Raw genomic sequence first — 60,948 nt, forward strand, 5'->3', positions numbered from 1 at the left:
TGTGCCGTGCACGTGGAAGAACACTGAGCTGATTGCCTGATACAAGCTGCCTGCACACTCAACTGATGCCGCCTCACTGGATTTGATTTATCGAGCACACACACACACACACACACACACACACACACACACACACACACACACACACACACACACACACACACACACACACACACACACACACACACACACATTCCTCTGCGCTGGAGAGGCACACGCCTGTTTTATTGTTGTGCAGAGGAAAATGAAGGCAGATGGCATCACTGCTGGTTCAGTGGCTGGTTCATTTAGCCGCTCTGGTCCACTTGGGTTCCTGTGGTCCATGTTCTCACCTCCACAGGAAAGTTCTGCAGGAATGAAAAGACTCTGGATCACAGAGCGATGACGCAATTCATTGGTAAAGTCCTTCGATTGATGATGTCACAGCTGTGTGGATTCATCCCTTGGTTCAGACTGAAATGTCTCATGAAGTTTTCCCCAGTTGATGTATCTGATCCTCTCACTCGTCACCTGTGGTTCAGGGTAAGAACCTTGACGAGAGTTCATGCTCTCCAGAGGATGAATTCATGTGATCTTCTGATTTCTTACTCTAGCGCCATCAGCAGGTCAAAGTCAGTTCTTTCTGAGCAGAGGCTGGATGGACAACATGACAGCTCCCTAAAAGGTGAAGCCAAAGCGTCTCAATTGCCCCCTGGTGGCTGGCTTCAGTATAGGTCATAAACACTGCCTCCTCCATATTAGTGGATGGGACAAAAGAAAAACTCAAATACTTTTTTATAGAAGACGGTTCATCAACTTGACCTAAATACTGTGGCTCCATCCTCCGAATCACGTCATTGGCGCCAGATGGAGGCGTTTGGGGAAAGTGAAGACGTGTCATCCATCTTTATTTACAGTCTATGGTTCCAAGTGGATTGGCTCAGTCGTCATTCACTACATTTTTCAATATCAGGATATATACAGTATTATCCGTATACCAATTATGAGTCATTATATACATTTATAAGTGGAATATAATCAACCTGCCAAACACGTTATTTCTTAAATAAAAGTGGGAGGAAAATGAACAAACATGGCAGTTAGAGAGTCGCATTATAAACATCTATTCCTCCATTTTGGTCTCCTCCAGCTGGTCAAGCCTGAGGTGCCTGCTTTGATAACTGAAAAAACACTGAAGTACAAGTACCTCAGAGTTATAAATTACTTTAGTACATATACTTAGCAGTGTGTACTCAGTTTAACCCCCGGAGGCTTCTGTTTATCTGCAGACGTGATGAGACGATGTCCACGACTGCAACCGGAGTCACTCTCTCCACCTCAGTGGCGAGCAGCCGACCACAAACACAAACAGAAACTCTCCGGCTCCGGTTTCTCACACTCCTCACTTCTCCATCTGATTCTTCTAATCATCAATGTCAATCACTTCAACTTGTGATAACAGGAACCTAAACCATAACAGGTACTTAAACCAACAAATGATGATTTTACAGGAGCCTATATAAAGTTTCCGAAAGAGAAAAGTTTTGTGAAATGAGAGCGGGGGTGACTCTTCAGTATGCAGGAGGAGGCAGACGCATTTTTGGATTGAGCTCTCTTTTTTTTCAATTTAAATCCCCAGGCCAGTGGCCAGGACGGCTTTTGCTCAAACCACAAAAATCCCTGAGAAAAACGAGGCAGTGTTATATGATCCCGCCTCCCTCGCCGGGCCGCTGGACGCCAGCGAGCTGCGAGTGTGAGCGTTCAACAAGGCAGCACTTGTTCTCCGAGCCGCTCGTCCCCCTCAGCGTCCTCTGTGTGGTTAGACCATTAAAACCCATGAAGGAGATGAAGAGATGGAGACTCGTCTGTTGGGGCTTGTGATAATGATTTATTCATCAATCTGAAATGCTGCGGAGGATAATCACACAGAGACAAAGAGGCGGCTATTGTTTTTGTTCTTTCTGCCTTTCTCTGAAATGTAGCTGCTCACATCACAATGTGCTGCATGTGCTCAGCTACAGGGACAACAACAGCCACTGTGTGAAGTTTGAAACCATAAGAAGATCTTTGAATGTTCTGTTTACAGCAGCTTGGAAAGTTTAAGTGAAGGTTTTAACAGCCGAGAAGCTTTTAAACACTGGAAACCAGAGCTGAGCTCTAACACTGTGAGATCTGCTTTAAACAAACATCAATTAAAGTTAAGATGTGAGATTATATATTTTTTTTTGTTTTCTTAACAAAATAAAGGTTATTTTGGACTTACCATGACTTGTTTACTTTACTTTTCTGAGTTTTGTTCTGAGTAAAAGTAACAGATTTTTCTTTACAGTGTGGAGAACAAACAAGAACAAATCTACAATATTTGATTTTTCAATGCAACACAGGAACCTTTTTTGTGTGTGTGTGTAAGCCAACATCTTCGTGGTTTCTACATCAAAACCATTTGAAATGTTCTAGATTTGAAATGAAAATTTGATGATGTATTAGAATGGTTGTGGCTCAGGAGGTAGAGCGGGTCATCCTATAACTGCAAGGTCGGTGGTTCAATCCCCTGCTGCTTAGTAGCAAGAATGATGGGTGAATATGCCCTCTTCTTTTTCCAAACCTTTACATGGTTTCCTTTCCTAACTTTTGAGAATAGTCACATTCACATGAATTCAGAATAAACTAATTTGCTGCCCTGAACCGAACATCAGAGTTTTTTCTGGAACCCTTCATGTAACCTCACCTTTCTCTCCCCCTAACCCGTCTGACTTGTTCACCCGGCGCCCGGCCGTCACACAGACTCCTCTGTGTTCCAGCCCACTTGTGTCCATTAATCAAAAATACTCAACGGTTTAGTGACTAATTGTTTCTCCACTGTGCTTTCAGTCAACCAAAATGATTTTTTCTGCCCTCTGCCCATATTTACATCTGTGAGCTGTGTGTCACTTCCTCTCAGGCCGATAATTACATGGGGGCTCATCCACAAGGGAAAGAAATGAAACACAGAGGTTTGTTGTTGTGTCTGCCGCAGGTATATTTTTGGGAAACCATCGCAGTCGCGCCAGAAAGAAAGCACCCGCCCGCTTTCCCCTTTTTCACTCTGTGCAGGAAACTAAAATAGCTTCTCCAGCTTCCTGCATTATAAACACACACATAAAATAAACCCTGGCTTGGCTGGCAGTGTTCAGGAGGGTCCAGGAGGGAGGAGAAGAAAATATACACAAGGGTCCATTTTACTAAACAATATATATATAATTGACTCTCAGCCTTTTGATTTATCTCAGTAGAAAACTCTATTACACTGATCTAAGGATTTCCCTCTAGAGACCAGTTTTATATAGAAAAATTATTAAATACATCAAAGCCACATGGATGAAGCTATAAAACAAAGCTGCAGATTAATATTGTTTCTCATTTTCACTTACAGCAGCCGTGGAGAAACATTGGTTTTCCTTCTGAGTCGTCGCCAAGCAACTTTAAAGCAGCACTTTGAGAGGGAAGGAAAGAGGAAACATAAATAAAACCTAGCAAACACATTCTTTAACGCTAAAGATAATTTGAACTTGTAAAACTTTATGCAAAAGCTATAAATGTTCAGGTTTAATGTTCATGTTTATCCAAGTGCCAGGTGCTGATTCACTCCTTGTGTGTGTTGTACTTTGCCTCTGTGTTAACGATAAGAGTCTCTGCTCAGAAGGAGCTGAATATTTAACAAATCGCCCAAACAACTTTTATGGAGAGCGTCACCTGATATGAAACTCACATCTGCTCCTCTTGGATCATCTGAAAGTCCCTGAGCTGACTCACGGAAACACGGCAGAGTTTAAACATCATCATGTATCAGCAGGATGAGCAGAATGTCTGGCTGGGAGTCTGGGAGTGGGGGTGTGTTTGGACGTCCAAATTCCTTTCTCACGCGTCCGTGTGGAGGGAAAATGGTTTTCTGCATCTTAAATCTCTTCACGGGAGATGGACCAAAGGAAAAGGGAAGGGAGGGATATTATATTGTTGTCACAACGTAAAAAGTGCAGTAAAACGTTCCCTGTGACTGATTTATGATGATAAATGACATTATTACTGATTCTAACAGCTTTTTACTGTTGCAGCTGTTCTAGGGAAAGTTGATTTGAGCTCATTTGCAGGTAGGTAGTACTGGGCTGGGTACCACTGGGTTCAGTGGTTCCCAGCCCAAGGGTCAGGCTCCCTACTGGGTCACCAGATAAAACTGAGGGGTCGAGAGATGATTAACGGAGACGGAAAGATGAAAAAACAAAGTTCTGCTTCACCAAATCGTTGTTCTTTTTGTGAAATATTGAATAAATTCACCTCTCAAAGAGTTATTTACTGGGTCACATGCCAAACATCTGACTATCATGTATTCTATTTTAGCTAGTTAGTTAGTTATTAGATAGTTGGCTAGTATGAAGTATTCTGTTAGAAGATGATGTCACAATATTAAGTATTATACATTATATAAAGTATCAAAAGTATTATTACAATCCATTGATGATTATTAATACAGATGCATGAGTATTTGAGATGTATGAGAATTTTCCTGTTTTTTGGGCTGTATATCCTTTTAACCATAGACTGTATATTAACCCTGCCTCCTCCATGTTAGCAGACGGGACATGTACCAGACTAAAGAGTACATTTTTAAAGATGGTTTCTGTCATGGAGGTAGTTCTTATCATGCTGATGTTTAACTGTTCATTATTCAGTCAAAAATCGGTCAAGTACTTTCAAGACCTCGATTACGATCTGAGCCCAAAACGGCGTCACATGTATCCAATATGTTTTTGTTTCATTTCTGTACGACAGAGAGGAAGTGGGGATGCGTCTCACATCTTTATCGACAGTCTCTTGTTTGAACCTTTAACGTATTCCAAACACTGTTAAGTTTAGTCTATAAAGCAACAAACGACCCTAGTGTTTATTTTAAATGTTGTGGAGTAGAATGTCGCTGTCATATCAAGTAGACTAGAAAAATAAAGTGCCATAAAATAGAAAGAAAACCAAGTGAAGTACAAGAGGCTCCAAACAAAGCCCTTGAGTAAACACACTTGTGTCCCGCTCCTCTTCTGGTGAGGTCCCTCCGGGTCTCGTGAGCTGATTCAGAGACTGTGTCGGTTCAGAGTCGAGCGCTTTGACAGACACTGATCGTCCGACCCAACAAAGGCTCGTATCTGAGACACTTGAAGAAGAGCAGCTCTGAACAAACAGTCAGATAAGAGTCCGGGCCCCGGGGCCACGAGGCTGCTGTGCCTCAGTGAAGGTTAAGTCTCTGCTGTAGGTCAGGCTCAATGTGTTTTCCCTTCCACTCCGGGTTTATATGCTTTAGGCCGTGTAACATAGTTCCGCAGCCGTCACGTGGAAATCCAAACAAACCGAGTCCCTGCAGCAACGAGCCGTCAGCGTCTGGATGTTTGTTATTTAGACCAATCGGCCACGACATTATAAGCAGTTACCTGGGTTTAATGCAGTGGCTGATGGATTCATGAGCTGTGGAGAGAAACGCTGAGGACAGAAGAATAAGTCTTTACTGACTGGTGAAGCAGACCTTTCCACAGCGTTTCTCAGGTCTCCCTTTATACTGCGGTTACATAACCATGGGAGTAGCTGTGGCGACGCCCCCGAGCGCCGCGAGGAAACGTCACGCGTGGTGTTAGAGCCGCACAGGCCACTGGTACATCAAAGCATTTCTTCTAACCAGTAGTGACAGGATGTTTTGGCCTTTAGCCAGAAACATTGGTTTTCCCTCTGGCTCCGAGGGCAGCTGCTGAGCTGTGTGTCCACTGGAGACATGAGTCTGAGAACGTCATCGGATTCTTTAACCTTTAACGAGTCAAATTACTTAAGCACATAATGTCATTTCCAGCAATGGACTCATTCAGTGGCTGCAGGTGGAGGAAATCTGTAATAATGACATTTAAATACACATTAAAACTAGATGGATTTGGTGCAGATCTATTTGGAATACATTTTTTCAGAAAAAACTAAGATGATGTAGAAAAACTAAACATTCCTGGAGCTGCCCCCTGGTTTGGATCCGTTCCAAAATGTATTGGATTCTTCCCTGACCCATAACCCAAGTTTCGTGGTTTTCTATTGAGCAGTATTTGCGTAATCTTGCAAATGAAAATTGGGCGTCTCGTGAAAAACATATGAAAACTAAATTGTATGTGTCTTGAGATATGGGCTAACAGGGTTTTGACTTATTCAGGGGAATTCTGCCAAACCTCATTAAAATCTGTGGCAGGTCCCTAAAGTGTGATGATTTGACACAGAATGTCCGACCTGCTGAGCTGTGAAATAAGTCTGCAGGTGTCTAGTTTTGCTTATTCAGCAAAAAGAAGCTTCTCTGGGAATGTGATGTTTTTATTGAATTGAATTCTAAACCCTGGTCTCTCAGGTGACGACAGGCTGGAGCACATCAGGTATGCAACAAGCAATAGATCACTGGAAATCATCTCCCAGAAGAGGCAGCCTCTTATGAGATAATGATGGGTGTTAATCATGAGGACAGAAGACGTGAGGATTAATATCTTTACACTACATAAATAAAATAAAAGAAATATATGCAGACACCAATAGCTTGTTCACATTTCTTGTCTCTGTACAGACAATTAACAAGTTTAACAATGCGACTGATGATCCACTTCTCCTGTGTGTCAAACATCCAGTCCTCCACATCAGGATCTCCTCCACACTTCCCAAACCTTTTAGCGCACGCTTCCTGTCACAGTTTCTGGCACACAGCCCCTTCTTCCTGTTTACATCTGAAACAAAGTGTCAGGCTCCGTGCTCCAGGTTGAGACTCTGCTGTTTCTCTGCAGAGCTCGGGAGGAGATTCGGGGTTATTTCTGTTCGCCGACCTGTCAGCCCTGCAGAGAGGAGAAGCCTCTATCGCCACGAGGTAATTACAAGGTTTATATGACAGGGGAACAATCGCCGAACTTCGTCAGCACGCAGTCACTGTGTCTCGGAGGCCGAGGCCTTTTAATTGCAGAGCTCTGGTGTTTGTCAACATGTACTTTAAGGGGAAGGCTCAGGAGTAATGGAAGGGTTCATGTGACTCTGCAGCTCGTCTACAGTGCAGAACCTGAGCCTGGTAGATTACTCTAGTGTTTGTCCTCCTCTGTCACGTCTGGCTCTGTAGTGATGATTTAGCAGATCTGAGGTCAGATAATTTAATTAACCTCTGAGGTGTTCATGCATGGTAAGTGTTTCTCTGTGAGTTTGATCCTGAACAAGAGAAAACACACTTGACAGCGACACAAATTGCTTGAACCTGACTGGTCGAGGAATCAAAATCAGACGAACTCGTGCACAGGATTTTTCTTCTTTACCAACATTTACACGCTTGATGTATTTTTAAATGTGAAATAAAGACAATGAGATGTGTTGGACGGATCTGGGCAAGCTGGTCAGTGATCAGATCATGTTTCCTGGATCAGCAGAATTAAGTCCAGTCAGGAATTTTGCTTTTGCCTCTTAAAGCAACACTATGTAGCTTTTACCGAGCAACAGCGCCCCCTGCAGCCACACGTGGTTAAAACAGATTCAAAGCTCTCACTGTGTAGTCCCACAGACTGAACTGAAACACAACTGAACGGTGGATATTTCTTTGGAATTCTTCATCTTTTTGAATTTTCCTTGTTAAATTTTAGAGATAATATTCGACAAAGGTTTTTAATTACATCTAATAAGTCTTTTTATCTGAACTAAAGTTTGTTTTAAGACAAGTATTTTTATTGGTTTTCACAAATGATGTGGAACTTAACCGCACTAAGTAACTCTGTTCATCTCATTGTCAACATCCGTCGTCACTTACTTCCATTGTGGTTGCGTTTCCATCGTGTGGCTTCTGTTGTTGTTGTTGTTGTCACTTTTGCGTTCATGTTTTCCGTTAACGCCCTCGTGTGAGATGTCTGGCCCAAGGACCCTTCGGCATGCAGAGTGGGGGAGACGGGGATCAAACCCCTGACCGTCTGGTTAGCGGACGACCCGCTATACCCGCTGCCCGACTTGCAGTTGTGATGTGAGATGATGAAACTGTTTTCACTTCAGTGCAGAATTCAGAATCTGTCCCCGGTGTGTGTCTGCAGCGCCGTCAACAGCGAGCATCTCTGCCATCGCTGTCATTCAGGAGCTGCTGCTTCAAAGCTTCTGCTCCCAGAGGATATGAAATGTGACACCCACTCGTTGTGTGGACGGCCGGCCGCGCTGACACTGATTGACTGAGCAGGACATGAACAAAAAGGCCCAGTTTTGTTGTCCTGTGTAGTTCAGAGCTTTGAATTCCACCCACTGTCTTAGTGAAGCGTAGAGGAAGCTCGTAGGAAGGTGATAAAACTCGTCCTTTGAGCCCACAGCCACAGAGAGAGAACAAACGGCTCTGAGGGGACCAGTACCAGACAAGGACTTTGTCTCTGGAGAATCGAAGCATCCTCCTGGTCCCTTGTCTTTGTGCCTGTACCTTCGGAGGCTTGACGCCTCTCCTGAATAGACTAAAGGGAATTTCACAGGTGCCTGAATTCCTGAACACCCAGGGGGGAAACTCCGGTCCGTCTGGACCGTGACATTCCTCCAGCAGCATGTGGAAGATTCATTTCCCCTGACTAAAAGGTTTCATCTCCAGCCCTCTGACACCACAATCAGCTCCACAGCAGCGGGTGAAAGGTCAAGTCCCAGGCAGTGGAGGTCAGGAAAGTTCACGCCAGGATGACCGTAGTTTGCCTCCTGGAAGAATTCCCTCCTGTCTGAAGGACAGAGCGACTCAGGGAGGAATTAGTGTGTCTCTTTGTAAGGATTTAGTTTTGTATGCCTGAATCTTTAATGCCTACTGAGGAATATTGTGGTATTGTATTAGATATTGACTGATATACTGTACATGTCTGATATTTCTTATATAAGCTATCGACTAAATAAAGTAACCACAATTGACTGATATAACGGAATGTTTCCTCACTACCTTTATTCTGAGATTTTGATCACAATGATCCATTACAGAAATATATATCAAACTCTCAACCAATATACGTAATAATGCTAATGAACTTTGATTCTATAACTCTTTACGTAACAAAGTTAGAAAGTGATTAACAGAAAGAAAATAAAAGGAATATACAAAAACAGCAATTCAATTACAAGAAATACAGTTCATGAAACAGAGAATATAATAAAGTTAAACACAAAAAACGAATATATGTCAAATGTTACCTGTCTGATCTCAATCTGTAATCTGTCCCACAAACAAAGAACAATCTGCTCACATCCTGAGTCTTTATCTGAACCACAAGTCACACACTACTATCTCTTTATTATTCTATATCAACAAACCTGAAGCTCAACAACCCCAGTTACAGTACAACTTCTTGAAAACTCCACTCTGAGCTCCGGACCCTGCAGAGATAGAGTCTTTCTCTTCACGTTTTGCTCGTTTCAGGCGTACGGAGGGAAACTGCATGGCACAGATTTCACGCTCTATATGGAGACACATTCCTCATGTCAGCTCAGAGGCAGCTCTCTAAATGCAGGACAGGCCGTAACCTGTTCACCGCTCTGCTGACATCCTGCTGCCTCCCTGACACCACAGTAACCCAATCACTCACCTCTGCTCTTTTAACGGCTCTCTATTTAAACTGCTTTTGTTCCACATCAAAATCAATTATCAAAAATGCATAGGTTCCTTTACTTTTCCTGTTATATTTTATCTTGACTACTACTTTGGTGAATGCCAGTGAGGTATTTTTACTCTTTTAATCTTAAAAAACAGCATTTTTAAAACAGCAAGAGTAAACAGGATCTTCACTTGGATGAATTCCAAAACACAGATGTTTACAAGAAAGAGAAACCACAAGAAAACAAGAACTACTCCGAAGCTTTGTCCCAGTGCTGCGTTCACTCCTTCAGTAAAACACACCTGCAGGTATGAACACGTCCGGCCAACCAGAGCGCTCGTTAATGTCAAAGATGCACAGAGAATTCAAAAAACTAATCAGGGGGAAGCAGCACGAGGCCTTCTATGTTGATCATGTTTCAGGGTATATGAGAAAAATATGGCAGGAAGGATAAAATTATTATATCTTTAGTAAAGTTAGTTGGAAAAAACACTTAAATTAAATATTCCCTGTCACTTTAATTAAAAATTATACTAAAGCAAATGTTAGGCTTTAGTTTTGTATAGTGTACAATTAAAAGTACCCATCAAAACAACCATGCGGAGAAAATGCTTTCCAGAGATTATCGTAAACATCCTTCTCAGAAGTCTCAGAAGAGAAGTACTTATTTGACTGATTTGTTTTTGCCAGTGTCGTGTGTTTATTTGCAGTTTGCCTCATTTCCCACATTAAGCGACACGCGGGTTCCCTTCTGCTGCATCTCCTCGCAAGACGGCAAATTGAAACACATCATCTACTTTAACGGCCGGTTATTTCGAGAGGAGGAATCTGCTTCTCCCTGTGGGCACTCGAGAAACTATCAAAGCCCCAGCGTGCGCGCAGATGCACGAGATGTTCTGGTGCCAAACGACTCCTGTTATTTCTGTTGTGCTGTGGTCGCTGCCAGAGCGATGGAATGACAAACTTGAGGGTTGCTTGAAAATGTCCACACCAACCAGTTTTTGGGTCTTGGCTGAACTCAGAGCTTTATTAGAGTGCAGCATGATTTGCACACTGTTAATTACTTGGATTCGCATTTTCATTTTGATAATTGAAGTCATGGCTGACACAGACTTACTGGCTGTGGCGGGGGAGCAAACTTGTGACCCTGCTTGATGTGGGCCGATGTATGGTGTCAGGCCTGCCGCAGCTGTGGGAATTAACTTAAGTGTTGTTATTGGTGGCGTGTCTCTACCGATGAGAGGAGAACATGACGGTGACAGGCTCCGATTCCTCCTCCACGCTGCCGACTTGACTTATGGGACACGAGATACACCATCAAACGAGTATTTCCCACAGTAACTGCAACCACACTTTTTCCGTCCCTTTCATTTCTGGGGTATCAAGCTTCTTACAAATTTCACACTTCCTGGGAATTTGTTTACATACGAGATTGTCACATGTCGTGCAGATGACTCTCTCCATGATAAGATCACTGTACAGAAAGTTTGTTAAAGTTAGTTTAAACGTCAATGGTCTGAGTTTGTCTGATGATACAAGCTTTTCACAGGTAAATTAATAAGTTATTATAGTTCAGGTCCTTTTATACTTAAACATGACAAAATATACAAAAACTTTGTTGTAATTACAAGTAGAGGATGATTTCTGATGATTACGATATCCTTTCAGCCAGGTAAAAACATAGACTGTAAATAAAGATGGAAGATGATGTCTTCACCCCAGTGGCTAAGTCCTAACGATTTAAATGCTCGACAAATATTTACATAAAGTTTTCCCCTGTTTTCATAACATCAAACCAACCTTACTCGAAAAAATAACCATCATCAGTGTAATAAGAACTACTTAAAATGACAGAAACCATTTTTGAAAAACATTTATCTGACGTATGCTTATTTATGACCTATAATTGAGACTCTTTGGCTTCACTTTTGAGGATCTGTCATGTCGTCCATCTCTATATAAAGTCTCTCGGTGAAAATAGGAAGTTTCAAGTGTTTTCTATAAACTTTTTCTGTACACTTTGTGACTAAAGCTAATTTTTATTAGCATTTATGCTAATAAGCCCCACACCCTCTGTCCCAGTCTTTAAAGATGTGAGCTCGTATCTCAAGAGTTAAAGTCCTTCACTTAAAACAACCACCTATTTTGGACTGACTATAACATCCGTATGGTAGAATAATGGACCTACATGACTTAAGGACATGTTGCCAGTGAAAATGATTCAGACAGTACAAGTCAAACGAGACAGACACCAGTATGTAAATGCAGTTTCTGGGGGACCGGGTTCGTAGAAGATGTCAAAGTTTAGATTTTCATAAGAACAACAAGGCCTCTTGATATTTCATGAGACTGAACCTGAGGCTCTAATGACTTTCCATAAATTTAGAGTTAAAACCTTGATGGCTGTCTTGGCAGGAGAAACGTGCTTTTGTTGTAACTTAAAACTTGGGCTGGGGAAGTTTAGAGAGGCAACAACTTTGTGGTATTAGTCTCTGTGGTCCGTGTATATTTTCACTGAAAACAACAGATTTTCACATTCCGCAGCATCATTTATTCATCTGACAAGCATTATGGTGTCAGGCTTGCGTTATTAGATGATGCAAATCATTTCCTGCTGGGTGAAATCTGTCTCGCTTTGTTTATGATTGTTTTTTCTTTCTTGGTTTTGTTTCTTTTCTGTTCCCATGTGGAAGTTTTGAACCATCCAGTGTGCACGGACCTGACTGGATCCACCCTGGTTCTTTGGGAGGAAACAGCTTCCATTCCCCTCATTTAGAAACTGGCCGCAGCTCCGAGCCTGCTGTTACACAAGCGGTGGGTTGGAGCGCGGCCTGCTCACATGCTGATGTTAACTACACACGCAGCACTTTCCCTCGGTCGAACCCCCAGCCCCCCAAACCCACAGACTATCTATTAGACCCAAAACCAAGCTGTTAATTTGTGCTTGTGGTACAAAATTCCATTTGCATTACAGTAAAAAACTTTAGCTTTGTCATGTTACAGGAAACGATGAAGGATCGTTTCTTAAAGCAAAACCTTGTGACTCACACAGCAACGGCCTGTACAGTAAACCCAATGAAACTGGATGAACCAATGAAATCACACGTTGATTCCAATTGATTTTACAGTGTTAATTGGTCTTTATTGGTAAGTTTAACTAATTGTATCTAGATATTATTATCTCAATGTATCATAGCTACCCTTGTTGGCATTACACTGTTCTAAGCATGGCATAATTACACAGTCTAAAGTTATTCTATTAGAAGTAAACAGTTTTTTAATTAGAAAAATATTTTGTATGTGTATAAATTCCTTGGAATACATTGTTATTACTTTGATGAGACCTTATCATCTTCAGTTTAGAATAAAATTCACATTTACCTCCCACACTTCCGTATGTTAGCCAGTCAACACGTTCCAGTATAAGTAAGTAGTTTTATTTTATTTCAAGACATAGGGGGAGTGGAGTTAGCAATAGCTAGGTTAGCTGTTGTTAGCATACTATGTGATAACGATCACAAGTAGTGTACGACTGATTTAATGAAACACAACAAAGACAGGGCTAAGAAACTGTAAGGATGGAGCGTGGAGCAGCCATCTTGAATTTTGAGGTCGGGGGATAGCTAGGTATCTACTTTCGACTTCCCGAGTTGTCAATCTGACTTTAGAATGAGTTCCACGTTAATTTTCACATTGTGAACTCAGAAATTGCGACTTCCCAGTTTGAATGGATCATTCAGTCTCTTTTGTCTTTAGTCTTGTTGTCTTTTGTTTGTGCTTTCACTTTGAAAGTTTGCTGTCCAGCCACTATGCAGGTCCAGGTCAAAACAATATTTTCGCTCGGGATCACATTGAGTCTAAAGTAATCCTGATTACGCATTTAGGCTTAAATGACAGAGCTCGTAGTCACCAGGCGTCTTCAAAGACACCACTTCAGTCTCTTATCGCATTAATATTCTCGTAATGAAACGTATACATGTCTGTATAAAGGTCTCTCAGAATAGGAGAAGTGGCTCCTGTGAGGCACAGGAAGAGGGCTGTTTTGCTAAGGCCTAAAGCTGGAGCTGGTTTTCCTCGGTGACGCTGGGGATCAGCCCAACCCAGAGCGGGATCCCAGCGCTCTCCGGTTCATGGCTGAAGGGAACATCTGGTTCTGTTTAAGCGCAGTGTTTGTTCCACGCGTCGTTCCAGAGGCTGTTTGTAATGTGTTCCTGTGTCTTTGGAGTCAATGAGGTCCCTCAGACAAGAGTTCAGCCATGAGATAATAACCTTCAGAACTGTCCCTGAGCCTCAGCTGAAATGGATTTAATCTTCCTTATCCTTGACCGTCAGATAGGATCGCGTCCCTCTATTCCCTCAGTCTGCACTTTCCTGTTATTGTGTTGTGACTGTGTTTAGTATGAAAGCAGGTGGTTTACTCCTCTGTTGAAACAGGGAATTCCCTCATTCGCACAAAGTAATTGAGGGCACAAGCGGATCAAGCCACCATTTAAAAGCAGGCTTTTGTTTCGGAAGGAGAAAATTGCACCGCTAAGGCCCTGAAATAGAAACGTGGCGGGCACGCGGCAGACTCATTTCCGTTGCTTAAAGCCTCTTTTGTGTTGCTCTAAAAGTTACAGAGCTACACCAAGAAACTCTGTGTCGTAAATTGTATTTTTAGACAAATGTTGCGACTGAAATGTGGATGGAGAAACCAGCATGACTCTTGCTCTTGTTCCCATTCCGAGCACTATTACCAGTATTTCCACTGCCATTATCAAATGCAACTCCACCTCCAGGCCTGACCATACTCCCAGTGCCTGTTTGCCTCAGACTCCATTCAACACTCTGAGTCTACGAGTTTCCTGGCTCAGTTTATCACAACCACAACATTGATCTCCGGGACAATCAGCAGGAAGTAGACGACCTCAGTCGGCCACAGATCAGGCATTGTGACCTACTCCATGATTATCAGGAGTCGCAGGGACACAATGAACGTTTTCCCTTTTTTTTCGAGGAAAAGCAGTAAACATATCTCCAGGCGAGGATTGTGTACAGAACCCTGAGGCCTGAGAGGCTGGTGCCAGGCTGGCTGAGGGACAAACTTAGACTAAACTAGATTATCGAACAACTCTTTATCTATGTGCTTTGATTGAAACGCAGCATCAAAGGCAAGATTGTGACATACTCTAAACAGAATAGTCAAATCTAAAGGTTATGTGTATGTTATTTTCAGATTTACTTTTTTACTGATATTCTGGCCACTTGGTTATAGTGATGCAAACATTAATGTAACTACTGAGCAGCATAATATCTTATCACCGGCCACCTCACTCTTCGCTTGTTGCTCAGTTTTTGGTCTCAACCAACTCCTGAGAAACAGATTTCTGGTGACGGCTAAACTTTGAGCTGCAAATCAATATAAATCTCAGTAAAGAAGAAGTGATCCAAAGATTGAGGTGATAATTCTGTTGTACGTTGCACATTGTTTTCACACCGTCAATACTTTGTTATTATAAAAACATTGATTATAGCAACTCTTAGTATTTTATGAACACTCAAAACAACAATGAATGTAAACTGAATGTCAAGAAGATTGTAGCCGTTGCTGCAGTTTCATAATGACTCATCACAAAGTTTTATTAAGAGGTGGGGAACTATAGTACATATAAGAAAGCTAATTAAGAATCAAATGGGCATTGGAGACTGTCAATTTATTTTCCTGCTGAACTTTCAACATTTTTCTCGTAGTCGACAGTAGTTAATCCTGACCTTGAGTATGCAGTTTACCTATAGGGCCTTAAACGTCACAGATATTGTATTCACAGCTCCTGTTAGCTCATCATTTGGGTTTGACTTCAAAGTCTTTTGTTGAACGCACACACTGAACACTTAGAAGAAGAGAAAACGTCCGACAGCCGCAGTGAGAATCAGTTTTCAGACGGGACGGACCGTGAGGAGGGAGGAGCTGGTCCACAGGTGCTTTGAAGCCGACTCCCTGACTATGGGGGGGGCGTTGATCATTGAAGTATTTTATTGACAGCCGGAGCAGGGGGGGGCTGCACAGCCCAAGATCACACAATGAAAGCCGGAGGTGAGGTGGCTGCCAGGGAGGAAACCAGGCACCAGTTAATCATTGCCTAATGTGTTTAAAGAGGAGAAACTACAACAGAGCCTGAGATTTCGTTTCTGTTTGAGGTTTCCGAATATACAACAGTCCCAAGTAAATATTGGATTGTCCTTCCCACTAATGACAAGGTGCTTTGTTGGTTCCCTTGGGTTTGTGGATTCCCTGTGTACTCAGTCAACACAGAGACATTAAGATAAAGATGCTTTAAAAACTAAATGAAAATACTCCTGAAGTAATTTACTGTTGGACAAGGAGAATCAATAGACAAATATAATAAAAAGTCAAGAGTAAAATCCAATCAGTACAAATAACACTTCGAAAATTAGAACAAATATTTGATTGAATTCATTTCAGTTATCAGTAAAGATGACTCATACTATGCAGCAACTGCTATTTCATTAACGTATGATGAAATGTGACTGTTACTACTGAATGATTGTAAGACCTAACATTACTCACTGGGACATTTCAGAGGATGTAAGTCCAAGGCTAAATAATAATTAACAAAATCAGGGAGGTGCTGTGAACATTTCTGACCAACTTATGCTACAATGTTGATGGAGCAGAGCTGTTTAGTAACAGAAGGATTCAGAAAATCCTCAGTGGAAACATTAGTCATCCTGTTAACCTGCAGGATGACAGACCAAAGTATTTAAAAAAATGTACATCAACAGAGTTTATGATAAAACAGTTAAAACCAATTCCAGACAGAAATAACACTTAATTAAAATCAGGCAAATTTCTCAGATAAAAGTAAAGAGATTTAAAGACGTTCCTATATGGAACAAAATGAAAAAGAAAACTTATTTAGAAAACAGGATATTCTGCCTATTGTACAAACCAAGATGTAAATCTCGTTGAACCTTCTGTTGATTACCACAAATGAAGCTATATACACTGACATGATCTTTTCCTTCTGCCTTATAATGAAACAAGAGTCTTTTGGAAACCTGGTCCAGTAATTTGTTCCATGTCATTAACATGAAAAAGAACCCAACCTCCAAATACACACAATAGGAGCGGTTCACAGCGCGGAGCACACTCAAGGTGGGTGGCGCTCCCACGGTTACTGTTCTCCTTAATTAGCCCATTACTGGATGACAGAGAAACAAACCCACCTGCGGGGGATTAATAGCCAACAAAATTGCCTTTGTTCCACCGAAAAAAAACCTCCTGCCAGATACAGTAAAGCACATTTACGATAGAGGGCGGAGCTGTGAAGAAAAGAAACCCTTCTACCAACGAATAAACAGTTACCAGGGCTGTAATTAGAGCCCCTCTCACACAGATACAGGAGTCAGGAGGGGTTGACTCCAGGTGAGGTTCTTGGATATGAAGTGTGACTGATCAGTTGGCAAGAACAAACAAGAACCAGACACGTAAACACGCTCTCGGAAAAGTTCTGCTGAATCATTCACCTTCGTAGGAATCTGGCTACTTGGAACTGATTCATGTTTATTGAGGAAGACTGTTGTTTCCTCTCATGTCTTGTCATGTTGATGTCAAGACTTAAAGCTGCGTCACTGGGACCTCAAAATGCAGCCGGCCAATCAGAAGCACAGATATCCGTCTTGGTAGAAAAGAGACTGACGAGGCTGCGGCGTTGACTCAACAGCAGGGCGCTGTTCCATCACGCACGGGGAATGTACTGTACCCTCAGGTGTGTTTTTTCTATTTTGAAACAGGCGGCTTCCTCCTGTGTTGTGCTCCATCATCCATGGTCATGTGGTCTGGGTTGTAGAAAAGGTTTGACTTGTTTCAGTGGGAGCATCGAGGATTTGAAACTCCTTGGAAGTGTTTATTGCCACAGATAAGATAAGGTTAAGCCGTTAGCCGTTCAACAGGCTTCTGTGATGTTGTTTCTCATGTAAAAGCTGCTCTTATTAGTATTTTTGTATTTGTCAAATAACAGGGAAGTAACACCAAGATCTACAGTTTTCTCCAACTGTAGTTTTTAAAAGCATTTTAGCATCTTTCAGCTCATTGTTTTGGTTTTTAGGACTCACACTTTCACTGCTCTGATTCTCTCCCACAACTCTCTGACAGACAAACTTGGATAAAAAGTAGAAGCTAAGCGAATTTCAACTCCTTGTAAAATGAATATGTAAATTGAAAGCAGTTTGAACAATTTAGCTCTGTCAGGAGTTACTAGAAAGTTGGAGCTAATCTTTGGGATGAGAGCGAATCCCCCCCGACAGATTTAAAACAAATGGTGCGTGGGTTGATTCACACTGTGTTATGGATGTTGATGAGACAGCGAGATACAAGCAGCTGGGCGAGCCTCCTCCCGGCTCCGCTGAGGGACGCAGAGCAAAGCGTGACTCACCCGCTGATCGTGTCGTTCACTTGAAGGATCTCAGTTCCTCTGTTTGCTCATTACGTGTGAGGAGCAGACAGGAAACCTCCGCTCATGAGTTCGTTCCTCGTGCTCTGATGTCGTGAACCACTCGTCTCTCGTCGTCCGGGTTGCCTGATGCTCATATATATGATAAAAACTAAAAACCTCAGATCAAGTGAGACAATGCGAAGGTCTTCCAGATGTGACCCGACATTGACTTTCTTTCAAACAGCCCTTTTAGGAGATTTTGAATAAACAGGGTAAAGAAGAGGCCGAGATCTCACAGCACCGCAGGTTAAACAAACGTCAAACGCTCTTTCACAAAGGACAAGGGCTCTGAATAAAGATCAAACCCAATGAGGAAGAGACACATCATGAATTCGAGTCTCTAAATAAAAGAAAAGATAATATTTTCATTTCTTTTCATTGTGGCGGCGAGCGATGGAAATGCAGATTGAGCAGAGAGATCTAATTGTGAGGGTGATGACAGGTGAGATTACTGACGGCAACTTCAGCCCACGTAGAAACCGAGCCACAAAGCTCTCTGGACTCTTACTATGAATAATTAAAAAAATGATTTCCTAATTTGTGTAATTTCCTCACCAGATGACATTTACTGCATATCAACGCAATTATCGTCCTTCACTGACCCGTATGAAACAAATTCAACTTGGAAATTGGAACAATAAATGGTTTTATTGAAAGGCTCCTGCTCCAGAACGGCACCCAGTCTGACTCATTGCATACAAAGTGCCTGTTTATGCTTCATTCTGTCCCTGGGAATATCCCCTGTTCACTGTTCTGTCAAATAATCATTTCATTTGCTTTTGTGGCGAAAGCAGAAAAGCCATTAAAACCTCTAATTGACATTTAATTTCATCACTTCATAATTTCTGCATTGTCATTCTGAACATGTTCACAAGCTCATGTTAGCATTTAGTGCTACTATAACGGCTCTTCGACCAAAAGAAACAAAAATAAATCCTGCTGTTGCGTTAGCCTTGCCATTGTTCAAGGAATTCTTGAGTTATCTGTTAGCTTCCAAAACCAACAGGTATCAAAGCTAGCACCGGGGAAATTCCTGTGCAAAACACTCAAATGATTTGAGCTGACGAAACGTCCCACTTAACTATAAGTGTAACATCACCTGAAGGGTAAAAAGCATGTGAGGCACAGGATCAAAGCCGAGCTGCTCTGGCCACATTTATGTTTTATTGCCTCAGTCAATCTCGAGATTACCGTCTGCTCTCAGGGGCGAGGCAGGCCGCCGCAGAGCGAGCAGAAGCTGTTCCCGTTGACTGACTCTCTGTGCAGTCGTGTTGAATCATAACGGAGAGGCTGAGAGGGACAGAGAGACAGTGACAGAAGCAGAGAGAGAGAGAGAGAGGGGTGGCAGCTGAGGGTGAGGTCTTTGCCTTTTTCACAAAGGCTCCACAGTTCACATTTTAACTCGCAGCATCACCGGGTTGTGGCGTGGACAGGACGCCACTGCTGTGGGCCAATCAGGAGGACACGCCATGCTGTCTCACCAGTCCCATCGGGGGGGATGATGTAACCAGACTGGGATGTAAACACTGGCACCACCCTTCGCCCACGAGCATCACCACCACCACCACTCCCTGCTGTCAGATGGGACTCTGGTGACGTGCACTCGGTCTCAGTCAGGTCTGGATCCCACAACCACTGAGTGCAACACGGGATCAGGTGGTTACCTCACTTCGGGGGGAGGAGTCTGAGACAGTCTGTGATTGTCCAGCAGAGTCATGTGTGTGGTCACAGTCAAGACAATGAACCTCTATCTGCAGTGTTTCCCTCTGGGTTGGTTTGTTTGTGAGCAGAATTATGCAAAAGCTATTCAACTGATTTCCATGAAATGTGGGCGGGTCATGACCCAAAGAAGAAGCCATACATTATTTGGCATCAAGGGGCAGATCAAGGAATTCTTATTTCTTAGAGAATAATTCATATATCTTGATGAAAAAAAGTTGCAGATCCAAATTAAAATCCAGATCTGGGTGTAGCCCTGTATAAAATCATTAATCATTAATCATTAATCTCAAAATAGCATAACAAATGTTGTATTAAAAGAGAAAGTTCATGATAATTAGATAAGTTCATAAAATTAATCTCAAAATAGCATAACAAATGTTGTATTAAAAGAGAAAGTTCATGATAATTAGATAAGTTCATAAAATGAATCTCAAAATAGCATAACAAATGTTGTATTAAAAGAGAAAGTTCATGATAATTAGATAAGTTCATATTATTAAAAATAGTAGTTAAAATAAGGTTAAATACGGGATAAAAGGTAATAAATATAATATGTACAGTTAATAAGTTTAGCTATTTACAGTTAAAAAGTAAATCAATAAATAGATGTGTGGTTAAAAGGCTCTGTGATTGAGCAGACGAGAGACTTAATGATTTGAGTGCTTTTAATGTGAAATCTAACTTTTTCTCAGTTGTGTGTCAGTCATTGAGTTTCTGCATTTGTCATTGGGTAGTAGCAACTTCACAGCCAATCCAAGTCATCCGTCTTGGTATGGGGAGGGACATGAAGTGCAGGTGGTGGTTCAGCATGCTTTGAGCAGGTGGGTTAGATGATGAATTTAAATCAATCTGAAAACACGATGCTTCTGAAAGAACATGTGCAGTTTGTAGTTAATGGCGTCCCAGAGTGAAACTGCTGTTGTTTGAACCTCTATAATAAAACTGTTCCTCAGGTGTTTTCTGTGTGCGTGTCTCTTTTTATGTCCTGCACTGTTCAGTACATTACCAACAGAAAGGAGTACAGACCTTTAACAGTGAATTCACAGCAGGACCAGCGAGCATCTCTCGTGCCGCCCCAGGGCCTCGGGAACTTTTCATCCCAGTCTGGTATTTTTAGCCTCCCTCTTGACAGTGTGCGACGCATTTAGAGGAACACGTAAGATGAAAACATTGAGCCTTTGTTCGGGCTCATGATGCTGCTCGCTCCGGAGAGCAGACAGAACAGGATGGTCCCTTCACTCAATATGTCCCTGTTGGACTGAAAGAGCCCGGCCTCTCCTGTCCCCCCAGCGCTGAATCAATGTCTCAATAGAGCACACACACACACACACATACACACACATTTGGTTCCACTTGAACTGAGAGACAGAGAGGTTTACTTATTTTGCCTTTCAATGTTTAAAAATGACAGACGACAGGCACGTTACAAAACCATGATGAATACGTGACATAATTATACAACAATGTATCAGTTCAGTTCATGTTTGTTTAGTCCCACAAGTTGAAGTTCGTACAATATAAAACATGACAACTGACCATTTCTCTAAAACCTCCACAAACACCAAACATCCCCAAGTTTTACAAGTTACTTAAGTAATGAGTGATATGAAATATGTTATATATATATATTTCTTTCGCACATTTTCCAACAGCTGAAACAAGAGGACACATCTAAGACTTTGTTAAACAGTGTGTGTATCTGTGCTAATGCTAAACTAAACTGGGTAACACATCTGCACTGAACTAATAGATTAATGAGATCCAGTGAAGGACATCATGGTGTCTCTGTCCTCGGTGATTCCCTGGCTGTTTTGTATTTCTAGCAAGTTGACAGAACAGTAGCAGAGCATTAGGCCACAGTTAAAAATACTTTTCAAAATACACAAGAGTAAGTACGTAAATAAGAACTAATAGCTCTCCTCTGTAACGCAAACACAAAGCTTATTTTGGTGGTGGATCAGAGATCATGGATCATGATCGTTATCCACAATATGGTGATAAATCTACAGCTGTTGTGATTGTTAACCTTGACAGGCTGCAGCAATAAAAGTTCAAGTTAACGCTTTAAAATTGCTGTTGAGAATATAATAAATGGCTCATGTGATTTAAATTGTGGGAGGATTTAAAGCACAAATATTTCCACTCCAGGCGTCACATCAACATGACAAGCAGAGCTGTTATATAAGTGGTATTAACGTTAGGATTTAAGAGTTGTCCCTTATCAATAATTGTGCTGATTCATTGTGTAATCCTTCAAAACTTCACACACGCCACCCGACATCCCCGTCTCAGCACATTTAATCCAGCGCCCTCCTCTTTCCTACCCCCCCCGATCCCCTGGCACCGGCGCTATCTCTGCCTGCGGAGACACAACACGCCGGGAGTCCAACACGTGGGAGAACACTGAGTCTCTCTGTATCGATGTGGGTAGTATTCCTGACAGCGGATGGTGGGGGAGCGTTCCCAGCCTTGACGACATGTGTCAACAGGATTTATAATCCCCCCCCTGCTGCAGACACTGGGAGCATCATATCTTTCTTTATCCCAGCAACAAAAAATGACGAGCGTACCGGAATTCAAGGTCCAGCTGCACCTGTGGGGTCAGATGTGTTGACGAGGGATTTGTGTTTGGCCTGTTTCGGTTTCGAGTGGCAGAGTTTGGGGAAGTGCGACTGCTTTTTAGTTTCTGGACTTTGGACGAAGCGCTCGAAACCCAAACACCTCGACAGCGCCGGCAAATATTTGCTTTTGCTCCTTTTTCCTCTCTCGGCACAACATGACTTTCTCTCCCTAGCCTCATTGTCTGTTTATCACGGCAACACGTCCTCTGCTTTATCCTGTTTTGTCCTGTAGCGTATTGTGTTGTTATAATAAGAAGCTTAAGATACAGACAAGGACTCGGATACAGACTTTGTACAGATACTGAAACCAAGGTTGCTGGAGGATGTTGCACCCTGAGAGACTCTTGGCATCTCGTGTCACTGTGACCCAGTCGTGACCCTGTGCTCTTTGCTTGGCATGAATGAGATATGAATACAGAGATGTCAGGGCAGGATTTAACCTTGTCTTTTGATATGGTACATCATGTCAGCTTTGCTCGATGTTCCTCTGTGGAAAAGAACACGACAGATGGAATAAAAAAAAGCTAAAAGTGTCAGATCCAGAAAAAGCACACAAGCAGCGAGTTGCATCTCTGATCTGACCCGAGTCACATGTCATCCTACCTCTCTCTTTTGACCAGAGACACGTAAAGGAAGCACTGAAATAATCACATGCATTCAAACTTCAAACTTTCGGATTATATATAGAAATTGTTGGCCACTTTTTGGATTGCTGTTTTTCAACTGGGAAGGAAATTCAGTTCAGCTCTATTCAATCTGATTTCAAGGGTGACTTCAATGAATATATCAGAGTCAAATGAAGTCAAGTTTAAGCCACAGCGTCACAAAGAAAACAGCTCCTGTGGAAATAGCGTTTTATTTGGTTTGACGTTTGAAAAATATTATTTTTCACATTCTTGCTGAGGGTTAGATGAAGAAATCAACACCTCACTCATGTGTGATGGTAAATAGCTAGAGCCAGAAGCAGCCGTCAGTGACCTTGTTTTTTATGAATAAGACTCAAGTGTGATTGAATATGTTAATTAGAGATTTTTAGAAGTGCTGAACCTTTAACCTGAAGGAAAGGTTTGGGAAATGTTCGGAGAAACTGATTCAGGACAATGTCTGGAGTTCAGAATAAAACAAAGAAATAAGAGACTCTTTATAATTCTGAGGCTTTTCTCACCTACAGCAGAGTTAACACATATTTTCGTGACATTTTTTCACCAAATCTCTTTCGAGTTTTGGAAAACGTCCACTGAAAATCCTCTGAGCACGTAAGGTTGAAACTGGACCACATCATAAATCATAGTGACCGCTGCTGAATTTCAAAGAAGCACCAGATTTTATTGGAGTGTATCCAGTCACCTGTACAATCACTTCTGTCTGCCAAAGCCCATCAATGACACTCACACCCCTCCGCCAACAAATGTCGGCCAATTCCTCCTGACCATCATGACAGACGCTTCTAAGCTTGCAAAGCTAACAAAAAATCGACATATCACCCAAATACTGAAGTAGCAGTATTATTCTGTGAACTCAGTCCGTGTAGAACCACTTTTACTTTGCACTCAACCCCCAACTCACATTTACAGAGAATGTTTTTATTGCAGTAATGGGGGAGGGAGTCGTAAAAGGAGGGAGGAGGGGGGAGGGAGGGAGGTGGGCTTCAGTATCCAGCAGATACCACAGTGCCATGACGACTTGCCCATGTTCAGCGTGCATCGCCTGTTAGCATTAACTGTAACGACCGGCACTGACTGGGCGACCCATTAGTCATCACAGCATTAGTGCTGCAGATATAAAGAGTCAACAATGACAACCACAGCAGACTTTCATGCACATTCCATGCAGTGGGGGTGGGGAGTGGCTGAAGGAGGAGGTGGTGGTGCTGCTGGTGGTGGTGGTTTAGCTGTTTGTTTTGTTGTGCCTGAGCCTCCAGCTTTTCCACGGCCTCCAGCCCTGTGACCTCCCCGGCCGGGAAGGATCAGCGATCACAATCAACACTAATCCCCAACAACAGATATTCTGATCCCCGCTGTTACAATCCTCCGTAAGCATGACGCGAGCCGCTGGACGAGGTTAGCTCAGGTGATTTATGAGTCGGGAACAAGCGGTGACCTGTGGCGGGACGGACAATAACCTGCTGAGTGAGAGCTGCTGTCCAGATCTCAACCCAAAGGTAAACATCTTAATTCATGTTAATGGCCTTCGGATGTGTCTTCTCCGTTTAGGAAGCAACAACAAACTGGGGCTTTCAGAGTGCAGCTAATTGCCTGTAGCTGGGACAGCTGATGGTAGCGGGGGGGAAATGAGGTTTTCAAGGTGTCCCGCGTATAAGTGCACAACATCATTCACAAGGCGACTGCTTGCTCAGGAGCTTTTCACTGACACATTTTACCCTTGGCATCATGACAATACACACAATTATGAAACTGTTATTAATAGCACAACCTCTACACCAGCCCCATGGGGATATTTTTATTTTGCTGGTCAATACATATTTACATTGACCACAAGTGACTCCAATTGGAATGAAAGAAATGTATCATCAATTCTTCAGTGAAACAATTATATGTCTGTGGCAGTAAAGGACAATTCCTGGGTTGAACTCAGTCAGCCAACCATCCATCTGTCCGTTCTCACTAACCTTGCTCAAAGGCACAAACACCAGCTATGACAGAGCCAGTATCAAATCACACAGAGCTCTACATCCTCGGCTCTGGCCTTTCACAGCCAAGTTGAAACCAGCATGGACAGACAGAGAAAATCAATAATTGTTTACGATTGTTATAAAAAGGCCCATAAGTAGTCTATCAGTCGTCTGATCAATACTCGGATCTTTCAGTGGTCACACAACGGCAAAACACCAATAAATTTTGCATCACACAATACTCAGAATTGCATTCGATACCTCCAATGAATAATTTAGCACATATACCCATCAGTGATAATTATGAAAGTGATGGCCAGTGCTTACAGCGGCTCTAACATGAAACATCTCAATTTGAAAGGGTGACACCTACTCAGACAATGTTAAAATAAATAAAGATAGATGTTTTAAAGAGTAATCAATTCACTTTTCAAAGTTTAAATGAGCAGCTTCATATGTAAGATGACAAACTCCAACTTTCAGACTGGCTCTATGCTGATCTATGAATGTTGTGTTGTCCAGAGCCATCTTGGTTTTTTAAAACCAAAGGTAACCTTATTTGGTGGTGCAGTGGGTGGAGCCTGCAGCCATTGGATGGTACCAGGGGTCAATTATTTGGTATCCACGCCCCAATTCGTACCATGTTTTATCATCTATTTGACTCTGAAGGGGACATAATTTACAAAATGAACACCATGTCCTATTGAAGACTACTTTGAATGACTAATTGAGACCATTCATTTCTTTGGAGGCTCAGTATCTTCCGCTTTGGCTTCACTTGCCAGAACCTTGGACCATTTCTATATAGAGTCTATGGTTAATACACAAACTAGTGAAGCCATAACTTCATAAATCCATTGAAAAAGAAGACAACTATAGCGAATAGCAAGATATGAACCAAATACTGAATGATTTGCACTATTCTAAATATAGGATTTACTAATACTACCCTGAGGCCACAAGGATTCTCACAATGGGGACACAGTGAGAGCAGAGAGCAGCTGACAAGGAGCCAGGTCACAGTGTGAGCTGATGGGGCCGAGGCCAGGTATGACAGCTGGTGCTTAGACCTGGCTTGTGTTGACCCGCAGCTACTAGCCCGACTCCACGTTGCTACGTTAGCCACGTGGACGCCATGCAAAAACAAAACAGTGTCCCTCTGCACACACACACACACACATATACACACTTGCACAATCTTGGCTCATATTTCCAAAGATGAGATAGAAAAGAAAAAGCCTCTCAATCAATCAATCAAATTTTATTTGTATAACCCATATTCATGAATCAAAAGGACTCCTGTAAATGATCAGCTTTTTATAGGTACTTTCGCTTATCAACAAACAGAATCATGTCAACGTTACGCACCATTCTGTATCTGACCTGCATATATTATCGTGGTCGAGGCTGACATAAGCCCACTGAGAGAACCTGGTATAGTATTACCATTGTATATTCTTTTCACTGTACCATCTGGTGATTCAGACCCCTCTTCCACCCCCCCGTCCTTTACTCTCTCACTTTCTTCCTTTGTTTATATTTCCCTCTCTCTCTCTGGCTCTCGTTGCTGTGCCGCACCGCTCGTCCATCGGGAAACGAGCCGGTGACTATGCAGATGTGAAGTGTGACTTGTGTGCTCGGCCCCTTTCGTGTCAGCAATACAGCAGCGATTGTCTCCGTTAAACAATGAAAAATAGGATGAATAAAAACGCTTTTGTTTTATTATTAATGTTCAAATCGAGGGGGGAAGTGAGGGGGAATTATTTGCATTTGCCATCAAAAGCTGCACCACAACAGTTTTGTGTGTGATAATTCGACAATATAACAAGGTGTCTCATCTCTGCACCATTATTTCTGCTTACAATGCCATTACTGGTGCCTGGGAGAAATGAATAGATCCTCAGACAGCACGTAAAGAGGACTTTGGCACAGGAACGCAGATCAATGCCCACATCTATCTGTATGCCTGCAGGATCCCACCACCTTTCCTCAGTGCTGCTCCTCCACCAACTTTATTGCACACCGGAGCATCAGAATTACGGCTGCACTTTCCTTCCAATATTGCAAGACGGGGAAGTTCGTTCTTTTAACTTTCAGTAATCTATTTCACTATTGCACTCTAACAGAATTACAGTGCTCAGGAGTGCACCTCAGCCGTCCTTTCACCATCTCACTTTCTAATTTATCTTGCATGCAGTTACCCCTCATCTGTTTCCCCAATATTTCCCAGAAGGGTCAGATTACTGACGCAAGAACCTCATGAAACCGATCGGCCACCTGCCTTATTGCCTCAGAACAGATTTAAATTAATGAGAAAAAAATCACATCAAATAAACATGGGTGATAATATCACCTCATGCTGATTGAAGTGTTTGATCTGGTACTCGAAGCAGGGAGGCGTCCAACTCTTATGACCCAGCACTGCACAGGGAGACTGGTATGTATTCTTACATAACAGATGTTAGACAACATCTGCTTTGCTTTGATTGAACACACGGCTTCTTAGATTTCAGGTCCGAGCTCCGAGGAGTTTGAAAGACACATGCTTGTTGTTAGATTGGAACAAGCATTTGTTGAAAAAATAATGAAAGGCTAGTTAGGCTCCGTTCAAATATGCGCAATGGTCTGACATGCCAGCAAAAGAAAGTTTCCAGTAAATTTGAAGAATGCATCGCTTCCAATAAGACCAAAACACCTTCTCCATTTCAGACATGAATGTGCTTTCAGCCTTATTTGTTTAAGCTGGGGGGGGTTTCTGTTTCCACACAACATTGTCTCCAAGCACTGCTCAGAGGCTGACCTATAGCATAGAACATGTGGCTGTAATTTCTAGTGTCCACATAATTTGGCCACATAGTTTTAGTTTTATTCATCTGACGTAATAACACTCAACCTTTATCAGCTTGCTCGTTTGTATTTTGCTTAGAAATAGATGTAAAATACAACCTTACTAAAAGTAAAGTGCCTTGAGATAATTTGTTGTGTTGTGATTTGGGGCCATACAAATAAAATTGAGTTGACATTAATTGACCTATTAAGTCATAAATGTCTTTTTTGCGTAGCCAAAATATCCAAGGTACAAACAACGACATCTTGCAGTGATTATTTGGAGTCAGGGGTGAAGTCCAACCCCCGATCGCTCGTCTCAGCTTTCAATCCTGACGTTTCATGTTTTATAATAAAATATCTAACATATCAAAAAGATGAACACTTGAACATACATCAGTGTAAGACACAAAACATCTTTGAGAGAATGTACTAGTAATGAAAAGGGGGGACATCTTTAGTCTATGGTAACAATGTAGGAAGTCAGAAAGGGATTTGTGTGCAACCTTCGTCATATCTTTTATTGTTACATTGTTTGATGGTGTTAGCTGCAAATATCACATTAGTGGAAGTGCTGATAGTGAGGAGTCCTCACACGGACCGACGTCTGGTGGGCGGAGGCTACTCATCTTCCCCTGATCTTCCCTCAGGGAGACAGAAACACAGAGGGAGTTATTTCAATTAGTCAGATCCTGCCTCAACAAAAAGCCCAACCTGCTCCCAGTTGCATCTCCAGCACGGCCAGAGAAAGCTAATCAAATCAAGGCAGACGTGCTGCAGACAAAGACTGGAAGCACTCTGTGGTCTGAGGGGGAGGCCGAGAGGGAGGGGGGGATATGGGCTGTAAAACATGTCTGGAGTGTCACGTTTGGATTGGTACATTCAGCACAGGGTTTTTGTGTTTTCGACAGGGAGGTTATATATGACTGCAGTGCATAAGGAACTGGTGGGTAGAGAAAACTGCTTGGATATTGAGAAATAAGTCAATTTGTGTTATTGTTGGCGTCAAATATGAAGCATCGTGCCATCACTTCCGATCATGCTGCTACCTTTTGACCCTTTTTGCAGCTTCAAGCGTTACAGTAACCCGATCAGTTCGGTGTCACATCCAGGGATTGACGATTTGTGGTCTGCAGAGTTTTTTTGTCCATGTTGAAGATAATAGTCTCTAGGGTTAGCTTTGTTGTTCACAGGTTCCTTTCTGATGTCACTTCAAAGCTGTGTGCAGGCTGGGCCAGGGGGGGGTTTAGCCTGGCTTGACCAAGCACACTTCCTTGGCCCGTTTCATGTTTGGCAGTCCATTCCTCTCCCTGACAGGCAGTCGGAGCGGAGTCTGGGCCCCATGAGCACTAATTACAGGTCACCATGTCAACTAAGAGGGTACCCCCCCACACACTGTCTAAACCTGTGGCTGAAATCATGACGGGGGAGGACGGGGGCTTTATCGGATAAGCATGAGGATCCAGTGCACAAGCAATTCATCATAATAAACATGGAGATGAAGCATTTAACAGAAATGGACACTGGTGCCCTCTCAGAGCCGGAAATATATTTTTGCTTTAGCTTATGGCTTCATTTAGTCTTCTCATGTTCCTAATAGTACATGTTGGCTCAGATTTGAGATGTTATAAACACAAAAACATGACTTTGCTACCTATTGCCTGTTCATTCTAGTCCATTGATGAATAGCATTATCTTTGTAACACAGGCCTACTACAAATAAAACATTCATTGAAGATGATATAGTGAATGTTGTGCTATTAATTGGTTTTAACATGAATTAAAATAACAGACTTGATTTTGAGTCAGACGATATCTGTCTAATTGGGTATTTCATTGTGTTACCATACTCTGTCGCTGTGGTTCTGGTCAGAGAAGGATTATAATATACTATGGATGAATCTGCAGAATCGCTTAGCCATTTTATCTCACTTCTTATAGTGTCATTGACACCATGTTCATGAAAGGGATTGTGAGTATCGCGAGAACTTGTGATATTGCTGCTGCAGTAGCTAGGAGGATAAGAGCCAACATTTAGACTAAAATCATGATGTAAATTACATTTTCTCTAGTCCAATGCTAATGTCGGGGGTTTACAGACACTGGGATAACATTACACGGGCAGCACAGAGGTATTTTATGTTATTATTCTTTAGTTTCTTATACGTTTGAAGAAGTGGTTGCCAGTTACTTCAATTGTATTGTATTTGTCTGCAACACTGTTTAGCCTAGGGACTCCAAAAGTGTCAAACGCTTCGTCATAGTGCTGAGTAGATAATGCTTCTTTTATCTGCATCTTTATTATTATTGTCATCTGTCTTATTTGATTAACTCTGACTTTATTATGATGATGATAGTTTGCGAGTTGCATATTATTTGCTGTTAAGCACTTTGTTGCCTGTACTGAAAAGTGCAATACAAATACAGTTATTATTATCAGTATAGGATTATAATAAAAAAAAAACAGCTGCAGAGTATTTGTGTGTGTTTTTGGGAGTAAAAATACCACCTTATTCCTGAGTGTACGTATTAATACACAGGGTCGATGCCCGGTCTATTCCTGCCTCCTCTTCCATCATGACCGCGGCGCGTCGGTCAGCTCAGTCCGGAGGAATGGAATGAGAGGCAGCCGTGGACCATACCAACTCAGGGTTCCACTAGAGGGGTGAACGCAGCGAGCACCGCGGCGTTCACAAGCATAACAACACTCTAACACCATCCAGAACATTCTAGAACATATAGCTGTTTAATTAAGATGTCGTGTGAATGACTCCGTGGGTCTACATGGTGGATTCAGACCTGTGGGACATGTGGATGTGTCTCCTCGCCCCCCGTGTTCCCGCTCGCAGCCTCCACACATGTCCTCCTGCTGGCTCCTCGTCCTGCGGGGACAGATTGCGGCGCCGCTCGAAAGCTGCGGAGCAACGACGCGTTTCCCACGAACTTCTTCTTCCCTAAAAACTTCGGGATTTCTCTGCGTAGTGTTCGTGACTTCGGACGCAGAACTACTGGATTAACGCTCTCGTTCGGATTATACCTGGTTCTTCCCTCATGTTAGAGACGGAGGTGAGTGGTTTGCGGGTTCGTCTCCATGCGGGATGCTCTGAACGTTTAAAACAAATCTTTCGCACTCTTTTTTGCGGATACGACCCCAGTGACGTCATTGAGGCTAGCTAAATCTCTTGAACAATTCGCATTTCCCCCCGCTGAATTTAACGTGTATAATAGTTAAAGTGGGTTTTAAAACATTTAAAAAGAGTTCCCAGTGGTGATGCTGCCACCACATTTTACTTTGGAATGTTAGCATCAAAAAGTTCCAAACATTCCAATTCCATTCTATTATTTATTCACTGTTTATGACGCAGGTTATTTCAATGGCTTCACATTTTTCTCCCCGGGGTAATTAATGATTTATGTGTTTCGCACTTTTTTTTTTAAACACGTTACAAAGTGCATGTTGCAAAGATGTTACCAAAAATGATAAATGTTGATCCCAAAGTGTTTGAACCTTTAAATGATACAATTCCTCCTCATGTGTTATTACAGTGCAGTTAACATGCCATGAATCCCCCCCCCCTTCCCCTCCAACAGGGGACAATGTTGTTAGATGTCAATCAGTCCCCCTTTAATGTCCCTTTGAGCAAACTCAAGAGTTGTTTTCTTAGCAACCAGGAATGCCAACAATTCCCCCTCTGTTTAGAATCAGACCAGAGGACTCACGCCTTCCTGCAGAGTCCAGCCTCTGAACACTGTTTGGCTCCACTTTAACCTGAGTAAGTTTACTCCTCTTAAGTGATCAAGTATCTTTCATCCCCAGAGGTCATTCTGGGAAGATGAGTCCCTGGAGCTTCATATTTTGCTCAAGGGCACTTCCGCTGAGAGGAATGCTTCCCCAGCCGAACTTGATTCTTACTGTAGAATTGTCACTATTGTGTTCTTTTAGCTGTAAGTCATAAGAAGGGGTAATAAATGCTGTTTCACAATGCATTTTGCAAAAATTAGGGTTTTTCGCATTTTGAAAATGTTAGCGTGACTTCTGGCTCAATGAGGGGATCTCCTGCAACACTTAGAACTCCTCCAGTACACATGGCAGGATAATCACATACCTTGTGTGGCCCATTCCCAAGCATACAGTACACACGCGTCTCTGCTCCAGCTGTGAAAAGGGGGGGGACACACGGAAGAAAAACAACTTGTGTTTTTGTGATTGTGTCACTGTCTCGGCCAGAGCAAAATGAAGGGAAGAGGGAGATGGTGCAGGTGCTGGCCGGACAGGAAGAGCTCTGCTTGAACAGGAAACAAAAAGGAAACGTGTGAACAAAGGTGGTTGGTGTGTGTGTGTGTGCATGAGTGTGTGTGTGTGTGTGTGACTCATTCACTTGAATCTGTGTAGGAATGTGTAATGGGGTGGCCTGAAAGCACCACTTCACTGATCACTTATGTCTGAGGAACCCTGCAGCTTTTACCTTGATTCCACTGTCCCGTCAGGTAGAAACCACACGTCAGGATCTAATGTTTTCCTGAAGGTAACAGGGTTTTCCCTCAGCATTAAGGATAATACCTGGCAACCGTCTTCCCCTTATCTGGAGTTTTTGAGGGCCTAATACTTTTGGAAATGCTGCTGACCCCATTTTCGTTTGAAAACTGCTGGGCTGCATTTTAGTCTGGTCAGGCATAAATCAAGACTTTTTCGAAAATGATGACGCTATCACCTGCTTGTGCTTCCTGGTTCTTATCAGTCACAACTCAACGGCCAGTGATGTATGCATAGTGTTGTGAAAACTGACTGTCAGTCCAAGAAAAGAAATCCCATGTCCCACTTGTTCGTAGTTTTTTACTTTAACGAAGTAACCAACGGAGTAGTACCAAGTTTTGAAAGGTGCTATATAAGTAAAATTTGACTTCCTTCCTTCTGATACAGAGTGAAAACACTTGTCTGGACGAAGAATCTTTTAGTTGAGGAAGAACATGTCTGTTTGTGCGTTTACATTGATAATGGAGAGATAACCATGTTATGCTAATGACAATCATCATCTCCTCAGAAATAATATTCTCCAATGGAAGTCTGATACACACGCTGGGAGGTGATTTGCAACTTGTTTTCAAATATCTGAATTTTATGTATTTATTTATGTAAATGTATCAGCCTACAACTTTTTTGCCACTAGCTAAGATGTAAGAGAGATCATATTTTGATTGTCAGGACAATGTAAGTGAGGAATGAGGGTGTTGCAGGTCCACGAGGAAGGAAGCATCAGATTACTGTTATTGTCGTAAAGAAGGAGAAACTCTACCTCTTACCACCCCGTATCGTGTGTTATCTCATCTGTGTTTACAAAATGTGGCTGTGTAGCATTTGAATATCTGTACTTGTAATTTATACAGGTGCCCGGGGCTCTTTGCTTTACTGTCCAGCCCATGTAGCTGCTTTCAGATGCAAGACAAATTGCACAGACTTCACTATAGTCCTGAAATCGCTCAACAGAAGACCACAAGAAGAATTTTAAATGAAAACCTTCAAAGTCAGTGTTACATGCCTTTATCCATGACTCCTTATATCGATGTTTGAAGTGCTCCATAGGGGGGAGAAGAAAACGGGGTCAGATCTTCTAGCATTTCTGTCTGGTTCTCGCTTTTTCTTGGGTTTTGTTTCTTCCCCTCTGCCTGCATGGCCGCCTTAGTGAAGCTCGAGTCCTTTCAAGGAAGCAGACCAGACAGATTTAACCTGCCGGCACCCCCCGAGGATATTATCGACTGCTCTCACTCCTCGCTGCAGCTCTCAGAACTTCCTGTTTGATATTTAGCTGATATTCAATGGAGTTTTTTGCAGGGAAGATGTATTACTGAGACGCAGGTTCACTCCCAGTGCCAACGTTTGCGTATGCATAACCCAAAATTACAGTTGTTGTTCCAGTTTTAAGTCCTGTTTGGCCTTTTTGGTGGAAGTGGCCAAATGATGGACTTTCATCATCTTTACTTGTGTAAGTAATTTTCAGGCCGTAGAGTTCGAAGCTGAGGAAAACGCTGGCCCTGCACCAAGTATTTTCACACAGCTGTATTTTATTATACACACTCTGCCAACTCTCAAATATTTACAGGTATTGGTCTGATTTCGTATAAGGCTGCAGATAAACTCCCGCGTAGCTTTTGTTTGTCCTGGTTAAAAAGACACACCACGTCTCAGTCTTGTGACTCTTTTCAGGTGTGACAGTGTCAATAGAGGAGACGATCCCTATTCGCAGGAAACGGATCCGATCACCGGCAACAACCCTTCACATTCTGTCCAAACGCAGAAATCTTTGGTAGAAACAAAGCAAGCCGGGCTCGGTCGGGGTTTGTTATAATTGCAGCTCATTTTTTTAACCCTCTCCTTTAATGCTACTCGCTCTATTTCGAGGATACGTAATGGTCGGGTTGACGTTTCTGCGGTGTGTTGCACTGCGACTGCTAGTTTTGTGGGGTTACTCATGCACAGTCCAAGCCTGACTGCTGGGCGGGGAGGGAAGGGAGCGACTGCTGACTCTGTTCTAACACGTCTGGCAGCGCAGGCAGTTTGAAGTGTGTGTGTGTGTGTAGGTGTGCATGCATGTGTGTGTCCTTGCTCAGAGCAACATGGAAGCCAGATGTTATGGACGTTGAAAATCTTTAGCCTAAAGATCATTTTTACTTCACTGAGAACTCATAGGTTTTTTTTACTTTACTGTTTTAGCTCCCTGTTGCTTTAAGTTTACAGCTTCCAAAAAGTTACCTGTCGAACATTGTCAATAAAAGGAATGTTGATTCAAGCAGTCAAGTGCACACTCATAATAGTTACCTGGTGGTTTGGCTTCAAAGAAGGAAATTGTTTGGGTTTAACATCATCCAGAGAATTCCAACTCCAACCTTTCAGCCAACTCCAATATGGACATTAAAACTAATTTAATCAAATATATGTTTCTGTTGCATTCTGGATTAAAAATGATTTATTACTTCCAAATCTTGGTGGAAAATCAAGTCAAAAACCAAGGAGCTTGTTTATGTTACTTGTTTAAGTAGAAAAGCCGTGTACTCGACACTCCCTGCATAGTTCTGCTCCTCAGACAATGACTGTCATCAAGAGCAATTAGCTGCCAGCTATGTTTCATATTGTAATTTTCCTGTGTGTACATGTGTGCAGGGGTTGAATTGTGAAACAGCAGCGGGGCAAATAGATTTAATTTATCACCCTACTATTAACTATTACAAAGGATGATTAATCCAGCTGGAAGAAGCTCCAGGTTCTAGTCATCCCTAGACAGAATTGATCAAAAGTGAAAAGTCTGTAAAATTCTCTCCAGTAAGACGTCTTCTCCAGTGAATTCAGATAATGTGCAGTAGATATTGCAGCTGCGTTTATTATGTGATTAGCAGTTGAGCCCGAGGCCACCCACCACCCATTCCTCGACGTTTCCTTATGAATTATATAATATCATTACAGGGCTTTTCTGTGTTCAGGCATGACCTTGAGAGGTTAATGAGCGTGACATTTGATTAAGGAGGACAGGCAGGCGTTTACTCCTCACATCCTGGATTTATGAGGAAACACATATACGATAGATTATACTTCCTGTGAAAGAAAGCGATATTTACTGGAGCTGCTTCTGCCTGTGTTGTGGATAATTACCATAATCCAGACGCTACGTTTCATCAACTTGCAATAAATCATTCAACTCCGGTTTGAGGTTCTCAGACTTTAATTTGAATCTGAGCCACAGATTGTTTCAGCCGCTTGGAAATAGGCAAGGAATTCTGAGACAAAAAAGTATCTTCTGCCTGAACCTATGGGCAGAGGATCATGGGAATTGCAGTCTTAAATAGTGCTCAGTGGTTTTCTGCTTGAGATTAAGCTTAAAGGCTGAAACACATACACACAGGGCATCCAGGTATTTATGGCGGAGCAGCTAAACATGCTTCTAGGCTCTATTAATACCAGCAAGGGTCACAGCAGAGCTACACAAATATATAAACAACAACATCATCACAGTCAGGGCAGCCTTATTTTGTAAGTAAAATAAACATAAGTGAGTTTTTTCGTTTCTGTACATAATGACAGCCACTTCCTGACATCTCGAGCCAGCCAGGACCCAAAATAGATGTTTAGACCATCGAATCCAAGATTAGTGGTTCGGGTGGTCAAGCATGTCGGCCGCTAGCGTGCTTCTTCCTGTTTACTCTCCACACTCGGCCCCTCCTCTTTCAGCGTATCGGTAGGTTAGACGAAGACGAGCAGGAAAAGTCTCACAGCAAGGGCTCGTGCCATCTTGTGACCAATGTGATTTAGGGCTGCGCGTCGGCTCAGCAGCATTTCTCATTAGCTGAATAAACAGATATTCTGGCAGCGAACCGAGGAGGAGGAAAAAAAAGAGCAGTTCCCACTCAGATTTAGTAGTTGGCACTATTTTTAAAAGCTTTGGCCTTTTGAAAACGAGCTCTCTAGATATTTCAGCGAGGGCAGTTTGTGTCAGCTTCTGCAGCAACACAAACATCCATCCTCTTATACGATTGTTTGTGTGATAAATTTGGGATTTGATTTGTTTTTATTTCTGAATGAAGTGAATCTAGTCTGTGAACATAGTGCCATTATTTTAACTGTTTTAATGCTGTTTGTCTGTCCTGCATTCTCGTGACACCTTGAGGGAATTTCTTCAAATATTCACATGGACTGGACGATAATAATTTAATAAGCTTAGTTACAAGAGGACAACAATAAAATGGTCAAAGTTCACTGTCACCTCACACTTTAGGTGTGAGGTGACACTCAAGACTTCAATCATCGATTTTGACTCAATACCTTTAAACATCCCTTCAAAGTCTTCACATTATATATTGCTTGAGTCTGAACATTTAAGTTGTAATGAAGAATATCTCAAATTATTAATTGCTGGCCATTTTCTTTTTATCAGCAAATCAACTTATTGTTAAAAGTATATATCACATTTTCGTATAGCTAGTACTTCTAATATAGCTGCTTCAACTAGTAAGGTTTTGCCTAAACAACAAATTGATTGTGAGAATAACTCTTGATTATTTCAGTCAATTGATTAATGGTTTCATCTCTTCAAAGTTATAAATATTGCTAAGTGAGTTGAATCGGCTTTTCCATGCCTGAAAACCTATCTGGCTCTACCTGTTAGGTCCTGATGCACCAGTATAGTATTCAAAGTCGGCGAAGCCAGACAAAACCAGCCAGTTATAGTGAATAACACTAATGTATAACTTTATTAATAGGGTTCTGTTCTAGATTAGGAGTTACAGATCACGTGTGCAGCTCCAGGTTGTAGGATGCTGGTGGAGGATGTGTGCACGTGGAGCCGGTGGCGGAGCTGCCCGTTGTGTTCGTCAGGAATCAAAGACCGCCATTGTTGGAATGAGAAGCAGATGTTAGTGAGGAATTCTCCTGACTGCAGCAGTTTTTTTCATGCCCGAGCTCTGAGGGCCGCCTCACTCCATCTCCCTCCCTCCCTCCGTCCTGCGTTCTCTCGCCCCTCTCTGCTGTATACATCCTCCCTCTTCTTCCCTCCTTTCTCTGATAGTTTGACACAGACTCCACCTGAAGCTATTTTAAAAGCAGCCTCCGTCCTCCTCTTCCTCCTCCTCCTTCTCCGAGCTGAGGAAGTTTCTCTTTGGCTTCACCCTCCAATAGTTGGTCGCAGAGGCTCTCCACCCCTCTGGTGTGTGAAAGGAGGAGGGAAAGAACGAGAAAGAGAGAGGTGTAGTTGTGACAGAGGGCCTCTCTTTCTCTTTCCCAGTGTGGGGTTTGATGTCATGACTCTGAGGTTTGCCACGTTGACAGAATTCCTGTTTTCCGGGGGCTGAAAGGCAGGAGGTAGAAGTTCCGTTGGCTGCTCTTTGTGTGTGTGTGTGTGTTGCTTTAGATGGACTTTAGTGTTGCATCACACTTTGCACAGCAGTGAAAGGGGTGATGGAAAGCAGCAGTAATGTTATTACCCAGCAGCACTCTCACAGACCCAGTGTTTGCCATGCTGAGTGTAGACCAGACATGACACTATAGACTTTTAAACCCATCAATAATGACTGCACACGGTTTTCTCCGAGTTACCCGCCTCTGCATGAGACCAACACACGTCCACTTTCAATTTAACACTAAACACTATGATAAGTGTGTCATAACTAGGGCGTCTGCAGAAAGTAGGAATCATATTTCTGGCTGCACATGCAACATGATATGATATTAACGGTAACTGCTTCAAGGGCCATTAACCTCTCTGCAGGAAGACATGACTAAGCTGAATGTGTGAGTGTTTCCATCTTGTTCACAGAATTCAATCCCTGAGAAATACGAGGTTTTGAGCCCCTAAAATAAAGAACTTAGGAAATGCTGCAAGCCATGTTTTAGGCTACATCCACGCTACTATGTTTCACTTTTAAAATGCATCATTGCAACTAACACGTGAGGGGCAAATAGATTTAATTTATCATCCTACTATTAACTATTACAAAGACTGATTAATCCAGCTGGAAGAAGCTCCAGGTTCCAGTAAATTCTGTACAGAATTGATCAAAAGTCAAGTGAAAAAGTCTGTAAAATTCTCTCCAGTAAGACGACTTCTCAAGTGAATTCAGATAATGTGCAGTAGATATTGCAGCTGGTTTATTATATGATTACAGTTGAGCCCGAAATTAGGAAATGCTGAAAGCCATGTTTAAGGCTACATCCACGCTACTATGTTCCACTTTTAAAATGCATCATTGCAACTAACACGTGAGAGGTAGTCAACTTCACATGTAAGCCGTTGATTTCATGTCACTGTTACCAAAAGTCTCATGTTTTAGCGATTGATATTAGCTTTAGTGAGGATTCAATCTGCATCTTATCTTTTGCCTCTTTCAGTCGACAAACATCAGAAGTAATCATCTAGTTACACAAAGAACGGTACAGTTAAATCACGCTTCTCAAACTCTGTGCTCTTGCAAAGAGAGCAGCTCGGTGTTCTCGGCAAGTGTTGTATCGGTTGTGGTTTACTGGAACCACTCTCGCTCTTTGGATGAGAAGCGAGCGATGCTTGGAAGTGATCCAATTAGAAAGATCTCAGCACTAATTAACCCTGCTGCCATCCCACAGCTCAGCTGCTCTGTAGCTGCACCTGACATATGGTCATGGCAAGAGATCAGGGTGTGAGAGTGTGTGTGTGTGTGTGTGTGTGTGTGTGTGTGTGTGTGTGTGTGTGCATGTGTGTGATGGATTTTTGTCTTCATGTACATATGTGTTTGTGCAGTGCAGCAGTTTAGTCAAGGTCAGCAGCAGTGCAGGGAGTCGTCCCAGTCACGGCTCATCAGCTGACTGCTGAGTGGCTGCTTGCCTGCCACGCTGCACAACCAATGACCAGCCTCAATGAGAACTGATGCAGGATGTCAACAGTATGTGTATTTACGGCTGCTCTGCCCACAATGCTCCCTCTCTATAAATGTGGACAGCCGGCGTATTGAATGGGCACTTAGTCCGAAAAGCACTTTCAGAGTTTGCAGCAGAAGACCCATCCCACAGCTAAAGGTGTTTATTGGTTTGGGGTTCGGTCGGTAATTTCCGTGTTGTTTCCACCGGTGACAGATAATCGACCTGCTGCTTTGTTACAGACGCTGAACAACAGGGATTTTCATTATTAACACTCACTCTCCCATCTGCCCAGACCTCATCCATGTGAGCAGGGTTCAGTTTTAAACACATCATCTTCATCTTAGACACATCTCTGTTGTTGCGGTCACGCCTGCCATCCAAACTACTCCAGAGTTTTCAACCTCCTAAATCAATACACTCGATAAACTGCACCGTCTTGTTTTTAGATCCCTTTGTAGTATGGACGAGCAGGAACTTAGATTTTAGGATAAGGCAGTCTCCCGCATTTACATCCTGATTGGTTCTTATCATCCATGACTAGACTACCAGCGGTTAATGCAAAACGCTGTTAACACTTAATGTCCTGACCTCTAAGAAAAGAAATCCCTAATACTTAATTTTCAACATTGCTGTTCCTTGTTTGTTGTATTTTCTATACGTTTGGAACCAGCTGCAGAGGAGACAACCTGTTTCAGGAGTCCTGTCACTGCAGCAAAGCCCAACATTTAGATCATGGTTTATTGGTTCCTCAACCCTAAACTTTCTGCCTTCGTCTTTTAAATTTCAAATTGTTTTCCCCTCTCTGTCATGGGATCCTTCCCATTATCTGTCCTATCTGTTTTTAATGACAACATGTCCTCTAGGTGAGGAACTTTAAAACAGGATGAGGTGATAATCTGGATCCATTGTTCTTAAACATTCTTTTGTCAGCTCTGAGACTTTTCACACTCCCTGCTGGTCTCACACGCCCCAGGGCTCAGTTCACGCTGTGAGCTGTTCTCAGGAGGTGTGTGTGTGAGTGTGTGTGTGTGAGTCACACAAAGTTGTGAAGATTTATCATGAGTTTGGCTCAGGTGCAGAATAAAGTCAAATTTCTCCAACACATTTCTGTGAAAACACTTAAAATTTACTGGGCAGATATTCTGACTCATTCCTGCAGCACTGATGTTCTTAACTTGCCCATAAATACACAAAAAATTATTATAAAAAGATTAAACATACACATCACAACAATCCCAGTGTTTAAGTAATACTAATATAACCTAGGGATGTTTTAAATGTTTGTCTTTCTGTGTCAGCATCAATAGAGCTGTACATGTGGATTTCAGCAGACAACTAAATATGGAACCGTGTCAACAGCTGAAAACAGAATGAGTTGACAAATCTGATGCCAGGAGGAAAATGTGGAGCTGTTAAACTCACAGTGCCAACGAATTCAGACACCCGCTCAGCTTCCAAATCTCCGTGCACGAGTTTCACAACAGCTACTCTGTCGCTGCTGTGGTGTAATTCTGTTTTTGACGGGAAAGTGATAGAAAAAAAACAAAAAAGTTGCTTTTCAGTCTGACTCAGTCTGAGTTCTGTGTGTTTCCTTCGAGCCATCGTTATGCATCTCATCAGTTCCTGTGCACATGTTCCTCTGGAGTCACCGACATTCTCCTGCGCTGATGTCACACGTTCAAGGACATGAACAGGAATGCTGCCTCCTGTCATATGAAAACATAGGACTCTAGATGTAGCCTGATAATATCGGCTGAAATTACTATTCAAAGACATTTGATTATCTGCTTTTATGTTTTTCGATATTAAAACTATCAGAAATATGTTTACCCCTTAATAGTGGTATCAAGCCCACAAAACCCATTATGGTCAGGGTCTAATCCCCTCATTTCGCAGAGCCCATCTTTATACAGCGTGATACACTAACTTGAAGTCCTCCATCCTCTCTGTTGTGCCTCCACAGTGTCAGACTGCAGCTCACGTCCCCATGCCCTGCCCTGCGAGTGCTGCTCGGCCTGCTGAGCCCACAGGTGCGTCAGGTGTGTCTGTTCTGGACTACAGCGACTGAGCTGTTGAGGAGGAGGAGGAGGGGGAGGAAGAGGAGGCGGGTCGTCCGAGGGCCCAGAGCCCCCGAAGCAGGCGGAGGGGCCTGTCCTGTCCCAGCCACTCGAAGATGAACAGACTGAGCTTCCACAACAACAAAACCATGCAAGACCGCCGCTGTGTCTGTGTCTTTCTGCCCAACGATGACACGCTCAACGTCATTGTCAATGTGAGTAGACGTGATGTCACTTCTCCTGTTGCAATGCTGCTTTTCCCATGAGTGTATCACTTGAACAGTCAAATGAGCAATTTGGTATTCTGGGAAATAAAGAGATTGACGCAAGAAACATGAGGAAACTGGCTCCTCTAACTCAGTCTGAAGATATAAGTACATAAAAATAACTGGCACGTGTAAATAAAGGAGCTCGAGAGAGCTGTTAACTTGGATCAGTTTCCCTTAGTGTTGTATTGATCTCGCCTTAGAAGCTTTTTCAAAGAGCGTAAATAGAGTTGTTTTAATTTCACAATAAATGTCGGCTTCTTGGCATCTGACAGCAGCTACTGAAGAAACCCTGTTTTTTGTGGTGCAGAATCCTGAAGATATTAATTACAGTAAATTACCAACTGTTGTTCCATAACTATAGCCTTGAATGTGACTTCCTGGTGTTGTTGGCCAAAAACAAGGTTTCGACTTTAACCAAAATAAGGTTTAATTTTACAAGAAGTCACAGGGAGTCTACAATCCACACCAGACGTTTGCGTTCGATAGCTTGTGTCTGATTGTATTCGTGTAAGGAATGTGATTGCTAACAGATAAGCTAAAAATAACCTTTCTCCTCCTCCTCCTCCTCTTATGTCCTCAGGTGAAGACTTTGTGCCAGGAACTGTTGGTGCAGGTGTGCGACCTCCTGAGGCTGAAGGACTGTCATCTGTTTGGTCTCAGCGTTATTCAGAGTAAGACCTCTCATCTTCTTCGAGGAAAACAAAGAAATGCTTCCTTCTTCTGTTTGTGATTGTAGACTGTTTATAAAGATTGACAATGTAACAGAATCCCCCTGGTGGCTGGTTGCAGTATAGGCCCTAAACCCTGTCTCTTCCATGGTAGTGAATGGGACATGAACCAAACTAAAAAGTCAGAATACACATTTAGGTAGTTCTTATCACTGGGAACTTTAAATATATAAATATATATATATATTTAAAGTTCCCATTGATTGGATGCAAACTGTGCAGTGAATAAACTCGCAAGGAGTAGCACTTAAACCTCTGTAACCAGGCAGTTACTCTCCTCAGACAAATAACTCCGCACTAAACTAAACTAGCATCTCTCACCTATCTGTCATGGCGGTCTCCCAGGAACCAGGCCCACCTCGCCCTGACTGCCTCCCATTGTGCTGCGGAGGGTAAAGTTGTTTTTACTGTGACGCTGCCCAGCGAGGGTCGTGCGCATGGATTGAGTCAGCGTGTCTGTCCCACGGCCGAGCAGACAGCGGGTGACAGTTGTAGGCAACTGCAAAGGGAGAGTAAATGGCAAAGGCAGCGTCCAAAGACAGCTGGCCTCCACATGAGCCAATGACGGCACAGCAGGGCAGTTGAGCAGGAGCCAGTGGGTCTGATGGTGGGACATTCCTGAAGTGCTTGTCTGAACAGCGTGAAATCCCCAAGGCAAACAAAGGGCCACCCACTCCCTGTGTGTCACCCACCGTCCCCTCGGACCAGAGTGTCACACAGACGTACATCTGGTTCCTCGCTGTTTGGAGGATAAAAAGAAAAACACTAACTCCTGCTCTGATGAATGGATGCGGGTCTTTTATAGTTCTGCTCAAAAAATCAGGCTCGGTTCAGAAAATACAGAATTCCTCTTGAGTTCTGGTCGGGGTTGGTTATTTTTCTCCCGAGCTCGGATGGAAAAAATGACTTACAGAGCTGCACTCTAATCCACGCTGCTATGTTTTAGTTTCAACAGCAGTGATCCATTTAATTATCAGTGCAGTTACTCTTATGGCTCACACTACTTTGCAGTTTGCAAGCACTTTAAACGGAGAAGTCTTGAAAGGCTGCTGATCCTATTCTAGTTGGTAGCATTGTCTGTGAACTATTGGTCAGAAAATACGAGATATTTCACTACATCGTCTCAGGCTCTTGGAACTTGTTAGTATGAAAATAATTATTAGCTGTAGCTTTACAGCGGTTATTAATTGATTGGTTCGACTTTGTTCCTCCATCATTCAAACTTTCTTCAGATGACCTAAGACGATCTCTTCAGATTTTTTACAGATGCATATCCACTGTTGTTCACACACATCAACTACATGATTCAATGTAGATGTACTGTTGATGTTAACTGACAGAATAGACCACTAAAATTAAATTAAAGGCTTCAAACAAGTCTTAAAAAACACAAGTTTCCACTGTCGATATTTGATATCCAGCAACAGAGATATTCTTTCTGGAAACAGTCGTCTCTGGAGTTTTTTAAATGTAATTTATGGATTCCTGAAGCACCACACACTAAATGCCGTTGACCTCAGCTGTAATGGGATGGCGGCAGAAGCCTCAGCTATCGTCACCAAATAAAACTCAAAGTTTCTGGGTAAATGTTTTGAATTTAACAAGGTGAAAACGAGGCCGATAAGATTTTGGACATCGTCTTCACGTCTTACTTCACATTTCATCGCTCTGATAACACGGTCAGGAAGATATTCTCCGGTGCTCTGTACGAGACTCTCTTCATCTACTGCAGCTTTTCAACAAGTCTTCATGTTATAGAAACTGTGAGTTGTCAGATCAGCTCATGAAAGGCGTCACTTCAGGAGGAGATTAAGACGTGACTGAGCGAGGTGAAGAAATGAGAAGGAATACCAGAGGCTCCGAGTACAAAGAGGAGAGCAGAGACTGTCTGATGTGATGGCTCTGAGCCAGTCTTTGAACAGACCTCATTCAGGGGGGATTTCTCTGAGCATAGGCAAACATGAAGGCACCTATACGTACACACACACACACACACAGTGATGACAAAGACCTAAACCCATCTCTCTCTCTTGACAGATAATGAACACATCTACATGGAGCTGGATCAGAAACTGTCCAAATACTGTCCCAAGGAATGGAAGAGAGAAGCCAGCAAGGTGAGAAAAGATGTGAGGGGATTTAAATCTTCAGTTTAAAAAAAGTGTAACTGTGAGCAGAGGCGTGTAAGTCCACATTTTAAAGTGACACAAGAGAAGTTTCAGACACTAAAACTTAATAAAACTGGATTTAATAGAATCCCCTGTCTCGGATTTACAGGATTTATCAGAGAGTCAGCATCAGGTGAACATGCTCATAACGCAGGAAGAGGAAATATAAACTGTCGCTTTCATTTTTAACCCTGTAAATTGCAGGTGTATTCACCTCAGCCAAGGAGGTTATTATTTCACCCTGTTGGATGGTTGGTTGGTACAGATGTACAGATTTCCTAGTTCATTATTTGTGGTTCTCGATGTAAAAGTCGGGCATATTTAAAGGGACTGGTATCTATGAGTATGTAAAATTTAGTTGCACCCCAAAATAATTCTTTCTTTGGGCCATATCCCATCTGTCATAAAGTGCTTTCTTTATCTTTTAATTGATTTAGCTATTAATTGAATTAGCTGTTAACTGTGAGACATGTTGCCCTTTCCCTTTACTATCCATGTGTATTTTAACTGACAGTTGGTAAACATGCTAATTGGAATGTTTTATGACTATTTGCTCTTTCCGGTTAAAGACGGATATCTTCATAGCTGTACCTAGCTGTAAACATTTCTTTAAAACTGCTCAATTTCTCAATCTTGATGCTTAACAGTTGCTCCCTGACTTAACCAATGTAATAATGTTCCTTGTTCCAAACAATAATTTCCACTTGTGTTTTCCAGGGTATCGACCAGTTTGGTCCTCCGATGATCATTCACTTCAGAGCTCAGTATTACGTGGAGAACGGGAGATTGATCAGGCAAGTGAAGCTCAAGGACTGTTCACAACCTACTGCTACGAGTTACATCACCCGCCCGTAGCAGGCTGTGTTAACGTCACCCAGATCAGCAGGATTAACGTATAATCTGTTTAACTCTGAACCTCTGTCTGCCCTGCAGTGACCGGGCAGCCAGGTACTACTACTACTGGCACCTGAGGAAACAGGTGCTGCTCTCTCAGTGTATCCAAAGGGAGGAGGCCTACTTCCTGCTGGCGGCCTTCGCCCTGCAGGCCGACCTCGGCAACTTCAAACGCAACAAGCACTTTGGGAAATACTTTGAACCTGAAGCCTACTTCCCCCCGTGGGTGAGTGTGTCTAACCTGTAGCGCATGTGGCCTGAACTCCTGTTTGTCAAAGTTATAAAAGAGAAAAGAAAAGGATGATTTAAGACCAATGAACGTCATTCCTTCTTCTTTCTTCTAACTGTTCACACCAGGTCACATCTGGGTCTTCTTTGTTCTGCTGCAACTGAGCACAACCTGCAAAACAAAAAAACAAAACCTGACCTATTTTGTCTCTGGCTCTTATTGAAATATCAGGCACTTGTTTATTTTATGTGATTATGTAAGAGACGTGTGAGTATTTGCTTTAGAGCTCAAGGTGACGTCTTTAAATATCTTGTTTTGACCTGCTCACATTCCGAAACTGAAAGATATTAAGCTCACAACTAAAAATAAAATAATGAAAAAGCAGCAGTATCCCCGAACTAGAAGGAGAAGAAGCTGGATTCATTGAAACAAAGGATATAATGAACAAACATTTCTAACTCAGTACTTTTTACCTCATGCTCATGTTTTTGCAATTCAGTTATTCAGTTATCTCTCACGCGAGACCTCCTCCTTCAGTTTTTAGTCTGTGTACCTGTCACTCGGGATCTGTTGTACATGAGACTGACCTTCGTTACCGCCATAGATTTAATATTCTGTGGGAAAAGCTGGAAAGGCTTCAGCAGAACACAAACAAATTGCTTAAACATGTTGTGAGTAAAACAGTAAACACATTAATGTATTAGACGGGTGAATCCTTCTGGGGGTGAGCTTGTCTGACATTCTCCTGAGTCACAGTGAAATCTCCCTGAAATAAATAACAGGTCCAAGCTGATCAAATATAAAGTTCAGGGTCCTGGTCTGTGGTGGGAACAGAATATGGGTCTGTAGCCACCTGCCGTTAATCACACTGACCAAACACCTAGCGACAGGTCCACCTCTGAGCATGTGCGATAATGAGAACTGGGACAACAAGTTTATTTTTGTCCATGAAAGTAGAACACGCACACACACACTGATATATTGTTTTAATCTTGAGAAGTTCTCCAGTTTGTGTTTCTCTTCTGGCCACATCGTCCTCCACCACCGTGGCGTTTCGAACCACCACACCCGTCTGATTGCCCTCCACTTCCTGTGATTAGCCTCCTGCCTTCTTATCGCCACTTGAAACCAGGCGGTGACAGGAAATGGTTTGATGATGAGCGCTACCCAGCAGTAAATCTCTCGTGGATTTAGGTGCTTAGAAAAAAAACCTCACTTATGAAATCTTCAGAAGTCACATGCGGAGCTTAGCCAGAGTGTTTCCGGTTCCTTGTTTGGTCTCTGCAGGCTGACATCAGCTTGCTCTGCAGCAGGCGGACTCATTATCCTCATTGGCAACTCGTGCTGCCAATCTGCTGAAACGTGTTCGCAGAACTTCAGGGCAGCCAAGCCTGACACTTCTCTCTCTCTCTCTCTCTCTCTCTCTCTCTCTCTCTCTCTCTCTCTCTCTCTCTCTCTCTCTCTCTCTCTCTCTCTCTCTCTCTCTCTCTCTCTCTCTCCTTCTTCCAGGTGATAACCAAGCGCGGCCGTGAGTACATCCTGAGACACATCCCCAACATGCACAAAGACCAGTTTGCTCTCACGGCTTCAGAGGCGCACCTCAAGTACATCAAGGAGTGTGCTCAGCTTGATGATGTCACCGTCCACTACTACAGACTCTACAAGGTGAGAGACGGGATCATCTGTCTCTTGCACTTTTCACAACACAGGTGGCTTTGTTGTTTCTGTAGAAGACAATGAATCTACAAGCAGAGGCCGTGGTTGGAAATACAAGATCTGCTGTTTTTTGTTTAGTTTTTGGCTGAGGGTTAATTTTCTTTACTTATATCAATCAGGCTTAACCCCTCTTTATGATTTCTTCTCTTTCACCAGGATAAGAAAGAAGTGGAGGCATCGCTTACATTGGGACTGACTTTACGTGGCATTCAAATATTCCAGGTATAGTTTTTATTTGCGAAGCGATCAAGTATATGTGTCCCTGCCTTTCCTGGATCTGAGTTTGAAATTCTAATCATTGACTTTGTCTGTTTGTGTCTTTTTACAGAACGTCGGCACTGTGAGGCAACTGTTGTACGACTTCCCCTGGACCAACGTGGGAAAACTGGTATTTGTGGTGAGTCAGATGCTCCATCAGAACGCCACATTTTTCCAACCGGTACCGTTTGTTCTTTTTCTTCCTCTATTGTAACGAGGATGAAACCCGAGCATCCTCTGGCTCACGGTGATGTTTGTGGAAGCCTCTCTCCTGCTCAGGGTCGTGGAAACACAAGGCTCCTTTTCTCCACGCTGCTGTTTTATCTTAGCTCTGCAAGTCCTCTGGAACAAATCAGGGATTTAGACCGACTTTTTCTGCTTGGCACACACACACTCACACACACACACACACACACTCACACAGACTCTCACAGCATATATGTTTTCTTGTGAGCAGCATTATATTCTCTCGTGATATACATGTCTCCAGATTTATCAAAGTAAATTCTAATTATTGCCCTCTCAAGGAAATCCTGTTAAATCTTCTCATCTCTGGCCTGAGTCAGCTCCTTGTTCAGTGGACTGCAGCAGTCTGTTAATTTGCTTCCATAGGATTTGTGTTATCACAGGGAGGCAGAGAAGCCGACTGTATATCTGTTTCACTCCGACGCCTCCATGTTTTATGCCGGTCGGCTAATAATCACAACCCAGAGAGGTAATTATTGCTTGTCACTGCTGTTTGCTCCTTGAGAGTCTAATTTTGTCTCCCTCTGTATTTTTAAATATGGTAATGGATTTTTTGGAAAGTTTTTACGACTGCACGGCCTTTGAGAAAAATGCTTTGTTGTCCTAGAATGTGGATTTTGGAATTGTCCCGTCTGCCACTCAGTTCATGGGGGAAAGACATCCTGTTTTTCTCATTCCTCTTTTTCTCGGTGGTTTCCCTGGATCTGCCGTCTGCGGCGCCGTGACAGTGCACCGGCGCTGGCGTGGCTGTGGTCTCACAGTGGACATGAAGGGGCCTCTCGTGGCCACGTCCCACCCTTCTGCTGAATAACAGGCTTGCTCCCTTCGCCCCACCCTCCGGTCACGTCATCCTACACCGCTGCCACCACGGCTGCAGCAGCGGGCCGAGCGAGCCAGAGAGGGCGGAGGGACATGTGGGGTCAATCAGCACCAGATGTTGCAAATGTTTTGGATCTGGGCTTTTGGCCGCTGTGACTTCAGCTTGTCTTTGGTATCGAGGTTGGAGAAGGAGGGGTGCGTTTTTTCCGCTCGGTGTTGGAAAAGGTTGGAATTCAGTTTTCTGATGCAATAAGAGAAAACCAAGTTGTGCTTCTCTGGTGAGAGTTCGACGTGTTCCCACTGAAATGAAGTCATCACCCTGGTGTCCTGTGGTGTGGGATCCGGGGCCAGACTCTGACCTCAGCAGAACTCCAGTGAACGCCGGTGTTGATGATAGATCGTTGGATGAAACGTCCCCTCGGTGATGTGGGCAGTTTCTCGATGTGTGTGGCCTGTCTTTTTTGGAAAAGGGGGAGAAAGTGGTGCAGCTGTCTTGTGCTGGGAGTTTAGATGGAGCGATCACGTGTGCGTCATGTAACAAGAACCTTGTCTAAGTGGTTTCTGAACAGTGTTTAATAACCTGCTTGACACCGGTGGGCTGCTGTTTGTGTTTTGTTTGGAATAGAGTTACTGCCGGCAGGGAGGCCGTTGACTCGGTGTGTTTGGTTTCTGGAGTGTGGGCAGATTCGACCCTTTTCAAACATAAACTAGTGGAAACAGCAACTTAACTCATTCCAATGTCGGTTCATGATAAACATCCATATATTGATTTAGGGATAATTCTCCTTTAAACTTGATATATTTACATCTGTGGTCACATGGTCTTTTAGCCTGACTTCCTGCTGTACATGTTAAAGCTGTCACTTCTCCCAAAAATCAAGTATGAACGGATTTGATGTGACAAAACGTTTCCACTCGCCGCTTCTCTAATGCTTTGGCGTGATTTGTCCTTCTCCAGCAAACTCCATTTTCGTAGCCAAAGAAGTTGGCATGCTGACTTAATTTACTGACAGGTCAACAGGGCATTCAATAGGTCAAATGAGCGCCTCCTGCTGGATCCAGTGGCAAACTACTTCAGATGACTGTGTCTCAAGACTGTGTAGTTTGAAGCTCTCAGACAACTCCTCTATCTATCTATCTATTTATCCACATTTGCTTTGAAAACTTGCTTGAAAACCTTCCCAGTCCAGCAGCGTCCCAATGGCCTCTGGGTTTGTGGCGCTATATCGTCCTTGGTTTGTGTTGAGCCTGATCTCTTTGTCCCATATTGTTCCTGTTTTCTGTTCGCCCTCCACTCCTCTCATCTCTCCACTTTCGGCTGTGGAACAAAAGCCTTAATATAACTGTCCTGGGACTTGCTTAGTATCACCGACAACGTGAGCATCGACATTTCCGAGCATCTTCACCGATTTGAGCTAAAACATGCAACTTGTCAACAAAGTAGAGTTCAAATGCTTCAGATGAAAAGAAAGAGCGGAGAGATACACTTGGTGTTATGAAGCAGAGATGTGATGCAGCTGCAGCCTGTGTTGACTCACTCACTCTGGCTCGTTCACACCCGGCCGCTGCCCGGTGCGACTCCACCGTTTCGCTGGCGGCCGCTCGGAGCTGTTGAGGGGAAGTTTGAGGTTGAAGACAAATACTCAACTTGGATGAGAATAAATCCCCTTCCTTTTCCCACCAACAGTTTTCCTGCCAGTCCAGGGTTTTTCAAACAGGAAATCTCTCGGCCTCAAGGAGACCTCTGCCCGGAGAAAATGATATTTAATAGGAAAAGCCACTGTGTCAAAGACCTGTCAGTTGGTTTCTATGATCTAAATTCCCTACAGTAAGAAGCTGAATATTTAAAACGTGCTTCCCTTCTTGTGTTCAGGCTTTAAGGAAACTTCAAATCAGCTGGATTCTTTAATAACATCTGGATAAATAAAGTAAAAAAATCCTTGTGGGCAAAACCCTGCATATCTTTGCGTTTTCACAGTCTCAAAACTGGCCCGTCACCTTCTGAAAGTCCAAACCTTTGCAGAAATGTTGATAGGTCTGTATTGAAAACAACCCGGCTGACACTGGAGACAGCTGTTATTGAGTCGTGCGTCTGCCAGAAGGCGAGGGGAGAAAGCACAAACCCACCATTTTAGTTTTTCCGTGTATTCAGCCAACATGTCCTCTCCCTGGAAAATCATCAGGACGGCTCAAAAATGCTTTTGTTTCAGAGTCTGTACGAAGAAATGAGAAACAGACACGTGAACTGAATGTCGCTTTGTGTTGGGCTGCAAAACCAGACTCCATTCTTCCTCTGTCTTTCATTCCTTCTTTCATAACTGCACTAAATCATCCCGTAGTCCTGTAATCAACGTTCATCTTTTCCTTTTATCCTCCTGCTCTCACAGGGGAAGAAGTTTGAGATCCTTCCTGACGGCCTCCCCTCGGCCAGGAAGCTCATGTACTACACGGGTTGTCCAGCGCGCTCTCGCCACCTCCTGCAGCTGCTCAGCAACAGCCACCGGCTCTACATGAACCTGCAACCTGTTCTCAAACAAGTCCGGCGACTGGAGGAGAACGAAGGTAGGAGCCAGCAGCTCATATTATTTAATTACTTCGTTTTTTTCATTTTTTCTTTCAACGTGTGCCAGAACTCGATAACAATGATCAGGTGAATAAATCAGCTGTAAAATACGACAACATAAACTCCTGCAAGGGGAATTTACTTCCTGGAGTCTGACATTCTCCTTCTGGATCAGCAGGATGTGAGACTGCAAATGTCTGAGTCAGTTGCTCCTGACATGCTCCAGAACTTTTCCTACCAGCAGCTCTTGTAATTTGTTTGGAAAATGTCGGAGTGAGCCCATGTGAGAATACAGCAGGAGAATGTCTGGAGAAATCCCAGCAAACGATCGGGCACGGTGACGATGGTTTTTCGCACGCGACAGACATAAAACTGAAACTAAACTAGACTAAAACAGATGAAGAAGAGGAGTCATACACGTAGAAGACGTAGACGAAGATGTCAACTGGGAAAGTCCAGACGGTTTCTTAATGTTTGGCAGCTTTGAAAAAATTGTCCGACAGAAATAACACAAAACATTAAAACGAAGAAAGTTGTTTTTATACTTAAGGTTTGTGAAGTTGAAACAAGACAGATTGTGTGTTAATTGTTGAGTTTTTAGAAAAGCTGGTCGGTGGATTGTTTGACCTCTTTCAGAATTATCTTCTAGAAAACTAATAATTTCCCAGAGTTTTTAAGTTTTGCTTTAAGGTTTATATTTCTAGACAGCACTTAAAGTTGTGGCTCTTGAAAACTGAAATTTTTTACTCTATATTATTAAATTTGTCTATTGTGCGTCTTGTGTGATCTCAGATAAGAAGCAGTACAGGGAGTCGTACATCAGCGACGCTCTGGAGCTGGACATGGACCACCTGGACAAACGCTCCCGGGCCAGCGGCAGCAGCGCGGGCAGCATGTCCCATCACAAGCGCCTGTCTCGCCACTCCACCACCAGCCACGGCAGCTCGCACACCTCGGGCATCGGGACGGACAGCTTCAGGGCCCCGGGCCAGGCCCCACACCGGCCCCTGAGGACCTGCAGCTCGTCCACAACCAGCCACGGGAGCTCACACACCTCGGGCATCGAGAGCAGCGGCAAGGAGCGCATCCTGGATGATGACGGTAAGAGGGAGGAGTTGATGTTTCAGCTACAATGAGTCAGTGGCAATAACCCTAATATCCTGTTAACCTCATCTACAACACCCCTCCCACGGTCGCCTTTCAAACGCTCTGTTTTACTGATCAGCGTCAAACATTGTTATTAACAGAACTGCGTCGTAGAGCTAGGTACTGATGCAACATATCGTTAGAAAGCTAAGATTCTTCTGATTCCACTGATGTAAATCCGATCACCACAGCCGGTACAATCAACGTCTCAGTCAGACCGGAAGTAGAAAAAAAACATGGTAACAAAGCTGACGTGACTTACCTAAGAAGCTTAAAATTTGCCTTTTTAGCCTGGTTGGTTACCATGGTTACAAAGCGTCCTTTGGAGTCTCCTAGGGCTGCCGCGATTCGTCGACGTCATCGATTACGTCGACGCTGAAAATGCGTCGACGCGTATAAAATGCGTCGACGCATTTTTTTTTTTAAACCGCTGGGCACATGCCGCCATAGACTATGCATGCCGCGGCTGGGGCAGCAGTCGCCCCGGCGCACTCCCCTCCACGCAGCCGGAGGCTCGGTGTGCGGCCCGCCTCAAGTTGTTTGTTTTTTTTTGGGGGGGGGGGGGTCCTCGTCCACGGCGCCTCACGGCGTCGCTGGTGCGGGGGCTTCCTTTTTCTCGGACCGCGGGGCGGTGTCCGTCGCAGGTGCGGACGGCGGCCCGGCGCGGGTCGGGTCCTAATCGCGTCACCTCAGCTACGGCGCCCGCGGGGGGTCCGCTAGACTGAGTCCAGAACATGTGGACATGCTGACATTCTTACATTACAACAAACATGTCTAACTAACGTTTGAGTTTGATTTTGAGCTGGACACCATTGTTTCTTATACTTTAAACTTGTTGCACTTTGTTTAATATGCAGACCTAACTTTTTTATTTTGATAAGGGGTTAAATAGAAACTTTGATATCTTTTTGAGTTGCACTGCTGACTTAACTTATAAGCCCTCTTTTTTATTTATTTTTATCACGTTGGAGTTGCTAGTTTAAACCTACAGTTTTGCACTTTAATATTTGAGCCTTTGTTTACATTTTGTTTTGTGCTACATTATACGATGACATACAGTTTGTTGTTGTCAAAATAAAATTAACTGAAATGAAATGGTCAATTTGATTTTTTTGGAGGAAAATTAGTCGTTTAGATTAATCGACTAATCGATAAAATAGTCGTCCGATTAATCGATAGAAAGATAGTCGTTAGTGGCAGCCCTAGAGTCTCCAAATGGCCTTTGTGGAAAACGCCTAGACATGGCCTTAGGAAAAAATCTGTCAAATATTCATTTTCTGTGGTATTGTTATCAAATTTGAACTTGGGCTAGTCAAGGCTTCATGCTAGGGTCCCAGTGTGTTTTCCAGCTCATAAGTCCCAGCTAGAGTCATCTGCAGGCATCTGTTTACCAAAAATATTCAGGCGAAAATAAAAACCTTCTACTTCACTGTGTGCCAACTGCTATTACTCAATGCCAGTAGCACTTAGAGTGATTCTGACTGTTGGGTTAGGGTTAGTTAGTTAGGGGAAAGTTCAGAATGTTACCTTTCAAAAGAGACCAAGATCATCTAGTACTCCAAGTGGTTCAAGAACAGCTTTCAATTCAATTTGGGTAGTCCTCAAACAGGCGTTTTAGGCGAATTTCAACCGCCTCTAAAGAGGTTAAATGAAGATACCTCCACCTTGCCTCGAAAGTGCTGCAAAACAATGTCAAAAGACAGAAAGAAACTGCAGGTTATTGGTTCGAAGTTATAATTATTTCAGGGTTTTTGTTGTGTAATAATTTAAGCAACATTTGTTCCTTTTGCAGAGATCGAGATGCTGGTGGACGACCCCAAAGATTATGAGGAGCTACATGAGATGGCTCTGGACCAGGAGCTGTGCATCCACATCACAGAGGACATGTTGACGATGTCTCCTGATCAGTCCAACGGATACTCAGGTACACATGGAGTTCTTTTTATATTCCCACCTAGAGCCTGAATTACAAGTAAATTAACATAGACTTGATTTACTTCAGGGTTTCAGAGTTTTCCTTATCTGATGTTCCTCTACAGCAAATCTGGAGAAGTACAATAATATTTGAGTCACGGTTTTCCAACATTATGAGTAGAGAACAAGATATAAAACCAGATATCAAATGTAACAATCAACCAGGGGGAACACTCGCATCATACAGTAACTAAAACATGACCATACTTTCTCCTCAGGCCTGATCGTGAAAGATGTCAGCTCCTCCACCTCCAGCTCCTCGGAGACCGTCGTGAAGATGCGAGGACAGAGCATCGAGTCTCTGCCGCAGGTGATTACCATTTAATGCTCGGGTTTCTCAGCGCTGCAGTTAAAAATTCATATATATTAAAGAGCATTAACCTCTTTTTACGGCTTGATCCAGAGTGCGGTGACATGATTCGTCAGCTCGTTCCACCAGAGCACTTAAACAAACTCCATAATTCCTGATAATGATACAATTGGCTTATTCAGTGAAGGGGTGGAATAGTTAAAACTCTTTTTTGCAGATAAAAGAAAGTGTTGAGTGTCACAAGCTAAAGATGAGTAACTATAACTCTGTGTTTAATTTTGATTTGTTTCCTTCTCTCGCAGACGTCTGCCTGCAAGAAGCCCGACTCCTCGACCGACCGCCACAGCCAATCCCTGGACGACGTGCGGCTCTACCAGAAGGACTGCCTGCAGTGGGCGGAGCTCTGCCAGGACACCGCCCACAGCTACACGTTCGGCTGCGCCCAGGAGCTGAGCGACAGCAGCGGCTACCAGGGCCTGGCCGACCAGCGCGCCGGCATGCTCGCCGACCAGCACCCGTTCCCCATCAAGAGAACCAACAAGTACTTCTCCCTGGACCTGACCAGCGAAGAGGTGCCGGAGTTCGTGGTGTGACGGAGCCGAGGCGACCTCAGGGCGGCCTTTTCGCTCCTCCGTGTCACATGTGGAGCTATTTCAGCCCTCAGGGAACGAGACGAGAGAGAGGAGTGTCGGAGAGGTGGTTTCTATTCTTGGCAAGAAACGGAAGAGATGAGTAAACTGGCAACAAGTCGGCTGCATCTTCAGTCACCACGTCACACGCGTTACACAAGATAAACGAACAAACACGGAGGATTATGACTGAAGCGGTCGTTTTAGGAACGAACACTGGGCTCGAGAAAACCTGTGTCTTCAAAAACCGGCTCCTCCTGTGTGAAAGGAAACGAAAGGGATCGTGTCAACTTCTTAAGAAAAACAATTTAATTCAAACCTGTCTCCTCCAAACTGGTTTTGAAACGATGTGTGCGTGCAGGTGGAGCCACGGCAGACACACACACACACACACACACACGATGAGCATATCAAGGGTTTCTGTGGAGGACAGAAAATCTCTCTGAGCTACGAACCAAAGACATGAAATGATGCGTTTCTGCATCCGCGTCATTAATCACAGTGTGACGCGAAAACCCTTCAGAGGGAAAATGGATCCATAATCCTTTTACTCTCCCTCTATGCCACTTCATCTTACCTCAGCAGGAAGTGCGGTGTGCCAACGCCCCCCCCCCCCCCCCGTCTCCTCTCAGGCTGGATCCTTAACCATGTGAAGACACACTCGACGTGCCTTCATCACACTATGCAGGTGTCAAAACCCTCGCCTTGACAATCACGCCCCCCCCCCCTTTTACCCTTCTCGTCATTTTTACACATCCCAAGCCATCAGATTTCAAAGCTCTACTTTAAATCAACACATCGTGCACGCGCCTCCTCGGCAGATCGGGCTCGTGTGTCAGCTTCTTAGATCACAAAAAGGTCAGAACTGTTTCTTGCCCTGTGAACTCCGATCGAGTTCCCCGGGAGGAATGAGGTCGAGTTTGTTCCTGCGTGTCCGGACTCGAGTCGGGTTTGCGGCCTCGGAAGCTTCTTCCCTGTAATCCCGACTCAAGATGGAGCCCGGGCTGATCGCCAGCCAAGACAAACCGTTCTGATGCATGCGTTATTCGTCTTCCTTTGAGTCCTCGTTACTTTTGTTTCGTCGCATCGTTTTAAAACTGGAATTTGTTACATTGCTTCCTGTTGCTTTACCTGAAATCTCTTTACATGTTGTGGTTTTTGTAAACAATCGTCCAGACTGTCATACAGTATTACATTCAAATCTATGCGGCAGTATTAAGAGGTTTGTGGCTCCGAACAAGAAAGACTGGTTTCATTAATAAGATGTGAGCGGAGTGTAGCCTGCGGTAGCTGACAGGTCGTGTTACAAGCTCTTATTACACGTTAATTACATCTCAACGTTCCAGTCTGCTGGTGTGAGTGAGGACGGGAGGTTGTTTATGTTTTTACTCGTAAGTCATTCAGCTCAAGCTCAAAGTGCCGCAGTTATAGCTTTAAAAATACAGCCATAATGTTTTTATTTTAAGTTCTCTGGGGTGAAAACACTAAAGATCTATTTAAAATGCACCGTAACGTTTCATCACAACAACAGAAAACCAGTTGGTTTAAATGATTTAAAAACAATAATTGGAAAAAGACCAGATTCTTCCGATAAAGGAACATTTATTGAATTTCCTTGTGAAGATTGATACTAAACAATAAGGCTGGGCGACATGCCAAAAAATAAAAAGGTTCATCTCATTCGATGTTGATCATCACGGTAAATGTCACATTATTATTTCTTTTAAGTTTAAAGACTTTTGCTCCTGAATAAAAGTTGTGCTTTTCTTTCTAAGCAGAGAATTTCATAAACAACATCACTGTGTTTACACAAAGCATAAGAAATATATCAATATATATTTTACTTTTGCTATATTGCCATTGATTTAAAAACATAATTTGCAATACTTATTGATATTGTTTTATTGTTTAACGCCTGGCCCTACTGTACAACCTTGTTAGCTTTGGACAGAGCCAGGCTAGTTGTTTCCCTCTATTTCCAGTCTTTATGCTAAGCTAAGCTAAGCGAATATGTGCTTGTGGTACAGTAGCTTCATATTTACTGTAGAGACACGAGAGTGGGTTCAATCCTGTTCTCCAACTCCCGGCAAGAAAGAGAAGAGTGTGTTTCATGAAATTACAAAACTGTTGCGGTAAATGTTCAGTGTTCACTTCATGAAATCCAGCGAACAACAAACATCGGAGCTGATTAATGTTCAGTCGAGCCTCAGCTCCTTTAATTCCTGTTGCCGAGCTGAACTGTGACGCGTACGTTCTTATTTTCAAGTTTCCAAAGTCATATTTAATTTTTCCCCGCGTCAGCAAATACAGCATCCGAACAAGTTTTTTTTTGTTTTGTTAAAAAAAGACGTCTCTGTTTGACATAACTCATGCATTTGATACTGCTATGTAATTAAAAACAACTATATTTCTTACAGTTTGTTTCTTTCACTGTTTTGAACTTATACGTATTTCTACTCATTAATGGAAAATGTCTTAAGTCATATTTTGATGGACAATGATGTTTCTTATATTCAAACAGTGTGTGTGTTGAGATACATAGCCATACAGTCATAACCCACCACCTTAAAGTCTTCATGATTTCTTCTAACTTCGTTATATGGTCCTAGAGGCCGTATGTGTGTGTCCATCATCCTTTCTGTGAAAGGATCTCCCTTCAGGAAAAAGATTTTTTTTTTTTGTCACCTTGTAGTTTGAAAGAAAAAAAAGATTTGTTATTATGAAGTCTGGTCCGTGCCTTCCTGGTACTAACGCCCTCAATATCCAATAAAAAGGTACATTTATCTACCAAACATCTGCTGCTTTGTGCTGATTTCACTTTCAAGTTAAATTTGCAATGAATAATACGTTTGTTTGTCTTCCAGCTTGTTTTTAGATATGTCCAGTAAAAATTAACATAGAATTATTACAAAAGCTTTTCAAAATGAAATAAATGTGTTTATCAAGCAGAAATATCACTATAATAATCCACAGGAATGTATTATGTTTCCAAACTCTCTCCTGAGTCTATGCTGCCCTCTGGTGACATTAACTTTCATGTGATTATCATCCTTGGCCTGTAGATGGCGGTATTGCCTGTGAAATCTTTTATCCATCTGTTTATCATTACATGTTTGCATCTGCCCAGAGACACAAAACAACTCGATTATGTCAAAAAGTACAAAATGAGGCAGAGACATTTTATCTATGTTTCTCTGGAGGAAACATTGAAGTATTTAAAGTGTTGACAATGAAAGTATTTTGCATTTTTATTGAAACACAGTAACTGTACATGTTGTGTAGCACTGAATGACTCGTACGTTCCTGCAACCTGATGCTGATGCAACAGAAGTCATCTGTGCTCCAGCTGCTCTCGTCTTGTCCCTGAGGTGACGGAAAACCTTCCTCCTCCTCCTCTTCCTCCTCCGCCTCCTCTGTTAAATCTGCATCATAAATCTCAGTGACACTTTTGACCAGGCCTTGACTCTTGGAACAGAATAATGTGAAGCGTTGGATTCATTCCTGTTCGTTCATCCATCTGAGGAATAATCTTAAACTTGTGTCTCAAACTCTCACTGAGAATATTTAATCATTTAATATAGTGTTTGCAATGTGGTGTGGATCCAAATCAAAATCTGGATCTAAATGTGGTTTCATGAGGAGCGTGTTGGGCCTTAGCAGAGATATGTCAGGGATATGTGTTCAGCTGCAAAGTGTAACTCCAACATATTTTTAGAAATAACATAATTTTTTTGAGGTCATACCACATGATACCCAAATGTGACAACTACATACCAGCTGTGAAAAAGGTTATTTTTTTCCAAATTTGAGAGAGATTTAAAAACCTGTTGCACCACATGATATTTTGACACTTTAAAAATTAGATGTCACTAAACTCTACACACTGAACCTTTAATAGAGAAACCTCAGCAGAGCCTGACACTATTGAAAAGTCTCAATAAATAAGTATTTGAATCCAATTTGAATCTAAAATACTCTAAAAGTTAAACTGAAGTTACAGTTTCCACTTTAATTGATAGTGAAAATGTGGATTGGATTATTGGGGGACTTTTCCTTTAAGAGGCAGGTGCATGTTAATTTGTGCAGGTTTTTAAGGTTTTAATTCCTAATTCTAAATTCTATTTTTTTATCATGGTTCCTTTCTTGAAGGTTGTTTAATGGAGAACAGCTGTTTTCAGGTGTTTCCTAAAAACAAGGAGTTGATCAGTGAAGTCTGGTTCCACTGATCAACAGCTTCAGGAGTTGATGGTCGTTAAGGCTTCAATTAATCAATTATAAACTTTCTTTTGATTTAAATATCAATGTGACTTTCACCTTTTGGAGAATCATCGTCTTCTCTGAAGCCCACAAGCCTCAGTGAACCTGCTTCTACATCCCAGTAAGTACCGGCCCAGAACTTGCCTTAGAATAAAGAGGTTTTTAGGTTTATTTCAGTGTCAAAGTAATGTAGTGATGGTCAGGTCATACATTTATGATACATAGCAAACAGAAGCTCCTAGTTATTAATTCGGTGTGTTTTAAATTCCAAAATATTTTGCAATTAAAGGCTAAAAACGAGTTGTTAAAGTCTTGCATCAACTGGACAGCTAAAGACAGAGCTAAGCTAGTAGCAGTTAGCCACAGCTAACACTGAGTTCACTCATTGATGAACAATGGACATTTATAAATCAACCGACATCTTTGTAGTTCTCTTGTTATTTCCCATTACTCAGTGAGGCTGTGACGCTTTTTGGCTAAAGTCGTTAATGAAGCTAACAAAGTTAAGCTACCTGTAATTACTAATTCATGAATTTACTGTTTAATTTACATTGAGTAAAATGTAAGTAATGGATTCAGATGTTTTATATTTGAACGTGGGACTTAGCAAATAGTTAATGAATGTGTTGAAATTAAATAATCTGTAACTATACGATAAAAATGTATTTATTGTTTAGTCAAATTTCAAGGTTGTAAACAGAAATTAACGTCATTTCACATATTGAGAGATTATCTATCATGTAAAACACTCTGCAATGGTCGCACCACATGATATTTTTCTAGTTCAGTCAAAATTAACAGCCACAGTATTGGCCACCTAAAGAAAACAAACTAGGTCAGCACAAAAGGCCACTGTGCAATTCATAATCAAAATATATATTTTTAGAAATAACATCATTTTTTTGAGGTCATACCACATGATACCCAAATGTGACAACTACATACCAGCTGTGAAAAAGGTTATTTTTTTCCAAATTTGAGAGAGATTTAAAAACCTGTTGCACCACATGATATTTTGACACTTTAAAAAACAGAAACATTTAAATAACTAATGGTTTTTGGAAATTTAAAGTGTGTACATATACGGGACAAGTACGACATATATATTGTATTTCTTAATGAATTTAAACCTTTTTTTAACAGAATGGGTCACGTCAATGACCCATATCCATTTTTTTAATAGACCAAATGATGAATTACTTATTTGAGGAAACAATCTGCAGATTTATTGATAATGTAAATAAGTTGTGGCTCTGGTACAAACTTAATAGAGACACTTATTTCTCACTGTTTCTGTCTCTGTAGGTTCACGTCTGCTTTGCTGAGCAGGTTGATCTGCTGATGAAAACACTGGATGTGGCTGAAAGCTGCAGAGACAACAAACATGTGAGATTTCCTTTTCTCTGTGTTTCTACAGACACTTGTCTC

At 42.6% G+C, this 60,948-nt stretch overlaps 1 protein-coding gene across 1 annotated transcript; it reads left to right on the plus strand.

The window, feature by feature from the left end:
* Positions 1 to 30,790: 30,790 nt before the first annotated feature.
* Positions 30,791 to 58,055, plus strand: frmd6 (FERM domain containing 6). Its single transcript, XM_061083099.1, has 14 exons — positions 30,791 to 30,949; positions 41,221 to 41,529; positions 42,164 to 42,254; positions 44,349 to 44,428; positions 45,197 to 45,273; positions 45,413 to 45,599; positions 47,112 to 47,267; positions 47,475 to 47,540; positions 47,647 to 47,715; positions 51,029 to 51,203; positions 51,997 to 52,305; positions 54,143 to 54,274; positions 54,543 to 54,634; positions 54,937 to 58,055. The coding sequence occupies exons 2-14, from the start codon at positions 41,431 to 41,433 to the stop codon at positions 55,225 to 55,227; spliced, it is 1,824 nt and encodes a 607-aa protein (XP_060939082.1). The 5' UTR covers positions 30,791 to 30,949; positions 41,221 to 41,430; the 3' UTR covers positions 55,228 to 58,055.
* Positions 58,056 to 60,948: the final 2,893 nt, after the last annotated feature.

This window comes from Limanda limanda, chromosome 12 (genome assembly GCF_963576545.1).
Source record: "Limanda limanda chromosome 12, fLimLim1.1, whole genome shotgun sequence".
Classification (NCBI taxonomy): domain Eukaryota; kingdom Metazoa; phylum Chordata; class Actinopteri; order Pleuronectiformes; family Pleuronectidae; genus Limanda; species Limanda limanda.

What these genes read in the sequence shown, in the direction of transcription:
- frmd6 (XM_061083099.1), top strand. Translation starts at nt 41,431, where the DNA reads ATGAACAGACTGAGCTTCCACAACAACAAAACCATGCAAGACCGCCGC. An exon ending in TGGGAAAACTGGTATTTGTG is followed by an intron (nt 47,716 to 51,028) that starts GTGAGTCAGATG and finishes CTGCTCTCACAG; the next exon opens with GGGAAGAAGTTTGAGATCCT. An exon ending in GCGCATCCTGGATGATGACG is followed by an intron (nt 52,306 to 54,142) that starts GTAAGAGGGAGG and finishes TTCCTTTTGCAG; the next exon opens with AGATCGAGATGCTGGTGGAC.